Source organism: Argopecten irradians, chromosome 11 (assembly GCF_041381155.1).
Source record: "Argopecten irradians isolate NY chromosome 11, Ai_NY, whole genome shotgun sequence".
NCBI lineage: Eukaryota > Metazoa > Mollusca > Bivalvia > Pectinida > Pectinidae > Argopecten > Argopecten irradians.
In genome coordinates, this window is record NC_091144.1 from 38,008,576 (window position 1) to 38,070,156 (window position 61,581).

Genomic DNA, 61,581 nt, shown 5'->3' on the forward strand with positions numbered 1-61,581 from the left:
ACTTGTCAGTGATGAAAGGGACACCACACTATGTAGCTGTCTTTATAGGACTTGTAAGTGATGTTAGGGATACCACACAGCTGTCCTTATAGGACTTGTCAGTGATGTTAGGGACACCACACAGCTGTCCTTATAGGACTTGTCAGTGGTGTTAGGGACACCACACAGCTGTCCTTATAGGACCTGTCAGTGATGTTAGGGACACCACACAGCTGTCCTTATAGGACCTGTCAGTGATGTTAGGGACACCACACAGCTGTCTTTACAGGAAAAAGTCAGTGATGTTAGGGATACCACACAGCTGTCCTTATATGACTTGTCACTGATGTAAGGGACACCACACAGCTGTCCTTATAGGACTTGTCACTGATATTAGGGACACCACACAGCTGCCTTTATAGGACAATGTCAGTGATGTTAGGGACACCACACAGCTGTCCTTATAGGACCTGTCTGTGATGTAAGGGAAAACACACAGCTCTCCCTAAAGGACCTGTCACTGATGTTAGGGACACCACACAGCTGTATTTATAGAAAATGTCAGTGATATTAGGGACACCACACAACTGTCCTTATAGGACTTGTCAGTGATGTCAGTGATGTTAGCAATACCACACAGCTGTCCTTATAGGACTTGTCAGTGATGTTAGGGACACCACACAGCTGTCCTTATAGGACTTGTCAGTGATGTTAGGGACACCACACAGCTGTCTTTATAGGACTTGTCAGTGATGTTAGGGATACCACACAGCTGTTTCTAGGACTTGTCAGTGATGTTAGGGACACCACACAGCTGTTTATAGGACTTGTCAGTGATGTTAGGGATACCACACAGCTGTTTCTAAGACTCGTCAGTGATGTTAGGGATACCACACAGCTGTTTCTAGGACTCGTCAGTGATGTTAGGGATACCACACAATTGTTTCTAGGACTTGTCAGTGATGTTAGGGACACCACACAATTGTTTCTAGGACTCGTCAGTGATGTTAGGGACACCACACAATTGTTTCTAGGACTCGTCAGTGATGTTAGGGACACCACACAATTGTTTCTAGGACTCGTCAGTGATGTTAGGGACACCACACAGCTGTTTCTAGGACTTGTCAGTGATGTTAGGGACACCACACAGCTGTTTCTAAGACTCGTCAGTGATGTTAGGGGTACCACACAGCTGTTTCTAAGACTCGTCAGTGATGTTAGGGGTACCACACAGCTGTTTCTAAGACTCGTTAGTGATGTAAGGGACACCGATTAGCTGTTTCTAGGACTCGTTAGTGATGTTAGGGACACCTTACAGCTGTTTTATAGGACTTGTCAGTGATGTTAGGGACACCACATAGCTGTCCTTGTAGGACTTGGCAGTGAGTTCAGGGACACCACACAGCTGTCCTTATAGGACTTGTCAGTGATGTTAGGGACACCACACAGCTGTCCTTATAGGACTTGTCAGTGATGTTAGGGACACCACACAGCTGTCCTTATAGGACCTGTCAGTGATGTTAGGGACACCACACAGCTGTCCTTATAGGACCTGTCAGTGATGTTAGGGACACCACACAGCTGTCTTTATAGGACCTGTCAGTGATGTTAGGGACACCACACAGCTGTCCTTATAGGACTTGTCAGTGATGTTAGGGATACCACACAGCTGTCCTTATAGGACTTGTCAGTGATGTTAGGGACACCACACAGGTGTTTCTAGAACTTGTCAGTGATGTTAGGGACACCACACCGGTGTTTCTAAGACTCGTCAGCGAGGTTAGGAGTACCACACAACTGTTTCTAGGACTTGTCAGTGATGTTAGGGACACCAAACATCTGTTTCTAAGACTCGTCAGCGATGTTAGGGGTACCACACAACTGTTTCTCTAGGACTTGACAGTGATGTTAGGGACACCACACAGCTGTTTCTAAGACTCGTCAGTGATGTTAGGGACACGACACAGCTGTTTCTAAGACTCGTCAGTGATGTTAGGGGTACCACACAACTGTTTCTAGGACTTGTCAGTGATGTTAGGGACACCACACAGCTGTTTCTAAGACTCGTCAGTGATGTTAGGGGTACCACACAACTGTTTTTAGGACTTGACAGTGATGTTAGGGACACCACACAGCTGTTTCTAAGACTCGTCAGTGATGTTAGGGACACCACACAGCTGTTTCTAAGACTCGTCAGTGATGTTAGGGATACCACACAGCTGTTTCTAAGACTCGTCAGTGATGTTAGGGGTACCACACAGCTGTTTTTAGGACTTGACAGTGATGTTAGGGACACCACACAGCTGTTTCTTAGACTCGTCAGTGATGTTAGGGACACCACACAGCTGTTTCTAAGACTCGTCAGTGATGTTAGGGACACCAAACAGCTGTTTCTAGGACTCGTCAGTGATGTTAGGGACACCACACAGCTGTTTCTAGGACTTGTCAGTGATGTTAGGGACACCACACAGCTGTTTCTAGGACTTGTCAGTGATGTTAGGGACACCACACAGCTGTCCTTGTAGGACTTGTCAGTGATGTCAGGGACACCACACAGCTGTCCTTATAGGACTTGTCAGTGATGTTAGGGACACCACACAGCTGTCCTTATAGGACCTGTCAGTGATGTTAGGGACACCACACAGCTGTCTTTATAGGACCTGTCAGTGATGTTAGGGACACCACACAGCTGTCCTTATAGGACTTGTCAGTGATGTTAGGGATACCACACAGCTGTCCTTATAGGACCTGTCAGTGATGTTAGGGGATACCCACACAGCTGTCCTTATAGGACAACTTGTCAGTGATGTTAGGGACACCACACAGCTGTCCCTATAGGACCTGTCAGTGATGTTAGGGACACCACACAGTTGTCCTTGTAGGACCTGTCACTGATGTTAGGGACACCACACAGCTGTATTCATAGGAAAATGTCAGTGATATTAGGGACACCACACAGCTGCCTTTATAGGACAATGTCAGTGATGTTAGGGACACCACACAGCTGTCCTTATAGGACCTGTCTGTGATGTCAGTGATGTTAGCAATACCACACAGCTGTCCTTATAGGACTTGTCAGTGGTGTTAGGGACACCACACAGCTGTTTCTTGGACTTGTCAGTGATGTTAGGGACACCACACAGCTGTTTCTAGGACTTGTCAGTGATGTTAGGGACACCACACAGCTGTTTCTAGGACCTGTCAGTGATGTTAGGGATACCACACAGCTGTTTCTAGGACTTGTCAGTGATGTTAGGGATACCACACAGCTGTTTCTAGGACTTGTCAGTGATGTTAGGGATACCACACAATTGTTTCTAGGACTCGTCAGTGATGTTAGGGACACCACACAATTGTTTCTAGGACTCGTCAGTGATGTTAGGGACACCACACAATTGTTTCTAAGACTCGTCAGTGATGTTAGGGGTACCACACAACTGTTTCTAGGACTTGTCAGTGATGTTAGGGATTCCACACAGCTGTTTCTAAGACTCGTCAGCGATGTTAGGGGTACCACACAACTGTTTCTAGGACTTGTCAGTGATGTTAGGGACACCACCACACAGCTATTTCTAAGACTCGTCAGTGATGTTAGGGACACCACACAGCTGTTTCTAAGACTCGTCAGCGATGTTAGGAGTACCACACAACTGTTTCTAGGACTTGTCAGTGATGTGAGGGACACCACACAGCTGTTTCTAAAACTCGTCAGCGATGTTAGGGGTACAAGACAGCTGTTTCAAGGATTCGTCAGTGATGTTAGGGGTACCACACAGCTGTTTCCAGGACTCGTTAGTGATGTAAGGGACTCCAAACAGCTGTTTTAGGACTCGTCAGTGATGTTAGGGACAACAAGCGCTGTTTCTAGGACTCGTTAGTGATGTTAGGGACACCGCACGGCTGTCTGTCTTATAGCGTCAGTGTCAGTGATGTTAGGGACACCACACAGCTGTCCTTGTAGGACTTGTCAGTGATGTCAGGGGACACCACACAGCTGTCCTTATAGGACTTGTCAGTGATGTTAGGGACACCACACAGCTGTTTTTATAGGACTTGTCAGTGATGTTAGGGACACCACACAGCTGTCCTTATAGGACTTGTCAGTGATGTTAGGGACACCACACAGCTGTCCTTATAGGACTTGTCAGTGATGTTAGGGACACCACACAGCTGTCCTTATAGGACTTGTCAGTGATGTTAGGGACACCACACAGGTGTCCCTATAGGACCTGTCAGTGATGTTAGGGATACCACACAGCTGTCCTTATAGGACATGTCAGTGATGTTAGGGATACCACACAGCTGTCCTTATAGGACCTGTCAGTGATGTTAGGGACACCATACAGCTGCCTTTATAGGACAAAGTCAGTGATGTTAGGGACATCACACAGCTGTCTTTATAGGACAATGTCAGTGATGTTAGGGACACCATACAGCTGCCTTTATAGGACAATGTCAGTGATGTTAGGGACATCACACAGCTGTCTTTATAGGACTTGTCAGTGATGTTAGGGATACCACACAGCTGTTTCTAAGACTCGTCAGCGATGTTAGGGGTACCACACAGCTGTCCTTATAGGACTTGTCAGTGATGTTAGGGACACCACACAGCTGTCCTTATAGGACTTGTCAGTGATGTTAGGGATACCACACAGCTGTCCTTATAGGACCTGTCAGTGATGTTAGGGACACCACACAGCTGCCTTTATAGGACAATGTCAGTGATGTTAGGGACATCACACAGCTGTCTTTATAGGACTTGTCAGTGATGTTAGGGACACCACACAGCTGTCCCTATAGGACTTGTCAGTGATGTTAGGGATACCACACAGCTGTTTCTAGGACTCGTCAGTGATGTTAGGGACACAATGCAGATGTTTCGTCCTTTCAGATATCTAGATCTAGATGTTCCTTTCAGACATCTAGATCTAGATGTTTTTCACTAGTTGAACACATTAAATTGAATAGTGGGGTAAGAAAAACTAGTCTAATTGTGTTCGTTTGCCTTCCAAAATTCGTTACATATCAAAACGACGGCCAAGTTCTGCTTACTTTGTCCTGTTTTGACCATTGAAAATTATGGAAAAGTCCCGTGTAAATTTAGCACAGTTCTAAAAATAACTCTTTGAAAATGATACAGCGGTAGAAATGTCAACATAGACACAGCCAGCCGGAAGGACATTTTAAGTTTCCTATAATATAAATCAACTTCTTCGCATACAGAGCCATTTCGACAGTTTTTGTTTTTTCTGTTTCAAAAGAAATTATATTGAATATATTAACTCCATTTTTAACAATATCAGCCTTCGTTTGTCTGACTATTCACTTTAAACAAGTAATATCCTTACATTATATGGGGCAATAAATACTAAAGCAAATACATGTATTTAAATTTCGACAATAATTTTTTTCCATAATAAAATAAATTTCAAACGGACCAACCTAGTGTAACGTTTCTATTGTATGAAAACTTGCAATGTCTGTGTGTACGGTGCCTTGAAAGGACATAAAAAAGAAAAGAAGTTATTGCGCGTGAACGCAATACTTTTGCATCCGAACGCATTTACTAATCGTGTAAATGCAATAATTATTGCGTGTGAACGTCATACAATTGCGTGCGAGCGAAATACTTTCGCACGCAATCAGTTCCTTGTCTAATAAATATTGTATGTGAACACAATAACCATTTTGTTCACACGCAACAGTAATACGTTTGTCCATGAACTCAACAGTATTGTGTTCGCACTCAAATGTATTGCGATCGTACGCAATAACTTGCGTTACTTATTTCCATGTCCTTTGCAAGCCACCCTAGGGTGTGACTTCCTTTTTCGTGACATTACTCGACTGTAACAAACATTATAATAACAATCTGCTGCTGTAAATCAGTAATGGTTATTTTATATTCGTATACACGCTGTGTTTATTCCAAAGAAAAGTTAAGTCTGGCTTCTAGGACTTGTCATTTAAATTAGATAAACATATTTTTTATTCACTAGTTAAACACATTAAACAAGCGACATCCTTAAGTGTTTGCACTTTTTAGATTAATTTGTAGGTCGCATATTTTAAAATTCCATGAATGATTCTCTTCCATATGAAATGAACAAAAATAAAATTTGTTTTTGATTTACTAGTTGAACATATCAAACAAACGACATTCTTTAGTGCTTTGCACTTTTTAAATCATATAGGTTACTAAATATTACAGCACATTTTAAAATTCCGAGAAGGTTTTTATTCCATGTGAAATGAGCAAAAATAACATATATTTCAAAAGGACCATCCTAGTGTAACGTTTCTATAGTATTGTTGGATGGTCTGGTGTTCATACTACGGTGGCATGGAAGGATGTGAAAAATAAAGAGTCAAAGTTATTATGTGTGAACGCAATACTATTATGTGTGAATGTAATAGTTATTGCATATGAACGCAATACTTTTGCGTGCGAGTGCAATAATTTCACTTGCGAACGCATAATATTACTGTATGCTAATGTAATACAATTCCGTGCGGACGGAATAGGTATTGTGTTCACACGCAACATTTATATCTCACAAAAAAGTATTCCGTGTGAACACGAAAAATATTGTGTTTGTACTCAATATTATGGCATTCATATGCAATAAGTATTTCGTTCGCACGCAATAATTATTGCGCTCGCACTCAAAGTATTGCCTTCTTACACAATAATTTTTTTTTAATTTTTCATGTTATTTCTCAGCTATCGTAAGATGTGTCTTCCTGTTTCCATGACCCAACCAGACTGCAACAAACAATATAACAACAATTTGCTCTTGTAATGCATATTTAATACACGTACACCTTGTGTGGATTCCAAATAGAGACATTTTAAATTAACAATAAAAATGAAAAAAACCCACCTTTCCCATCTTTTGTCGTATAACAACTTTACATACTCATGTCTCTTGAACCATGACATTTTATTATGCTGCATTAAAGATGCTCCACCGCTGACGAATGGTATCTTTCCTATCAAAACAGGTGCAGACGAATTAGTATTTTTCTTTAGTTACAATTACACCATCATTGAAAAGTTTGAGTTTCTGATTTCAGTTCGATATAAAAATATTTAAAAAAAATGATTAATTGCGTCCCGAAAGAAATTTTGTCACTGTGCATTATATGGAATGAACTACTGATCGCGCGTGTACCAAACGCAAATTACATTATTTCTTATGTATTTTGTGCTAATTACACATATATGCACACGATTAAATATCAGTTATTGTTAAAATGATGGGTGTTAATGCTCTGTCGTGCGGTGAAGCATTTTAAATGAAGTTTCCCCTGATTGTGGGATTCCATAATACTTTTGTAAGTGTATTTACATTACTGTAAACCCTTTTCTTTTCGCTTGCGATCAAATTTCGCGAACAACAAGAAACCGCGAAATTGAATCTACATGAATCTGTGTAAAATACACGTAAATAATAACTATACAGAAGTGTAGATCTCGAAATTAGGTCTCCGCAAAAACAAGTTGATTTACAGTATATAGCCGTTATGTAGAGTGTGCGTATTTATCATTGTGCGCTAATCTGTTCTAGTCCACTAAAACTGTCTATATCATTAGGCATTTTTTGCTTAATATATAATCTAAAGCCTAATGATATTGGCAGGTTTAGCGGACTGAATCTGTTAAAGATGATTTTTACGCTAAAATCTGAACGCACGAAAATAAGTCCATTTACAGTATGTCTTTATGTAAACTACATATTGTTATCTTGCTGTATATTTCAACACGTTGTGATGTTCATCTGTAGACATCAATTTATTGTTCCCAGCTATATAGATATAGACCTAATTCAACCACAGGTTTACGACGCGCAAAAAAACCCCTAAAAATACTGTATTTTTAGTTGTTGTTTTTTTTGCGCGTCATAAACCTGTGATTCAACTAAATCAACTTTAGTGATAGTAATGGCATTTTACCAATAATATGCCGTGAAAAATATGCAAATATGAGTGTTTTTGATCTTTGCCAAATGAATTCTTTTGACCAAAATATCATTACACGGTTTATTGGAGGGAGGAGGAACTTTTAACGGAACATTAGGTACATATCTGTGTGTAATCCGTTCTCTTCGTCAAAGGGATGAAATCATTCTCGATACCCCAGGGGTTACTTTCACTGTCGTCATATCAAATTCTGGACTATCTCATAGAAAAACTGAAGGCAGTTCAGGAAAAAGAACTGACCAATCACAGGACATTAGAAACTTTCTTTGAAGATTACAGAGAGTGACGCACAATTTCAAAGCCATAGTCAACCACAGTATACCGTTATTCGATTCTTGTGATGGATATCAAGGACTAAATTAACTGTTCATCCGTTGTCGCTGACAACACTGACGATCATTGAATTGGTTTTCATTGGTAGTCATTGTATTGGTGATCCTTGCTGACCATTGAATTGGTGATCCTTGCTGACCATTATATTGGTGATCCTTGCTGACCATTGAATTGGTGATCCTTGCTGACCATTGAATTGGTGATCCTTGCTGACCATTGAATTGGTGATCCTTGCTGACCATTGAATTGGTGATCCTTGCTGACCATTGAATTGGTGATCATTGTTGACCGTTGAATTGGTGATCATAAATTGACGATAATTGAATTGGTGATAATAGGTGACCATTGAATTGTTGATCATTGGTAATCATTGGTGACCATTGAATTGGTGATATTTGGTGACCATTGAATTGGTGATCATTGGTGACCATTGAATTGGTAATCATTGGTGATCATTAGTGACCATTGGTGATCATTGGTGATTATTGGTGATCATTGGTGATCATTGGTGATTATTGGTGACCATTGGTGATCATTGAATTGGTGATCATTGGTGACCATTGGTGACCATTGGTGACCATTGAATTGGTGATCATGGTTCGAACTTAGTCTGGCAACTACATTTTCACCTCTCCTGTTAAAACCCCTATTTTTGATGATGTTACCCTTCAAATATATGCAGCACTTGACTCAAAAACGCGTATCAATTTCCTCGCCTGAATTCCGATCTTGAGACCATCTGTGCTATGAAGTAATAAGCACTAAATGGCAGCATTTGGTGTTACATGTAATATGTGCAGAGTCGTGCAGAAGTGCACACCAAGGGTCACGTTTGATTTCAAGATGTCCATGAAATGTTATCTTTTAAAGAAATTTATATTAAAAGCAGACTACATTTCTGAATCAAAAAGTTCACATGTATATTCGATGGCCCAAAGTGAAGTTTGAATCAAAGGCGTTTGGGTTTATATAAGATATGCTCTATACGTATATGTGTAATACTGTCACACAGTATTACAACAGTATTACACATATATAGCACAATATTACACATAATATATATTGTGAGATAAATATCAATGGCGATATATGAAAAGGTGCTAATAAGACGAAGTTATTGCAAACCTTTACAATTTTTGTAGTTTTTGTCTTTATTTATATCTGGGCAATTGAAATCGAGGCTTCAAAATGGGAGAAGGCGTTTTTAGGGACACGGGCGCTTATTGGGTCGAATACGGTATACATTATATGGAGAAAAATATCTATAGAGTCAAACGCATGGTATTTTGTGTAGGTTTATTCCGCTGTTGTGCTGTGAAACGAAATGATAGTAGTCATTAACGTACATTAATTATGACGTTGATGGAAAAGATGTTATGAATTAACATTTACATGTTTTTTCTCAAAATTGTTTATAGAGCTCATGTTGATAAAGTATAGTATTTAACAGTAAGTTTGTATCTTTTGAGACCGTAAATTCACAACTTATTTAACATTTACATTTTTAAAACTTAAAAGTCGTTTCGATTCAAATTTATGCACTGAAACTGTGTATGTTTAAGTAAAAGTGTTGATGAATTAATTTCAGAAAATCAAAATACGTTGGTTTACACGACTCAACACCCATCTTATGATAAGTGTTATATGACCTCACTTTGTCCAGTATGAGTGTGTTTGTGTGCACATATATATTTACGTATGTGCTATAGCCCAATAACACATACAGCCTAAACGTAAAACCGGACGCTAAGTGTCCCACACAGCACAGGTATGCATGGAAGAGTCGTGAACTGCATGAGCTAGTATATATACGCTACGGCTCAGTACTTACATAAAACCCCTACGGCTCGATAACAATTGCTATGCCTTATCAGAGATAACCAGCGACAGTCGTGTGTGATAATTTGTCGAGTTAAGTGGGATTTGATTGTTTTACATCATCGCATCGTCTCGATATCAACACAGACTTATATATATATATATCGCGTGCTGGACTTTACCGGACCCATGGTTCTTGGTCTCTGATTGGAATATATATTTCGTTATGTCTAGGACAGAAGCCTACAGTTTGTTCTGCCTGTTCTGTTTGGCCTTCGGTGAGTACAGTACACAACACCAGTGTCCAAGTTGTTATTAGCATGTTAGCTTTGTAGCGTATGGTAGCCTATGCTGTCGATTTCAAGGGCTAAACAAACTTGTACTCATTCGTATTTGTCATACCAACTGATGAATGAATAAGCATACATGTTATAATGACGAAAAAGTTAATTTATTTTAATTATACCGTTACTATTGGTAAGCGAAATATGTTATCACTAATAAACATCAACGCTTTCCTTTATCCGTTTATCAGATGTAGGTAGTATGGTCTATCTAAATCAAAGGATGACAGTTACCTGCAATATACACATAAGCGACTGTATAGTGATTTCTACATAGTTTATTGTAATATCTTATATACATTGGGTTGTGCACAAGTTTTCCAACTTTATGAAGTCGTCTATCTAACACACATACAAAAATGAACACTTTATAATTGACATCATTTTTAGGGAGGGGTCAATAAGTTTGAGTTTATTTAATTCTGTATATACATTTGTAAATAAATCTAACACTGTTTACATATGAAGCAGAAGTTAAAATCGAGGTTTCGCACAGTGACATTCTATTTGAGAGCCTATTGTTACTTTGTCGTTGCATAACTCAAATAACTACCGTATGTATATATACAATGTAAATAAACTCACCATTAGCCCAATGTGTATATGATCAAATACACAGAGTTCTCTAACGTATAGGGAACGATTTGATTTTTAACCTTGTGAAAAAGTTCTACGACTTTGTCATTGTAATGACACTTTACTAGTAACGGAAAAAATGTCAAGTATGTTTTTTCGTTTAAACTGTATAATACATTACATTATGACGAATATAATAGGTTTGCTCCTGTCAGTATAAATAGCACAATGGCCGACCTAAGACACAAGTGATGAACTGATACGATTTAAAACTCGATCTCCTCCTCTCAAACGATACTTATATTACTACCTGAGACGGGCAGTTTTACCCAAATCCATTCAGTTCTGTACCGCTTATATTTCACGCGAGAGCATTGATGACTACATACATATTTCTTGGCTATATTTTGTTAAAATTGAACATAGAATTTCGAAGAATGAAAATTATTTTGTCGACAAGTTTCTTTCTAATAACACTGGGACATTAATCGCTAATGAGGAATTGTTATAAGCTAACAAGGCTGACTGAGGCCGGTACACTCTCGGTATTACAAGCGTTATCTGAAGTGATTTGTATTGTTAGTATTGTTAGCTTAATGATAATATAAGCAGTGATTCAAAAATGCCATTGTTTCTGCAGTGTTTTGTAATGAATCTAAATGAATGTACTTGAATAATTTTTGCTATGTTCCATCATTATTTAAGTTATAATGAAAAAAATGTTCGTGAAATATACTCGCATGAAATAACGCCGAATTAAGAAATATTCAAAGACACTGAATCTGTACATAATGTGACTACACAATATTAGCTGATTATATCATACCGATAATGAAACACTGACCTACTTTAGCGTATACTGATATATAAACAGAATTTCCATATAAATGTTATGCAAGCTTTATCATTATGACGTCACAAAGTAATCATATATCATAACGCACGCACGAATAATAATTATAATGAATAATCCATAAATTACAGTAGGTAAATCATGTTTATTACGACGTTTCATAATATGATTGTTTTCCATTGTTCTAAGAAGTTATAAATTGTATTTACATAAACCGAAAATTGAGAAAATTACGAGAACTGTATCCATCTGTAGGCGTAGACCTCTCTATACTGACATAAGTTGTATTACTTCGAAAGGCACTAGCTAGTGCATGTGTACCAGCACGTGTCCCGCACGTGGGTTCTTAAGTCCGATTTTATAACGTCTTGTCTGTTATGTCACGCGTGTTCAGTAGCTTGGTCTTGTCGGTAGTATTTTAGACAACAGAGAAAATAGAGTAATTACAGCGTAGGATATACAGTATAGGTAACACGTGGCATGGACGGGTTAAATACATAGATCAGTGAAAATAATGAATTAACGCCTCAAGGGACAGACGTATAGGCCTGATTGTGCTTTGGTTTTATTGATGTCATTTTAGTGTATTGTTCTCATGTTATTGTTAAAAATTAGAATAATCTGAATTAAGAATAACTCATTTTTAAGAATAAATTAAATATAGAGACGTTTTTTTCATGATTGAATCAAAGCTTCTTCCTTTTTTATATTATAACGAATCTGATGGTGTTTCAAAGCCAATATGTATTAAAATCTACAGATTCATCATAGGTATTTAGCACACTTGTAAGTCAAAGACACACTACAGACTAATATATGAGTCTATAATGGGTTTTTGACTTAACAGCGTGCTTGATACCTATGGATTCATCAATTATTACTTGAAATAATAACTTATAAAACATTTCTCAAAAAAACGAAAATATGTCGTAAATGGCATGTAGAGGTTGCTAGTTTAGAGAGAGTGTGACAGAGAGAAGTGGTCGACATAAAGAGGTTGTTTGATTAGAGAGATAGTGACATAGAGAGGTGGTCGGCATAGAGAGGTGGTCAACATAAAGAGGTTGTTAGATTACAGAAAGAGTGACATAGAGAAGTGGTCGGCATAGAGATGTGGTCGACATAAAGAGGTTGTTAACTTAGAGATGGTGACATAGAGAAGTGGTCGACATAGAGAGGTGATAGAGAAGTGGTCGACATAATGAGGTGTTCGATATAAAGAGGTTGTTAGATTAGAGAGATAGTGACATAGAGAGGTGGTCGACAGTGGTCGACATAAAGAGGTTGTTAGATTAGAGAGATAGTGACATAGAAAAGTAGTCGGCATAGAAATGTGGTCGACATAAAGAGGTTGTTAGCTTAGAGAGATGGTGACATAGAGAAGTGGTTGGCATAGAGAGTTGATAGAGAAGTGGTCGGCATGCAGAGGTGGTCGACATAAAGAGGTTGTTAGATTAGAGAGATAGTGACATAGAGAGGTGGTCGACATAAAGAGGTTGTTAGATTACAGAGAGAGTGACATAGAGAAGTGGTCGGCATTTAGAGGTGGTCGACATAAAGAAGTTGTTAGATTAGAGAGATAGTGACATAGAGAAGTGGTCGGCATAGAGAGGTGGTCGACATAAAGAGGTTGTTAGATTACAGAGACATTGACATAGAGAAGTGGTCGGCATAGAGAGGTGGTCGACATAAAGAGGTTGTTAGATTAGAGTGATAGTGACGTAGAGAAGTGGTCGACATAAAGAGGTGTTCGATATAAAGAGGTTGTTAGTTAGAGAGATGAATAGAGAGTAGTCGCAAGAGGTGGTCGACATAAAGAGGTTGTTAGATTACAGAGAGAGTGACATGAGAAGTGGTCGGCATTGAGAGGTGGTCGACATAAAGAGGTTGTTAGATTAGAGAGATAGTGACATAGAGAAGTGGTCGGCATAGAGAGGTGGTCGACATAAAGAGGTTGTTAGATTAAGAGAGACTGACATAGAGAAGTGGTCGGCATAGAGAGGTGGTCGACATAAAGAGGTTGTTAGATTAGAGAGATAGTGACGTAGAGAAGTGGTCGACATAAAGAGGTGTTCGATATAAAGAGGTTGTTAGATTAGAGAGATAGTGAGATAGAGAGGTAGTCGGCATAAAGAGGTGGTCGACATAAAGAGGTTGTTAGATTACAGAGAGAGTGACATGGAGAAGTGGTCGGCATTGAGAGGTGGTCGACATAAAGAGGTTGTTAGATTAGAGAGATAGTGACATAGAAAAGTGGTCGGCAAAGAGAGGTGGTTGACATAAAGAGGTTGTTAGATTAGAGAGATGGTGACATAGAGAAGTGGTCGGCATAGAGAGGTGGTCGACATAAAGAGGTTGTTAGATTAGAGAGATGGTGACATAGAGAAGTGGTCGGCATAGAGAGATGGTCGTTATAAAGAGGTTAGATTAGATTACAGAGAGAGTGACATAGAGAAATGGTCTGTATAGATAATCGTCGGCATATAAAATACTTACCGACAGAGTGGCTATAGTCGGCGAATGAAGCTTAAGACCTTGCGTATAGATGGAATCATTACAGAAATTTTAATAGAATTAGCATTTGAGCAGTATACTTTCGTTAGAAATGAATTCTAAATAAGGTTTTAAATAAACGATAAAAAGAAGAAAAAAAGATACATTTGTACATGTCAATTTCTGCTTCGGGGACTTTTAAAGACACAATCTACGCACACATGCATTTGAAATAGATTACAATAATTGTGTATGGCAAACATCAGTAACTTTGTATAAGACGAAAACTCCAAATCATATTTTTATTGTGCGAATTGCATAATGTATCGCTGTAACGTTACTATACACAGAGAGATGGGCAACGCGGAGTTGGTTTGTATTTCTGATTCAACATGGTATCAGTCGGCTGTAATTACGCGAAGGTCACATTGCCCTGAAGCGATTATCTCTTTCCATGAATTAGTCATCCTCGATACTCAAGGGAATACTATCACTATCGTTAAATCCAACCCCATTCTCGATACTCCAGGGGTTACTATCATTATTGTTATATCCAATATCGCTCTATCGTGGATATAACGGCAGTGATAGTAACCCCTGGAGTATCGAGGATGTTGCTCAATGTATACAGGTACAAGTGCACAACTGAAAACAATAAAGAGGATTGATAGTTGATTGGTTAAAACTAATTAACTCATTAATTATATCCCCTGTATCTATTCTTGCCGCCAGAGGGACATTTGAATCACAAGGGATTCCAGTCGCTTTGTTTTTGGATCTATCTGAGACGCTATGCGGCATTTTTCTAAACGCATATGCTGTAAATTCGAGAAATTGATACCCTGTAGTTATGCCTAATAATACTCATTAACCGACACGACTGATATTTTGTTCGTAAAGCGTTAACATTCTGCCGTCCGAACCAGAGAATTTGGGGGTTATTTACGGTAGAAGGGTCGGTTGATACTCGAAGATGAGAGTTTTCTGGTTGTGAAATAGGTTCTATAACTTGCAGGGTGTTGTCGGAATGAAACGCAAACATGGCATGTCCAAATATTTGCCATTAACCATACGCTATCATATACATTGTATCGCATGTGTCTTGTAAAATTCGTTTGGAGTGGCTAGCAGATAATGCACTTTGCTCGTGAATGTTCTTTGTCCTGAGTTTTTTTCTTGGTATATTTGTTACACTTGAATTCTTCGATGATAATGAAAGGGTTAAAAATGATTCGTCATCGTGTTGAAAATAACGTAGTCCATTGATGATTGAAAAGCAATCCCTAAATTTTCAATACATATCGTACCGCCATCAGTTTGGTTGTTAAATCTATATATTTCCAAGTTTCGGATAATTTCACCTCATTTCAATGAGGACAAAACAATTAGATGACAAAGTCTTCATTTTTAAAATATGCTGTCCCCATTATATGCAAAAAAAGTCCTTTATCTTTCTTTCTTTAAAAAAAATGTAATTTCGTCAGCATATATACACGTGTCTTTATTCCTGCAACTGGGACGATTTCTACTTTCAGTTGAATGAGCGAAAAAAATAGATCTAGATAAAAGCATACATTGAACGCTCGAATTTCCAGATTATAGATTAACACACACACTAAGCCCTTTATACATATGAACCTTTTCAAGCCCTTTATACATATGAACCTTTTCAAAGATTGTCTCCCTGAAGACACTGTATATGTTACGAGTATTTTATTTTTACAAAAGCGTCTTTCCCTTTAAATCAGTAGGTCCTTTATAGATAAAATTAGCTTAATTTTTGTGACACATTTTTACCTTGTTCGTGACAAGGACCAATTCAACTTCTGTGTGTGGAACCGAGGAAATTTTACAAAACATTGTGATGTTGTTGACTTTAAATCCCCATGGAGTATCGAGGGCTCTACATGTAGCCACTTTACTTCTTGAAATTTTGAAAAAAAAATTGGTAACGATTAAATAGAATTGAAAAATCACAAACGTGTGTTTTACGGCAAAGTGACAATCGGATCTCCTCGGAGAAATTTCCGAGAATCTTCGGAAATATTACGTATTCCGAAGATTGCCGGAAATTACTCCCGAGATGTTGTGCTAGATGTTGCAAATGGGAAAAGTGAATGTTTGATTAATGTTCCGGAAATCATATGACGTCACTTCCGTGCAATTCTTCAGCGAGATAGCCACAAGGTACTACAGGTAGTCTCAGAATAAATCTGTTCACTGACCCACAACTCGAAGGAGAAAATCTCGATGGGAAATTTGATTGATAAGAAACCATTTAATGGCTAAATATCTTGAGAAACATTTTTCTAACAACCATTTGCAGCAAATCATTTTCGTCGACAGTATCTAATGACCAGCCGCGTTTAATTATCCTAATCGATAATGCATTCACTTTGAAGAAGTCCCATGCTTCCGATACCACCGTCTTGTAATTAAGTTTCGTTATAGTATAATTAAACTGGATCCCTAATCGATAAACTGCAATCAAAGTTCACGTGCATTTAGAGCGTGCCGCTTATTGCATCGTTAAGATATCCCGACATACAATGTATTACTATTAATATATATAGCTACAAGCCCTCCACCTCTGATTCGCGAGTTCAAATTCCATGCGAAGCAGTTACCAGGTACTGACCACTTTCGGTGGTTTTTCTCCGGGTACTCCGGCTTTCCTCCACCACATAAATCTGACATGTCCTTAAATGGGCATGGCTATTAATAGGACGTGATCAAATTAAACAAAAATCATCATATGACAATGATTTGTCTAAGGTATAGCCGCTGTGAATGGATTTAGGTTCACGACTTCTTCACCTATGGACAGCGGTGGCTGGGTTGCTGAAATGCGCCGGTATTCTACCACTAACCCCTCCACGTCTGAGTCACCTTCGATACTTCAGGGGTTGCTATCACTGTCGTTATATCCATCCAATGAATAATATTATCATAGCAAAATTGAAGGCTCTGTGGATATAACGACAGTGATAGTAACACATGGGTTATCGAGGGTGTATTTGTTGGTCGTCCGTTCAGGTTGCTTGTTTTCGTAATCTGTCAAAATTGACACATTGTCATTATATAAACACACACAACAAAAAAAATCTAATGATCTTAGAAATATAGCTTTATAAAATTTAATGAGATCCGCACAAGCGACGGACGCAGATTGATGTAAGTAAATTCCGCCGTAGTTTCAATAACATCACTGATAGTGTAATGATACGGTGTACGGGTGTTCAGTACAGAATCTGACCTCATTTACTTTGGCGCCATGTCAGTTTTCATTAGTTTATACAGGTGTCGTAAATCTCGACAGGGTGGGGAAGGCTCGTCTGGTCCTATCTGAAGGTCAAGGTCAGACAAGCTAACTATATAGCTGTTTATACGATGACGTCCACGCGTAAATGCCGAAATTTATGTCGCTATAATAGATGAATCCATGGTTCCTACATGTTGGATGTATTCACCTTTCACTTATAAATGGGGCCGTGGTGGCCAAGTCGGTTGAGATGTCTCAACATCTTACCACAAGTCAACCACCTCTGGGTCGTGAGTTAGAATCCCATGTGGGACAGTTGCCAGGTTCTCCGAATATTAAACTAATAAAACCCAAACCCAATCACTTATAAAATGCATTGTTTGCGTACAGAATGAAAGAATTATGTCGGCTATCGCCGTTCACTCATCTAGTTTGTCCATGTTAGCCGGAATTCTGCTTGTTGTTACAATTGTATTTCTTCAATATTATATTCTTTCCATTTTATCTTTTTCATTTCGATTTTCTGAAAAAACCTCGGTATATAAATTACTATTTCAGATAGATCATTAAGGAACAACGTAAATATAGAATAACACTGGCCTAAGAACACTTCCTTGAGAAACCCCGCTAAGTACAGTCGTGTAAGTTGAGAATAACACTGTCCTCAGAACACTTCCTTGAGTAACCCCACTAAGTATAGTCATGTAAGTTGAGAATAACACTGGCCTCAGAACACTTCCTTGAGTAACCTCACTAAGTACAATGTAAGTTTAGAATAACACTGGCCTCAGAACACTTCCTTGAGTAACCCCACTAAGTACAGTCGTGTAAGTTGAGAATAACACTGGCCTCAGAACACTTCCTTGGGTAACTCCACTAAGTAAAGTCGTGTAAGTTTAGAATAACACTGGCCTCAGAACACTTCCTTGAGTAACCCCACTAAGTATAGTCGTGTAAGTTTAGAATAACACTGGCCTCAGAACACTTCCTTGAGTAACTCCACTAAGTATAGTCGTGTAAGTTTAGGATAGCACTGGCCTCAGAACACTTCCTTGAGTAACTCCACTAAGTAAAGTCGTGTAAGTTTAGAATAACACTGGCCTCAGAACACTTCCTTGAGTAACTCCACTAAGTACAGTCGTGTAAGTTTAGAATAACACTGGCCTCAGAACACTTCCTTGAGTAACCCCACTAAGTATAGTCGTGTAAGTTTAGGATAACACTGGCCTCAGAACACTTCCTTGGGTAACTCCACTAAGTAAAGTCGTGTAAGTTTAGGATAGCACACTGGCCTCAGAACACTTCCTTGGGTAACCCCACTAAGTATAGTCGTGTAAGTTTAGAATAGCACTGGCCTCAGAACACTTCCTTGAGTAACTCCACTAAGTAAAGTCGTGTAAGTTTAGAATAACACTGGCCTCAGAACACTTCCTTGAGTAACCCCTTTGAATAATGCATTTAATATAATATACGCATCATCTTTCTATTCACTATAAACGACATTATGTGTTGGGATTTTATTAAAGATAGTATCAAAATCATTATGAAAGACCTTGTATATACCTTGTATGTTGGCCATGGGGGGGGGGGGGGGGGGTTATGGAAACACCTTGGCGTCGGCGTTGTCGGCGTTGTCAACGACCAGGTTAAGGTTTTAGTTCAAGCGTTGAAATACTGTTATCCGTAATAACTCAGGGGCGTAGGAAGCGGGGGGGGGGGGGGGGGGGGGGGGGGGGCAGGGGGGGGGGCAACTGCCCCCCGTTCCCCAGGACGGGGGGCAAACATGTCTTTTTGCCCCCCCCCCCCCCCCCCCCATTTTTCGCCGACTGAAATTTTCTAAAAATGCTTATTTGAAAGAAAAAAGGGTCCTCCTGCATATTTTTCGTACTTCATTCTAGAAAATTTTCCGCTGCGCGGCGCATTTCCTAAAACGTTCAAGCACATAATGTCAAACCTTAAATAGTAAAAATTCAATACACACAAACTAGACTAAAAATGTCCATCAAGGGATTCTATGTACTATTTAAAAAAATGTCTCTTAAAAGATCAATTTGTTTATATGTCTTAGCGAGACAATTAATTCATTTTTTTTATGTTACACAACAATGTGCCGATGGTGTGAAGCCGGTATATTCAGATTGAGTAGGGTTGCATAATGTTATGACGACACAATTATCATTTCTAAATGCAGGTAGCTTTAAATCGAAAAATTACCATGTTAAGAACGCTTTATGATCATTAAACTTTATCGTAAAACTCATCTCAGCCATTCTAAATCGTAATTTTTTTCCCGGGGGAGACCCCCGGACCTCCCTAACACCAAATTCTCGCGCCTTAGGGCGCTCGCAAATACATCCAAATGCATCGTAAAACTCATCTAAGCCATTCTAAATCATAATTTTTTCCCAGGGGAGACCCTCGGACCCCCCAAACACCAAAATCTCGCGCTTTCGGGTGATCGCAAAATTATCAAAATACATAAAACTCATCCCGGGGGTCACCCTCAGACCCCTAATAAAACACCAAAATCTCGCAGCTTCGACGCTCACACACACTAATTTGGCCAATTTGCGTATTCGTTCATTTCCTTTTAGCGACTCCATTGTCTATAAATGTGTACAAGGATTAAATTTAGTGATATATGAAAAATGTATATAAAGCATACATGGTTGGGAGTTGAATTAATCTCCTCCTGTAGGTGCGGCGGGGGGGGGGGGGGGGTGGGGGGGGGTTACAAAATATTGAGGATCTTTGCCCCCCATGACGTTTCATCTTCCTACGCCACTGTAACTGACATATAGTTCTACAGTATAGGATTATAAGTGCTGTGATGGGTGTATGAACAATCATTTCAAGGAAGACAATACTAGATTTTGAGAATTTCAAGATGCCAAATAGGCCTTAATGACCTGGTTTAAGGTTTTGTTGTAAGGGTAATACTTTTATCTGTAACAAATGACTTTGATTTCTACATTAATATAGAATTATAAATGTTGTTATGGGTGTATGAGCAATCGCTTAAGGAAGAAAATGCTGGATTTTGAGAATTTCAAGAGGCCAAATGGGCCGACATTATCAGGTTGATGATTTTGTACATGTTGTAAAATGCCGTTATTTGTTACAACTTGCTTTATTTATTTTTATATTAATATAAGATTATAAATTAATAAGGTGCCAGAAACGAGCTCTGCTTTTCTCTAACAGCTCTTGTTTTCATATGTCAGTAGTTTAAGTAGATCCTAAAAGAGAAGTATGGGTTTTGAAAATTGTATTTTGTTTTCCTGATGTCATTTCGCTTGTTGTCACATTACCACCTTCTTACTTAGTTGCTGGTTAATCGCCCACATGACTCCACCTAGTACTGTAAAAGATGATATTTTCGCGAGCGCTTAATTTTGCGATATGCAAACATCAAACTTTCGCGGTGTTGTTATTTTTGCGATAAGTAAACCTTTCTACTTCTGGCTACACATTTCAAACATTCACAAAATACTACGCGCGGAGGGAATTTGCGCGACCAAGCGATCGTCGCGTAATTACTGGAAATTGTCCCCTTAGTAGCATCAAGTTTCGTTTTTACAGTACTAGATTTTTCTAATGTTAGTGTTCTCTCAGCGGAAGTCTTCTGTGTGTGTCTTGATATTTCATACACAAGTCCTTACAATGATACGTAGTGTATGTATATGAGTGCAACATCAAGGACATACGAAATGGCCATCGGAAATATACACCAAGATTCCATTTCCATGTGTCGTGTGAGGATATGAGATCATGAAATACACAAATACAATTAGCGTCCTCTTAAGTTTAAAAGTACACTCACCGCCAAGGATCTTATCATCCCACCCTTTCACAGTCTGTGAGCACAGGGATCTGAGAATTAGTAACCGTTTTAGTGATCAGTAGATCAAAAATCGGTAAAAATCATCTTTCATATTGTAGACCCCAAAAGCGTCTAAAATGGTCTAACTGTTATGGGTACTCCGGTGGGAGTACAATGTTGAATATTATATTTACCGATTTTTTATCTATACCACTAACACATCTTAAAATGGTCCTACTAGTGGCGGTCCATAATTATATAAACTGTTACTAATTCTCAGGTTCCTTTGTCTTTGAGTATACGTACCGAATATACTGAGTCACATCTTTCGTGAGTAATAATAGAAGAAGTTATAATTGAGACTTGTCACGTGACATGTTCAACAAATATAGATAATCGAGAACAATCGTCAAATGAAATAATCTATTGTCAATAACACTACGCTTTGTACATGAATACAAATTGAAACGATGCCAAAAAGTCTTTACGATAAGTCTTGACTTTGATCGAACTTGAAAAGAAATTGCCTGTTAGAACGGTTTTTATACTAAGAGGACATTTTGAGGCACTTTCGTCAGCTCGCGTTCTACTTGACCCATCATTTTAAAAGTGACATCACTATATATACCGGGAGTTTGATAATCTGATTCCGGAAATGACGGTCTCCTTTTACCGGAAGTAATGGTCCACATTTAGACTCAACCTACATATTCTGATTCACTGGCACGCTGCGGTGAGACATAGAGCTCACAAATGAGTTATGACACGATATGGGAATGTTATAGAATATGGTGGTCTACGTGGTGTCTTATACGGTATGTTTCGCTGTGGTAACACTATAGATTATGTTAGAGTCTCGCTATCGCAATAAGACAAAACGCAAAAAAAAACCATCGCAACCATAACACTTAGAAACGACGCGCATATCTGAGGCAGTCTATATGTATGAATATAGCTGTAAACAGCATGAGGGTTTCTTCTCTTTTAGTTGCGAGTTTAGAACTACCTTTCTCAACTCGCAACTCGCAATTTTCGCGACCGACTCACAACTTGCACTTTTCAACTAGCAACTTGCATTTCTCTAATCGCAACTGACATAAATTGAACCTCGAATAGGGCGTATAATAGTATATTGAAGGTTGTCTTTGAGTTACTTAAGCTGTTAGCTCTGACATTATATATAAGTTCAAAGAATCCGACTGAAATACGAATCTAAGCAAGGACGTCACACAAGAGACGAGAAATGCCCTTGAATGACTTTAAACTCTTGGTAGGGCATACTATGGGTGAGTTGGTCTTCAGTGACCTTAGACGTCGACGGGAAACTTGTCTTCCTCTGTGTCGAGCATGATGCAGCGTTTCCGTCCAATGTCATATGACAAGATTTAGATCAGTCTCAGTTTTTTAATAATAACCATTAAAGGCTTACTACCTTTCAGAACCAAACACAAACGTTTCTTAAAAACAATTATAAAAAAAAATGTATATATAACGATGACCTTATCTGAGGTTACAACACCAAACAAATGTAAGATTCCCTGTATAATGTAAGTAAAGATTAAGTTCGCTGTTATGTTGCATGTTTGGCGCAGGGATAGTCAACTAAAACGTGGTAATTAGTACGACGGCGGGGAACATAAGATGACACACGTAATGGGAATTTACATTTTATTTATTTAGTTAAATTATTCAGGAGATGACGATAAGTGTAATATAACGTTAAGCTTAAACTATTACGACTTTACAAATTTATTAATCTTGTTTTACATTATCATTTTGAAAATTAATTAAAAGCCGTTTCGGAAATGTAGTGGGCCTTTAATAATTTCCTATCTGTCGGAAATATTCATAGTGTTATTGTGTTACTACGATATTAAGTCCTTTAGACCGATTTTCGTGTAATTAACCACATATCACACTGGCTCCTGATACATTTTACCACCAATGTTATCTATATAGATAATATATAATACACGTAAATGTATAATATATCGTTTGTTGGAAATTCGTGTCAGGTCCCTGTAACATATCACATATTGTTGTTTCTACTTTCGTTTGTTAATCCATAAGCTATAATCAATCCTTTTAGTCGCCTTTGAAAATAGTTTGCTTTGGAATAAATTCACTATCGGACTATATTACGGAGATTTGATACTTTGGTGGTCTTTAAGTCTCCGGCTAGTCGTCTGCTCCCTTTACCAACTGGGAACTCTTATTCCCAACAATTTAAATTTACAAAACAGTTAACGCTCCATGTAAACATTTGAACAAATTATCGGAACTCCGACAACAATATAATTTACGACGATGCCCGAGGTTTAAATCCTGGTGGATCTTTGAATTGCTTACCGTACCAGTATGAATAGGTCAATAAATAATTGTGTGTAAATACGCATTGAATATCAAGAGGGTCAGTTATTTAGTACACATGTCAACAAAATGCCCGAGTGTACATGTACTTACTTCAATCTCAACATACCGGAGAAATTTCCGGCAATCTTCGGAATAGTGATATATTTCCGAAGATTGTCGGAAATTTCTCCGAAATGTTGCGATTGCTACGTTATTATGTCGGCGACCTGACCTCAGCATCACGAATATTACCTAACTTTAAGGAATCCATTGACTTATTGACATCATCCACTTAGCATTACAGAAGTTAAGGAAAAAATCTTAATTTCCAGTGAATTTTCTTTGACTTCGGTAATGCTTTCGCCATGGGAAATACTAAGTGAAGGAATTTCAATAAGTTAAAAAATGTTCGTGAAACTGGAGACATGTACAAATGATAGCCCAATCAGTAGAGCTTTCGATTAGTGTGCGCAGGTCTCGGGTTCGAGCCTCTAGTGTCTGGTCGTGCATTTTCCCGCTCGGTGCCTCTTCTTAAAATTGATGCACTAGACTTTATATTGACAAGGGGGATGCCCGACCTTGGGTTGTGTGATGTGTATTCCGAATATCTGGTCCATCGCCGGCGACCAGGGAACTCAGTTGGTAGAACATCCGGCTATATATTCGTGCGATACAATACAATGCACTTTACTTAAGACGCTTATTATATATTTTCAACATGCTAGTTATGACCTGTTCTATTCTCTCTCACACTTCCAAAATGAGCTTTCATTGTTTTCTTTCTTTCTTTACTTTTTGACTTTTTTTTTTGATTGCGTGTTCTCCTGAAAATTCCAGCCCGGTCAATGCTCTTTTTGCAGTTGTAAACAAAAAGATATGATTACTGCAATGGTTCCGTCTCCTTGGTTTTTTTTTATGTCGATTTCATTCCACCACCTTTTAACATCGCGTTGCCTCAACATTCCGTCTAGTCACGTCAAACGATACCTATTTCAACCTTGATTTTTTTTCTCCATCTATTGAATTTGATACAGAGTATAACATGAATACCTATATGAAAGGTTGATCCCGTAGGTAATATGATACAGACTATAACCTTAATACCTATATGAAGGGGGCCCCGTGTCACACTGTCAAGGTGTATACCTATTTATAAGTTTTTACCTGTATCACTTCCTTGTTGAGATGGTAATATACTTCAAATTGTCCATATGATCGGATGAAGATGCCTCACTGGCGACAAAGCATAAACAATATCTTGTCATTTGGACTATAATTAATGTTTAATCGCGTATATACATTTCTACTTAACACAAAGACACTCTGCACAATCGGTACCTCATTCCATATAGTGTCATAGAGTTTTTTTCGGAGTGCAGATAATTAATTAAATACTTTCATATTCTTGTATGTTGAAGTTAAATAAACTCAAACTTTTCAATGATTGCAATAGTGTGAAGCAAGTAACTATTGTTTCTAAAAAAAATAATTCTGATACGATAAAAATCACTTTTTTAAGAAATAGTCGTAAAACATTGGCGGGAAAAATATGAAAGTGATTGGGACGATCTCTTTACCGACGATTCAGAGGATCCCTTATTTTGATAAAAGAAGCAAATTCGTGGAATTTATATCCCTCGCTTCCGTTAATCAAAGGCCCATACCTCTTTCAAATAGGGTTCAATGAAAGTGTCAATCGAAATTAGCTAAGGGCGCGAGACATTTAAATATGAAACTAAGTTTTGAGAAAATCCGATAATGTTTGAACGGAAACACACGAAATGGCGTTTTTCGTTAATCAAAAGGGCCGTAACTCCGCCAAATTAAGTTCAATCAAAGTCCCGATCGAATTTGGCTATGGACCTGAGACGTTTAATCGTGTTACCGATTTTCGAGAAAATCTGGTAATATTTGCGAGAGTTATTAAACGGAAACAGCCGAAAATGCCGTTTTTCGATTATCAAAGGGCCATAACTTCGCCAAATAGGGTCCGATTTTAAAAAGGGCGAGCAAACTCATCCGAGCCCTTGGCTAAAAAAGTTACAAAAAAAATAAGATTTGTGGCAGTAATTGCATGGAAACCAAGCGTTACAGACAGACAGGCAGACGGACAGACGGACAGACCCAAATTAATATCCCCCGTTTAGGTGACAGCGGGGGATAACAATACGAAAGTAGGATACATTAATATTAGAAGCACTTTAGGTACGATTTTTATCTACACTCCTTAAACGTCTAAAAATGGTCTTACGGAACTCTTGTGGGTCCATGATTATATAAACTGTAACTCATTCTCAGATCCCTGTGGTGGAGAAAGCTAGATAACACTTTTAGTTAGAACTGCGTGTTACGACTGAGTTCCTAAAATTAAGATAAACTTTTTAAAACTCATTTTAATGTTTTCAACAACAATTCAATTTCCCAGTATTTTTGAAAATAAAATATAAGAATAGTCGTGATACTGGGAGCAGGATTTCTCTTGGTAAATTATGCACCGGAAGTTTGATTTCTGAGCATGATACATTCACTAGACTAGGTGTCGTAATTGAAGAAAACATTGGGGATATATTCAAAACATTTATCATTTTATTCAAAACATTTATCATTTTATTCGGATGTGTGGTTTCTATAGCTGCAATATTGTAGCTCAAAAGACTTTTTGACAGAAAATGGTGTCGTCTTTAGAGCTAAAATTGGTGCCTATTACTGCTAATGGAGCAAAGTAATGATTATACAAACCATTATAAAACGTTTGTTTGCATTTTTATCGTACTTGTTTGATATCGCTTACCTACTAGGCAATAAAACTGAACCACATAAAATATCAAATTCTCATCGAGGCATTATTTTTTGCATAATACATATGAAGGTCCTTCTGAAGGGAATTTATACGGGAAGTCCACAAATTGTGAATTTGACGTTTTGCGAGCGGTACGGTAGATATTAAGAATGGTAGTTATGTTTGTTTTGGACAAAATAATATGTAAATGCATGTATACGCATAAAATAAATTGAAACCTACAAAAAAGTATAGAAAACTATGCCCGAGTGATTTTCGGTGGCAGTGTTCCACTACGACACATAGGGACCAATTCGTACCCGGCCGAAAGGTATAGTAGGTCGGGTACGTATATTCGTTCCATGGTTTCTAATGCCATATCAAATATCCCTAGAACTGGAAACGCCCCAAGATATACATGTATTTTTCTTTTTCCACTACTAGTCATGTCATATTAGTCGGGATTAATCGTTTAAACATAATGCATGTAACGCAATAACGCATAGAACCGAATATAAAAGGAATGTTGGTATTGTCCATTAATTTGGAAAGATAATTTCGCATGGTGTGTCGTCAGGGATCCGATAGTGGATTCCTTATAAGAAACTTCATAGATGTTCATTGTATATATTGTATATTTTATAATTACCTTGACCATTTGTAAGAGGAGCTGCTAAGCACAACCTGTTTTCAGGTTTAAATAAAGTCTATTATTAATAATCTGAATGGTCAGGTAATAAATAAAATAATAAGTAATTAAATATGTAGATAAATAAATAAAAGGTGCAGTTCCGCAAAAAAAATGTTTGTTTTTATAAACTTTGACACATTTGTTTCTATTACAGATTTGTAAACAATTTATGAGTCTGATCTTAAGGATTCAGTGTGTTAATAACTTTACTTGTTTTCAGAAATGGTCGTTGTCAATGTACGACATATTACATGATATATATTGCCCAGTAAGTCGGTTCTCGTGGCTTCACTGGCGATCACCCAAGTTTGAGAAATAACACTTTCAACTTAATTCCAAATTTTTTACTTTCGTGTGTCCTATATTACGGCGTAATATATATTTCTTCTTTTCTTTTTATCTTACTTCAATGGAAAATGTATGCTTGTTCATTTCTTTCTTTTGTTTGCCTAGATACGTTTTACGTTAGATGATGAAATGTAATGTTGTGTACTACGAATATAATGCAATATATATGTACAAAGAGTTAATTAGAAAAATGGTATATTAATTTGGTTTCTGTCGATTTGACAATTAATCAAACTACACATATCGCTATTCCATGAATTAATTAATATCACAAATCTATATTAATTATCGGTTCAAAAGTATACAGATAATTAATTATATGTAAAATTCCTCTCACGCGATGACATTAATCATGATAGCATGACGTATATAATTTACGTAACACTTTCTCAACTATAGCTAACAGGATTTGTTGCTGTGTCCGGTAGTGTCATCCCATCCCGTACCCGACCCTACCTTACCCTACCTATAAAGCTGACCTCCAACCACAAATTACTGCGTGGTCATTCTATATAAAATAATAAACTAAATCCTGCCCAGTACAGGTTGAAAACGGATACAAGGGAGCGATCCCGGATGTACAACCGTCATGATAGATGATGGGGTCAAAGGTCAATTTGATATATACATCTCAACTGTCAAATCAAAGATAAGACTCACCTGTATTATCGAGAAGTATCCATCAAGCCGGATGCCTGACTATTTTGTTTACACACATGTGTGTCGTTTGTGTTTTAAGTTAAAGGATTTTAAAATATTGCAATCTGATTAAAGTACAGATCCTTATAACCACTCAGTTCAATAGAGGATCTGACAACATCCCATATAAGGGGTCATGTTCGGATGTCCTTTATATCACTTGAAAACGCCATTTCGTCCCAGTTTACATATACATTTAGATTTGTTGTGCTCTTTTGGCGAGATGACTACATGGGCGTACTCCAAAATTATTCAAACTATTTCGCCATCTGAAAGATTATAGAGGCAGGAATTTGGCCCATAATAGGATGTTGTCAGATCCTTTATCAAATAGAGTGACAATAAGGATCTGTGTTTCAATCAGATTGGAAATACTGCAACGTTGTATCCTCCACGTGCAAATCAATCACTGGAAATATCAGTCTCTGTTAGGTTATATCCTGATACACTTAAAAAATTTAAAGTCTTAATATCATCGTCAATAAAACTTAAATATCATTTACTGTACACCAAATTCTTTCGCGGCTTTCAAATTTCGCGGTTCCCATTTCAAAACAACTTAGCAAATATTAGCATTCGTGGATTAAAAAATTGGAATGAAAGTTTCTGTCTATATAAATACTTGTTAATGTTAATTCGCGTGTAGATACACTTATGCGGTCATTGTTTTGGTAATACTATAGTATGCAAGTCCTGATTAGACGAATAACCAAATCGACGGAATCGATTTATAAATTACTCACTTTTAAGATCTTTCCAAAAGTAATCGACTAAGCAGTTAAACCTTACATGCCAGCTTTCCTAAAATAAAGAAAGGTTTAAACGCGATGACAGCACATTCTGACATAAAACACTTGTAATTTGATACAATTTTTTTAAAGAATGTCCTTAGAATTGTAAATTGCTTTGAGTATTCTGCGGAATCATAAGACGTTTATATGTCAATAGGTTATAGTAGATGTTTTATTTTATTTAACGCTGCTCAACCCTAACGAACGGTATTTTTCTCTATCAAAAATTTGAGTAGACGAATTGGTAATTTTTCTTCAGTTACAAACGTCACTTACTTTATACCATTACCGCCATTGAAAAATTTAAGGTTCTTGTTTTTTTTTCAAGATAAAAATATTAAAACGTAATATTAATTGCTTCCCGAAAAAAGACCATGGCACTGTGTCCTATATGGAATAAAGTACTGATTGTGCATGTGCCAAAAGCAAAATAAATTATTTTATATTATTTTTTTTTGTATAAATGAGACATATTTAAACGTGCGAAGCACTTCTAAGGTAACATATACACGAAAATATAAGAAAAAACTCAATCTTCAAATTTCAATTCTACACACTGAGAGCTTCAGTTTGCGGCCGCCATGTTTTACCCACTTTAAAAAAAAATCCCATCAGCGCGAATTCGATGCTTTGAAGTGAGCTCATTATATAATCAAGCGATTCAAACGCTTTTATGATCCGACGCACGTAATCTTCATCCGGCAAAAGCACAGTGCTCTTGCTCTTTATTTGCAAGCGTTCAAGTGGTAGACCACCTTCCAATACAATCAGCTGATCAAAAACGGAACATCTGTTACGGAAATGAAATTTCTCTTTTCTCTTGTGTGGGTTTCCTTCTCAAATAGGGAATTTGGGGACAAGGATAGAGTGTGAATATATGTATAAAAATAAACAGAAAATTAGGCTTCATTATTTTCATAAATTGAACTTTTTAACAGTGCATAATTAATGGTTACTGAAATATCTGGCTGCGCCCTTTAAGGCCTTGCCTAGTCATATTACGTCAGTTATTGTTCAAATGATGAGTATCGTTTATGCTCTGTCGATAGTGGAGAATCTTTAAATCTAATGAAATCTAATTGAAATCTTAGTGAAATCTGACAAGGTGTATTACCAGCTGAAACAACCTACACCGTGCTAAGCGAACCAGAAAACCACTGAACCATGACCAGAAATTATCATTATACGATCGCGCTTACGTATATCATAATTAGATCAAACAACCCAAGGACATATATGATTATAAATCAGAAAGTGCTATTACATGGGGATGCTAAACATAAATTCATTCATAGACATTTTGCTGTATCATGTTCTATCAAAAACTAAATAATTTAAAATTAAATATAAAAATATGATACGTTTTCACAGTAATAAGGCAAAGTGTGCTTCGAAGTCAAGCTTCGCTGTAACCCAATGAGGCGTGTGATGGCCAAGCCAGAGGGTGTTCCGAGTATTACAGTGATACCTTTATCATGAACGATGGCAATGATTTCAACATTTAATGTGCCATGGTGAGATTATGTAAAAATTAAAAAAGAAAAAAATCAACACAGACGAAGTTCAGTAGACTGTGAATCAATTATTCAATTGAATTTGTCTGGCATTACGTGACTGACATTTTACTACTAACCGACCGACTAGAAGTACTAACGAGTCAGAGCTAAGGTGTACGACATTCCATGTTCATTGTCGGAGCAATTACCAATCACTGATATCGGTGTAGGTAGTTTTGTGCCCAGGAAATGCGACTTTTCTCTCTCTTAAATCTTAAATTATTAATACGCTTGATTTGCATATTACAGAAAGTTTTGATTGTGACGTCACTGACCCAGAAAGACTTATCTTTTTTTAGACTAATGAATATATAAGAGAAAACGTTTGTTTAATCTTTGTCGTATGATTCACCGCTTACAAATTAACGTGCGGAATACGTATTTGAGCGCTCGTCAACGTGTCAAGAGTTGAAACAGAGTTCTTCAATTGTGATCATGAGTTACTTATCATCACGTTGAATTTTTGAAAACGGATGTTTACATAGTTCCATGTCACGGATTTTGAGATTCAAATAAATATTATCTGATAAGTATATGACGTTACGCTAGTTAACACGTAACGTCAAAATGTACTTATAAGGGAGGTAAATCTGTGAAATGCTAAATATATCAATAGAATTTCCCCGAGACATAACCTTTATTATTTAAGACTTCGTTTTCAGCGTCCTGTGGTATGCGTCGAATCCTTCTGCTTAAGTTTATTGAATGCTTTAACCAAATCTTGTTGTTATCTGTCTAATCAAATCGTGTTTAGTGTAAACAATGATCGATCATTTGACAAATTGTACCATGGTTCGAGGCGATTTGATCAGCAGACCGTGTAATAGGTTTCACTGTAGTGTATTATCTGGTAAATAGAACATAATCACGTTTAAGATACAACACAAATAGATAGCTGGAATATAAACACATGCTAACATACACTGGTTCCCTCCTCACGATAAGTTATTTCCCTTGCGGAAGCTACACAGAGTGAGCGGAGCGCATTCTGGCGGGGCGTAGGGAACTAAGGGGAGAGAAAATTTAATGTAAATGATTCATGATTCGACATCAATCACATGTTCTGGCTCTATATTTGATGACCTCGGTGTATCACTGGGACACCGGGATAACTTACTATATCAATACACTAGTCCCCATCACAGGGGTCTGACAGTAAGTCGGTAGTGACAATGAATGTGTATCTTAGCAAGCTTTATGTTTGACAACTTAGGAATCTGACGCTCGGTTGGTGATTTCCCTGTCTCATCTTTAAAGAACTTTAAGTCATGTTATCTCTTGTAGTCTTCAATGTCCCAGAATGCACTGGACCAAACGCGTAATCAATTGTGTTCAAAATGTCGAGAGAAAATATTTGTAATCCATTTAGTGGCATATTGCCCTCGGCATGATAATTGATGCACATTTTTCATACGTTAGATATGTATGTTTATAATGATATTTTCTCCGGAATATTTTGATGACGAAATTTATATATAACAAATTAAACCCTTATCAGTTTGTTGTGTTTCTCCTTAAAAAACGACATTCAAATACTTCTAAATTATTATGTATTTTCCTGAAACTATTATGTCATATATATATATGTTCTCCGTTTTTGAGAAAAAAGAAATTTTACGACAAAGGATTAAAAGGGAGTGAATTTCTACTTTCGTTAAGACGGGAATCGACTGTTTAATAATTGATGATGCAGTTTCTCACCTTGGTGTACACATTTGAATGCATTAAAACAAAAACTACTTACCTCTAAGTCAGTTCTACGATGGCGATATAAATATTGCTGTGTATTGTACATAAACATCTTAAAAAGTCAACGTTAAAATGACGAAAGAATGATATATATCATATACATGTTTACGATATACTTTCTGTAACCAACAGTACATAGATGTATATATACTGGAAATGTATTCAAATGCTAAAATTCTATATTTGTTTTTCTAAAATGACTAAGAATAATAAATGGAATTGGTTTTTTTGGTGTACAGTGCAAGTCACGTCGGCTACAATTTTGAGAGCGAGATTTGACTCCAATGGCGTTACTGGATGGGTAAACTTCTCCCAGTCGGCAGCCGGGGCGGACACTGTAGTCAACCAAGATGCTACATTTGGCTCCACGTGGGAATTCCGGGAACTTCCTGTGCGTCTGGATGTAGCCGATCGATGTAATCAACTGGGGGCAAGGTAAGATATTCCGAATCAGCTGGGGCCAAGGTAAGGTATCCCGAATTATTTTGTCTTGAAATTTGAAAATGAATCTTGGCTTCGCACCACAAACATTGGTGAGCGCAGCCCAGCGGACGGAATTGGTACTAAGGAACGACGGCGTTACTTAACTTAAGAGGAACATATTTATTGTTGTGTCATCATTTTGAAGGTGAAAACTGTCAGTTTTCGACATCTGTTACATTGTTTTTGTTGGTGATATTGTAAATATTTAATTCCTTACAATCAATTTGAATACATTTTAGGATGGAATGAGGGTGGAGGTTATTAATACATTGTTTCTTTGTCACCTTTGTCACCACCATAGATGTTGGGCACATTTATGCTGTATCTCGATTAATGGGCAAGGACCATTCGCCCAGTGGAGTTTCTATGTGTGTCAAATTCATTTTTGTTTTGGCCTCGTGATCCATCTGATTTTCCAATTAAGGATCCTATCAATTAAGTTCAGGGGCACTATAATACTGCTATTGCTTTACTTAAAGTTTGCCTTTGGCCTTATCAATGCTTTTCTAGGGTTCACCGAATTGCCCCAACAGGTATCTGCAGTCTCGGAGTGGATGTCCATCGACGACTCACTGCTTGTTCATGTGGACAAAATAGCCGTTTCTCAGAGGACCATGTTAGTCCTCCAAGTCCTACTTCTCTGGGGTCTCTTTTTTGTCCAAGATACAGTGGAGATAGTGCGTTCCTGTCAGGACTTTTCGGAGCTTTTTCTGGGCAACCGTTTCCGTACAGACCTCAGATTAATCATTACTCATCCGGACAAATTCGAGAAGGTATCCCAGCTTCTTGGTATTCTGGTCCGATTGAAACTTATTCAGGTACGCCGACTCCACTGTTTCATTGAATACCTAGCGGATTTAGTGCCTGTTGGTCGTTTCCACTTTCGGCCTCTCCAACTGGTATCTGTTATCATTTTGGATCCCCTCTACACGACAGTGCGTATGTCACCTGTATATCCAAAGACAGTGAAGGAATCGGTTTAGTGGTGAGTGTCAGGACTCAATTCATGGCCGGAGTTCCTCTGTCTTCATCCTACAGCCACCCTCTATACCGACGCCTCATCAACAGGGCGCGGGGGTATACCTGTGAGGGCAGACTCTATCGGTGGAATGGTCCAGTACACAGAGGTTTCAACATATCAATGTGCTAGATATGAGGCCAACATGGGGATTCAGATCCTTTCTACATAGTCAGGTGATTTGCCTACTACAGATAATCCTAAAGTGGTGCTAAAGTGGTGGAGACCGAGTTGGGGTTGGACACGGTCCGATCTTCTCTGTGCTTTAGCAATACAATTCCTGTTAGTATGTCAGGAGTTTTGCTGTTCATGTCCGCCAAGCATCTTCCAAGAACCTTCTTGAAGATACCATGTCACGGTCCCAGCGTCCTATCCTGAAGGAATGGTCTCCAAAGATCTCGTTTTTGTGGACATGTACCTTGCATAAGACAGACCACATGTAGACATATTTGTGACACCTTTCGTCTTCCAGTGTATATGTCTTCTGCTCCAGACGAATCCGCACAAGTTGCGGAAGCCATGTCTCAGGACTGGTCGGGTATTCTAGCTTATGGCTACCCTCCCATATCTCAGCACTGGTCGAGTCTTCTAGCTTATGGCTTCCCTCCCACATCTCAGGACTGGTCGGGTCTTCTAGCTTATGGCTTCCCTCCCATATCTCAGGATTGGTCGGGTCTTCTAGCTTATGACTTCCCTCCAATATCTCAGCACTGGTCGGGTCTTCTAGCTTATGGCTTCCCTCCCACATCTCAGGACTGGTCGGGTCTTCTAGCCTATGGCTTCCCTACCATATCTCAGCACTGGTTGGGTCTTGTAGCTTATGCCTTCCCTCGCTTCAGTTTGATCGGTCCAGTGCTTTCCGAACTCAATGCAATGAACCTCTTCTCGTATTGGCGTGGAATTGTATTCTGCCTCGGCCCCTATTTCGTTGATTTCGGAATTTTTCCTGCATATCTTTAAGGATCGGACCCTATCTCCGGGTAATATTTGATGTTACATGTCTGCCATTGCCAGTTGTGCGGCTTATTTGTAAAACTATGCAGCTGTTTCTTTTCGCATGGAACCGACTTCCTTTAAATTTACAACCAAGTGCCACATTTTTATCCTGCAGACCCAAAATATATTCCTTCAATCTCTCCAAAAATTAGCCTTTAATAATTGTCAGATTACCTTGTGTGTCTGGTACGTGCCCTTCGGTTCTACCTGGACAGAACAGATGGGGGACCTCAATCCCGACTGTTTCAGTTCTCCCAAGAAATGTATCTCTGATATTTCGTATATCGGCAGCTACTACCTCACGATGGATTTGTCTGACCATCAAGGCTGCTTACGATTGGTGTCTTCGTCGACATGCTTCAGTGATATAGTACAATGAAAAAGAGGACACAACATGAATATACCACAGTCTCTCAAAACACACACCTCGCACTTCACGCACGCAAGACACCACATACACGGGAGGCCGTCCTTACATGACCTTAGCTGTTATCATAAACCAAACAAAACCAGTTTAACGTTTTCAGATCGAATTTTATCCTTGTTCTCTATCCTTACCTGCTGAGGGAACCTATTCAGTGGTTTGCCTTCCTCTAGGTCCTTCATCAGAAAACTCTCATACACTTATGACGTAACAAGCAATACCTATCCGCAAGGGTAGATAACTCTGTAATAAGAACTTGACGCCGTAGAGAAAATTGAATGGGTGATTTTGTCTTTTATAACGTTTATTTTATTTATTCAGGTATACTAGTCTTGGAGGAGCGGTGTCAAGTGGAGTTGGACCGACGATACCAGCGGCAAACCTTCAAAATCTGAACACCTTATATGGTCAGTATCAACCTAGTTCTATCGTAGTTACAGGGACCCGAAACATCGTTCTAGTTCATATAGGGATTGGATTGCGTTTTTATGTTAACCATGTTTGTATGGAACAATTCCTCTAAGAATATATTCTATGGGGCGCGTTAGCGCCACATATTGAATACATTCTGAGAGGAATTGCCCCATACAAGCATGGTTAACATAAAAACGAAATCCAATCCCTATATTTACACTCACACGACTTTTTATTTATATTTTATGCAATAAAATCGTCATTTGAAAGTGACGTAATTATTCAATAAAAGTCGGTCAAAAGTGGGAGGAGCTTACTCAATTGAACAGCGAATGATGACGCTTCACGTAAGGTAGAATTATTCATCCGCGACGACAAAAAAGTTCAATATTTTAGTGTAAAATAAACATGACAAACAAAGTAAATTTCGGAGATAATTTTATTTAATCAGATCAGAACTTTAAATATATATGTATATTCAACTTTGCTAAAAGTTAATATATAGCGTAATAACATTTAAAGAATTTGTACACGGCCACATGTGTGAACTAGGTGACCGTTATTGTGCAGCGAGGCGAAGCTGACGCACGCTTACACACTTGATTTTACCGAAGTTGTCAAAACATCGATTTTCAAGTAGCTCAATGTGTTTGAGATGTCGTCTGACTTCACGATATAATCAATCCTTAGGAGCCATGTGATTATATAATCTACTCTTAGATCCATCGCCATCGATAGATGAAACAAATTCACTTGTGTTCGATGGATACAATGTATTTGTGGTGACGCGTAACTGTCAACACTTGGATTATTAGCGGTGCATATAATACACATGATTAAATTCTCAAAGAACAAAGACAAAAGGATATGTTTATAACTGACCTCTATCAGAGGGTCTCACGCCCGTCCACCCCAAAGACTCGATCGTAGGACGAACATAGGCCCAGAGGTAATGTTTACATTTGACACCCATCATTTTTAACAAAAATGAAAGCACGTCGCCCCGGTCGGGATATTTTTCCGTGTCTTTATACAATTGTTAAAATAAATTTTTTTTGAATCATATGTGAATATTAAACATGTATATATTGTTCACATTTTTCCAAAATTGTATGAAAAACAACAATATACACGTAATGTTACGTCAAAATGTAAACAAAGCCATGTGATTCTTTAAAAAAAAAGTAGTCCTTTTACGTTGCATAGAACATTTTCATACGCAAGTTCAACGTTCAATGTTACCATGCAGTTATGGTAAACAAAATCGGCTAGTATTTGCGTATAGTGACCAAGCCTAGCAAGTGTAAATATATATATTTGGACCTAGCCTAGTGTCCATAAATCATTTTCAGACGTTTTACAGAGTCAAGATAAAATAATCGCTTAAATCATACCATAATATGCTAATTATTTATACATGGTCCATATCAATGCCTCTGTGATCGAGAGAGCAATAAGTTTTCCGATTGGACTAGACTAACTTGTATACACTAAAATGCAAAATTAGGCAAAAATCCGGAACATAAGTAAATTCTGATAAACCATTCTTAATAGTGATATTTAGTTTCCCTTTTAATCACATATTTGGAGTCACACTTTGACCTTGAGATGCACTTCCAACGAAGTAGTATTTAACTTTAAACTTTGACGAATCCCATTTTAAAACAATTATTATTTTACACTTGCTAAGCTTATTTTCAGATTAAAGAGTCTCTACTAGTATTCTTAAGTCATGGTGACGGTAATCGGATCGATGCCAAGGTCACTGTTACTATCTAAAAATATATAATGGAACCTATCGGGACTTCAGGACTTGTAATACCTAGTATGTTTGTTCATGTTGTAGGCCGGTCCCTAGTTTTTATGGATACACAGACTCCTCCAAACCTCGCATGTGCTACAATAGAAGCAGACGACACGGTTACCATGACGGCACAATTCAAAGATACCATTGGTGGAGAGGTTGTTTTCCGTCAGCCGTCCAATGATTATACTGCCCCTGTTTCCATATACACGGACCTGTATCACGTGAAGGACACATCCGGCGCTAGTGATGTAACAAGAAAATGGACCATTTATAATAAAGAAATTCAAGACAGTGACAGTGTAGCGAGTTGGTGTCAAAACCTTGGAAGTGTGTTTAACCCTACGTCATCAGCCGGGAACGGATGTTCAACGGCAGCCAACCAGAACTGCAAAGCGGGAGATTTAACCGGAAAGCACAATGCTGTAATGGTAACTGTGAACAAAGGCAGTGGGACAACGCTATATCTGGACATGGCACTGAGTATTGGAACAATGAATTCGGTAGAAGGCAAAACTCTTGTATTGGAAACTACAGGGTCAAATCCTGTGGCTTGCGCTAAAATCGTCAAATACACTCCACGTGTTGCGAAGGTTACTTTAAGCAGGGATGACATCAGAGGGACTTTATCATTTTCCCAGAAGTCCCCTTACGACTGGACGGAAGTCACTGTTACTCTGACTGGCTTGGCTGCTATGGCGGGCGGCTATCATATACATAATTACCCCGTTCCTCTTAAAATGACCAGTGGTCAACAGGTATGTGGTAATGAATATGTAAGCGGTCATTTTAACCCGTTTGGTGTGAGCGGGTCACTTCCGGCAGCAGGGACGGGCACCAGCGACCAGTATGAGGTCGGCGATCTAAGTAACAAATACGGAATGCTGAATGGACTTACGGACTTAAACATTGCACGGATCGACTCTAATTTACCCTTATTTGGTGTTAACAGTGTGATAGGACGGTCAGTAGTCATTCACAAGCAGATGGGAGGATCACGTTGGGTCTGTGCTACCATTGAACCGGAAGCCAATGTCATACAAGCGGTGGCAACCTTTAAGTATCCGGTTATCGGCTACATTTTTCTGCGTCAGGCTGACACGAATGGACCGCTGTCTGAAACCCAAATTTACATGGAGCTTGACTACGGTAACTCCGCCACGCCTTCTGCAACATCAAATCATAATTGGCATATCCATGTAGATCGCATAAACGAAGCGTTCGGATTGAACGTGTCCCAAAGATGTTCTTCCGTTGGCGGTCATTATAATCCATATGCAGTGGACTTGGGAGGGAATTACGCCACAGAATGTAACCCCAGTAATCCTCTTCGATGCGAAGTTGGTGATTTATCTGGGAAACATGGGAAACTAAATGTTCGGACACCGACAGGTGGGAAAACCAGGATGTTCTCTACGGACGTCGATTTGCCTCTTTCTGGACCAAACAGTGTACTGGGTCGCTCTATAGTAATCCACGCTGCCGATTCTGGAGGTGCTCGGCTGGCATGCGCAAACCTTTATAACACTCCGGCCAGAGTGACAAAAATAGTTAACTGGTCCAAAAGTACATACACCGGCACAACTGTATTTAGTTCTAAAACTCCTGGCTTTTTGAGTGGTCCTACTTCCGTAACTGTTAACCTAATGGGACTTGATGGCATGGCGAGCGGTTACCATGTCCACAGTTATCCGGTTCCGCCCACTGCTTCCTGTTCCGCTTCCGCTGTCGGTGGGCATTATAACCCACTCGGAATAGCCGGATCGCCCACGGACAAGACGGACGATATGTACGAGATCGGAGACCTGAGCGGAAAATATAACAGTATGTTGGACGGCAAGACCAGCGTGATGTGGATTGGTGTCGATACCAATTTACCCGTTAGAGGGAGCCATAGTGTCGTAGGACGTTCAGTTGTTATTCATTACACTAATGGAACCAGATGGAAGTGCGGCAATATCGTAGAGGATACCGCTACTTCCGGTGGCATAATGTACACAGCTAAAGCAAAATTTAAAGGAGAAGTAGTCGGTCATATCTATTTGGTAAGTTTTACACAACAATTTCAATCAATTTTCTTGTTTACATTATTATCGATAAGATATTAGTAACAGTTTGGTTTTTTTCGCGGAAAAGGTTAAGATTATCAAGTCGCAAGTCAGCACAATATATCTCCCAGAGTGCATTGCGATCCCTGATTAAGGGATCGCAATGATCCATGGGAGAGATTTTTAGGCGGTGTTCATTCGTTGTTTTTCCTGATGAAGTATTTCAAAGTCATTAAAAGATGTTGTTTACTTTCATAAATGGAATATTGAAGTAAAAACTTCTATACAATGTAGTAATTTTCCCAATTTTTGATAAAATTTGTGAAAAAAGATTGCTTTGTAACGCTTACTTTTCGTTGCTATGTTACAGACCCAGTACAAGTACCCGGATGGAGGACTTAGCGATACAGGAATACTCATCGATCTAAAATACAAAGCAGACCCCACACTGGTGGTAAGTGTTACGTATTAATTGTAAACGTACCTAATTTAGCGGTAATAATATTTTAGTGTTTTTTTTTCTGTGCCTCAAATTTTGCGCTTAAATTAATTGTGCTGATTGTAATTTTCTGTCTTTACAACGACAGTTTTTTTCTACAAGTGTGCGAATTCATCGCTACGCAAACTTATTCTAAAATAAATTTTACGCTAAATCACGCAAATTTTTTTTAATTATTTTTCTTGATGTTTCCGCCAGTCTCATTGTTGCTACCCCACATGACCTCCTATAAAAACAATGATGAATTACGTCCTCGGTCGATAATTTTTCATTGGTTAATAAAAACATGCATTGACTTCATCAGAATGCCATAATTGTATATTACCGTTCCTTGGCCTATTAACCAATGACTTTGCTCATACTGGTATTTGTGATACTCGGGTGTACTAGTAAGTAGGCCATCCTTTGTTGGAAATAGCAGATAGCCTTTATGGTAGAAATGTGCCTGATTTCATTGACTTTCTTTTTGTTAACTTAAACTGCAGCAGGTAGTATTTTTATTAAGCTAGATGGCAGTTATTTTGAAAAGTAGAGCGAGGTCAAAATATTGATCTTCAGTTTGAAACAGGATAGCACTCTTTCTTACACCGTTTAATGTTCTTATAGAAAGATACCTCCAGTGATTTTATAATTCTCTATACGTCCGCCCCGAGATTTTTACTGATGATTAATTCAGAGGAATATTGTAATGCATATTGTTGCTTCTATTTTAATATTCCTTTTTTAAATTTATTGTAAACATTTATCTATTTATTTTATGTGCTTACCTCATTTCAAGACAAGGCGCTTTTAAAAGTCCAATATTATGTTAGTAGGAGAAAACCTAAATGAAAGTACATGCATTACTAAAGTTGTGAGATGAATACTTATAACTATTTCAATACCATTCTATTTTCGATTGATCAATACCGTTTTTAAATCGTATATCCTTTATTTTTGTACCTTTTAATACATGCTGGGGTTAGGTTGGTGCGTACTATTTGTGAAACGAAGACGCAAATAAAAGACATGTATTACCAAGCAAACTGATGTTAGATCGAAAAGCGACTGTAAAATGTAATATTATTTAAGTTTAGGATCTGTCTCTTTTCTACGTGGATGCTCTATACAAACGCATTATGTGTGCGTCGTAAATCTCCCACAATATATGCTTGTAATCCGGGATATAGTTAAATGCGTTTAAATCTTTCTCTGACTGTCGAATATATTTCAATACCACATGTTACATACAGAGGCTCGTGTCTAGTCAAATCGTTCTTTAATAGCGGGACATTAAATGGTTATTTCTCATTCTCAATAGTGTGTACTCCTGTTTATCTCTTATTGATTACCGTGTGACGTCCTCGGTGGAATATGAATGTGTTTGTGAATTTAAAATTTTGAAGCAAGGCCGTTTAGTGCATGTTTTAGTTACATTTGTGTGCATTTGGTGTTATCCTTTGTACCGTTATGTCTATAAAAAATAGTTAAGTAGTGGTGAACAATTTAAAAATCGTCTAACTTTATTGTTTTGCACATTGATACACTCTTGTACTTTAAGTCATTAGGACTGTCATGAGACGCTGTCGGTTCTCTTTTATCTCGGTGCTCAGGTGCTAGACATTTTTAAACCATAAGCGCAGTATGGCAAGCAGAGTGTAAATGTTGTACTTTTTGTCGATTCCGTCTATGCATATTACAGAGTAATCTTCCTTGTGACGTCTTTACTTTGTGAGCACACATCATTACGTCGTCACTGTTATTTAATTGAACTTGATAAACAATAAATAAAGTATCATTATTTTCACTCTGGTTAGAAACCAGCTGACAAGACATGGATTTCATATCGGTAAGACGCGAGGGCTTAAGAAAACTGTGAGAGACAAGCATGATCTAGGGATTCAAATATTTCTCTATATTATGCTCGAGATGAAGAAATAATATCTTGGGAGAGCAAATAGACGATGCTATGGGGCATCATTGCTGGTGGTTAATTACAAACAAGCGGGCAATGTAATCACAACAAAATCAGTTGTATATTATATTAATTTTGTCTTTCTTTATTTTTAGACCAGAGGTCATAACTGGCACGTGCACGAGAAGCCAATGACAGGGACGTGTAACAGTGCAGGTCCACACTACAACCCTTTCATGGTTGACCTGGTATGTAATCAAGGATGATAACTATCGTTGATTGGATGTTCCAATCGGGAACCTTCGGCACTTTCCGTAAACGTATTTTCTCGTTTACAAAAAGTGCAGAAGTTACCCGATTATATAGTCAATTAGTTCATCTGCTTTTAAAATCGGAACACATCAGATGAAACACTTTGGTTCCTATTTTTTTTACTAGTTCCGAAAGATTTTTTTTAAATTAAGGTTTATCTTAACTATCGCCTATGTTGATTAAAATTATTTACATCTTCAGACGAATTACTCTGAATGTTCCCCAATTAACCCTCTACGCTGCGAGGCGGGTGACCTTTCGGCGAAAACAGCACCGTACGATATCGGAAATGGACCACGATTTTATACGGATGTCAACCTAAACATAATCGACGACTTTGGAGGTAAGTAACATTAACCCAGCAGCATTCTACATTGAAACACCGCATATATATCACATTCAACGTTGGCATAACAAAGTAGGTGTTTTGCCTCCAAAATTTGAGTTCTACAAAGTTATTGTTCTCAATGGATAGATTTCATCCTCGATACTCCAGGGGTTCCGATCACTTACGATCTCTACACCCCTGGACTATCTCATAGTGAAATTGAAGGCAGCTCAGCGGAAAACATTTGACCAATCACAGGCCAGCAAAGATTTCCTTTGAAGACTACAGAGAGGGCGACGCCTCACATCAATACCACACAGTCAACCACAGTGTACCGTTATACGGCTCTTTTGATGCACATCAAATGACTGGATTACCTGTTTTGTTCTGTTGCCTCCAATTTTTAATATGAGATAATCCAGGGGTGTAGAGATCGTAAGTGATCGGAACCCCTGGAGATTTTTACTTTCGAGGATGGATAGATTGTAGCGTTGGTCATTTTACTGTAAACATTTTTTCCGCGGCGATTGAATTTCGCGTTTTCATACCTAGCGACTTTTCCGCGGTGATTTAATTTCGCGTTTTCATACCTAGCGACTTTTCCGCGGTGATTTAATTTCGCGTTTTTATACCTAGCGATTTTTCATTGGCGTTTTAATTTTGCGTTTTCATATCTAGCGACTTTTCTGTGTCGATTTAATTTCGCGTTTTCATATCTAGCGACTTTTCCGCGGCGATTTAGATTTAATTTCGCTTTTTCATACCTTGCGACTTTTCCGCGGTGATTTAGATTTAATTTCGCGTTTTCATACGTAGCTACTTTCCTGCGGTGATTTAATGTCGCGTTTTCGTACCTAGCTACTTTTCCGCGTCGATTTAATTTTGCTAAACCTGTGTATCATATGCATTTTCATGTCAATTAATTTTCGTGAATTTTAATCGTCTGCGACAATAAGTTAATTTGCAGACCATCGAATTGTACCATGCCGTGTACTAGACATATCGCATAGGGGCTTGACGGGCTCAATCTTTTGGGTACTATATAACCTGTTTTTATGCCGTAAATCTTGTGGCTGTTGAGTCAGTATAGGTAGTATCCTTTATATGGAGGTTCAATCTTTATTTAAGTTATATAATAGTATTTATCCTGCAACCAGCAATGGTCTGTCGGAATACACCTACCACGTATAATTTTACTATATTGGGCTTTGACGGAAAATAAATGTATTTTAAAGTTTTGTACGTGCGCAGATTCGACGACCTGCTACTGGTGTATACGTTTTTATACTAAAAGCTGTAAAGAATAAATGATTATAACTTAATTGTTATGTTGTCTACAGTGGTCGGGCGATCCATAGTCGTGCACCAGTCCAATAATGGTGGTCCCAGATTCGTGTGTGCTGATATAATGCCGGAAACCAGTTACAGCGAGAGGATGAGTTTCAACTCTCCCACTGCCATTGTCGATAAGTAAGTATCGCCATATAGGGGAAATAAATATCGTCATGTTGGGTAGATAGGTATCGTCATGTAGGGGAGATAAGTATCGTCATGTAGGGGAGATAAGTATCGTCATGTAGGGGAGATAAGTATCGTCATGTAGGGGAGATAAATATCGCCATGTAAGGGACATAAATATTGTCGTGTAGGGGAGATTAGTATCGTCATGTAGGGGACATAAGTATCGTCATGTAGGGGAGATAAGTATCGTCATGTAGGGGACATAAGTATCGTCATGTAGGGGAGATAAATATCGCCATGTAAGGGAGATAAATATTGTCGTGTAGGGTGATTAATATTATCATGTAAGGGAGATAAATATCGTCATGTAGGGGAGATAAATATCGCTATGTAAGGGGGATAAATGTCGTCATGTAAGGGAGATAAATGTCGCCATGTAAGGGAGATAAATATCGCCATGTAAGGGAGATAAATATCGTCGTGTATGGGAAATAATTACCGTCATATATGGGAGACAACTAAGCAATTACAAGACGTGCCCAACTTTACAAAATGTATGTCGAAAAAATAGATTTTCATGGGATAACACCATCGTCATTAATTTATTTTCCGCAAAACAATCGTAGTTCTTCATATACAATACCTGTATCACATTTGAACATTTACAATCGTATACAAATAGAGAATGATCAGTGAGGACAGAGAATATCATGATAATCATAATCTTTTTGTAAATATTAATAGGACGTCGATGGTTTCAACGATAGCGGTCGCCCTTCATACACGGCCATATAACATAGCTGTTATGCAGATGTCAGACGGGCCCGGATGTGTGGAAGTCGACGTCATGTTTACAGGTAGCGCCACCTATAATCATCCGGGATAGTATGTTACAAGTTTGGTTGTTTTGTAACTTTATAAACGCTATTATGACTATCATCGCGAGAAAAAAATGAAGACAGATGCTAAAATATCCTAAATATAGACAAGCCTCCTTTAAAAACCACTAATGTCACAGAAAAAAACTTGTCCTCATAGCCAGATGATATTGTATACAAATGCCAAATTGTGTTGTGGATGATCTGTTGGAATACAGAGATGTTGTCTTATTAAGCAGTTAGTCGTTATACAAAGGTAGTCGTTAAAGACAAGTTTACAGTAAAACCTGTCAGACATTACGTTTAGCAATATCATGCTTTATGCAAGAGAGTGGTTAAAAGTATGGCTGTTAATATTGAATATGTTTTGTGAAGAAAATTGGAAACTAAATTGTTTTAAATATTAAACATGGCCAAGTGATGTTAATGTTGTGTTGCACTCAGGGTCAAAGGCTGAAGTGATGCGGGCGGACTTACATTCAATGGTGATGCAGGGGGATTCAAAATTGGGCATGTATGCACCAACCGTCTGTGGAGCAGGTAAATTTCTTTTATGACCTCTCGAGTGCGAATATCTTATTACTCGTTACGGTGAATGACCTTTATTGATAGGTCAAGGTCAAGGTTAGAGTGGTATGCCCCAGATACAGATCAAATGAAAATAATACCAGACATTTTATGGAAATTTTATGAACTAATCCTTAGTAACGCAAACTTTAAAATTTATGGAGGCGTTGGAAGTTATTTCACAGGTGTTTTTTTCTTTCAAAGTTTTCTAAAAATAATGGTATAACGTGTCAAATTTCAAAAATGTGCAGACCTAGTCTTTTGTTCCTCCTCTATTTGAAATGATATGGGTCGTTGAAACCAAGTGCATTTGTATTTTTTCAAGGTTTTAGGATTAAATTCCCATCTTGTCGTCAGACTAACGTACACATACGTATAAAAAGTATGATGATATGATAAAATATATACATGTATATTGTGTTTTTATTCATTATGTACCTGTTCCTATGAAATGGGTCAGTGACTAGGCATTTCTCGGTGTCCTGTTTGAGACATAAATTTGCCTGGCCTACAAAGTTGACAAGAATGTGGCGGGTACATTAGAATAAAAAAATACGTCAAAGGGTAATAAAACCTGAAAGAGATATCTAAAAACAAATATATAGATCATTTCAAGAGTAATCGTTATCATTTTGAGTCTGACAATGATATCTCTAAAAATAAATTTGTAGATGAAATTCAAAAGAGTAATCCTTATCATTTTGAATCTGATAATTATCTCTAAAAATAAAATTTTATGGATTATTTTAAGAGTAATCGTAATTATGGTGAACCTGATAATGATTATTAAATGAAAATAAGATATGTAGATTATTTCAAATCATTAAATGTCATGCGATATGATAGAATTCATTTGTTTTATATGTCATGCTTTTCCTTTAATGGTATTTGGGATTTTTGCTGCATGTTGCCATCTTGTGGTCAATCTGTGGTCATTTTATGGTCATTTTGTGGTCATCTAAAGCATGTTACTTTTACAGCCAAAACCTACATAAAGCCAACAGGAGTAAGTTGTGTATAGGTCCATGAATTTATACATTTGATTGTGTGTTTCATTGTGTCTAGACAATAGTTACAGGCGCTCAATCGGAAACCTTCGGTACTTTCCGTAAACGAAACATTCGATTATGAAAAGCATCACCGAAGTTTCCAAAATGACAGGTGCTCTGACATAAAACTATGCCCAACCCATTTTAACGTCGAAATGTAGGTTCGTGTAGCTATGCAATAAAAGATATCTTGAATATTTGTTCATTTCATATGAGATTTTATGAAGTGAACACTTATTTTTAAAAGAGCCTACATTTATCGCGAGACGGCCGCCAATACTAAACCTTAAGAGAAAACTTATACAAAGAATGAAAATATTATCTTCGTAGATATTCACTAAAACACTTGTCAGATGAGTTGACTGCTTGTCATTTGAGCGCCTGTAGTCCATTGACAAAGACACCTTAAACATATCGAGTGTACAGGTATAAGGGATGGCTGCTTCTCTGAATGGTGTTGTATGTCATTGTTGGCGCGGAAAGTTCCTGTAAGCCAACTTATATTCGCGAGCGATTCATTTTCGCATATTAAGTAGGCGACTATAAATCGAGAAAATTACTCACCGCAAAAATCATTCAAACATATATAGAAGCATTAGAATCACGTGACTCTTAAAGTTATAAATGCCATAACTGGGCGATTTTTTTTTTTGATTTTTTCTTCAGTAATTTATTGAATACCGTAAGGTTTGATGAATTAATAATTAGCTGTGAAAATCGTTCAAGGGCATATACAAGTGTACTGTATGATGCCTTTTAATTACAACAAAATTCGTTTTGCACTTAGTAATAATACTGTAAAATGTGAAAAAAAATGTAGACCACAACTTTTGGCTATATGTACTTATTTCACTGCATTGTGGACGTGAATATTTATCTATTTGTCTATGCGAAATTATAACCTATGTATTGTAAGTATTATAATTCTCAAAATGTTAGTAACGTTTGGTGGCGAATAAGATATTAAAAGCTAGCTTTCCAATATTCGTCAATACAAAATTTACGGAACATGTAATATCAATCTAGGAAGTTAATTCCGAATTTGCATATTACAGAGTTATCTGCACTTGCGGGTAGGTATTGATTGCGACGTCATATGTTTGGGAGCGTAACGTCATACGTTTCGGAGAAAACGACGTGAATTGCGCTCACAAAATAATGACGTAACAATCGATACCTACCGGCAAGGGAGCTAACTCTATAATATGCAAAGACGGAATAGCAGTGAAAAAGTCGTTAGGGGTAAGAAAAATTAAATGAAGTTACCGCGAAAAATTTACGTTGGTTTACACTAGGCCTATTTACATTTTACCGATCGCGTTTTGCTTAGGAACAGGTGGCTGGCATGTGGGTATGCTTTCAATATTATCTTCAATCGGGAACCTTCGGTATTTTCCGTAAACGAGAAAATACGGAAAGTGCCGAAGGTTCCCGATTGATTTCTTGTTACTAAATCACCCCTGTAAGTGATCTATTTTACGCTATCTTTTCGTAATGCAGCCATGCATCATAAAAAATGATGTCTATAAAGACTACATTTTTACACAAAAGTTAATGGAGCGGTAATTTTGCTCACACAATAACAGGCGGAGCTGCAGAACGAAGAGTAGGTCAAGGTGACGAAAGCTTTCTGAGCTATGCACTGGTTAATGGAGCTTGCGTGATCACCATGAACTTTTATGCTTGCACTGAATTAACACCTGTTGTTTCGTTTTCAGCTGGATTTTCTGTTTCGTTGGTGGCAGTTCTTCTTTCCTTAATTGTCCAGCGCCTGATGTCCTGGGTTTAGGAGTTCATCTGCCTACAAACAATTTAAAACAAAAATTACGACATTGAAGAGTTCCTTATTGCGGCGTCCTTCAGTGTTACATCAATATGTGGGTCATTCATACGAACGTTTGAGACATTATAGCAACGACCAAATATAGGGAACTCATTTTTATCAACGACTCGGTCCCGTCTTTATTTAGACATATCGTTTACCATATTATCTTCCACGTGACCATGACGTTTATAGAACATTATTTCTGTTGGATCATTTTCATAGCAGAATTGTATATAAACTTTAAATTATTTTGAATTGAAAGTAGTTATAGAGAAAAATATCAGCATTTACAATACATTTGTATTATTGAAGACCTTAGTAGAGGCGATCTGGTAATGTTTCAGTTATGTATTTGTAAGGACATAATTATAAGAGGAATGTGTGATGACGACTTGAAGATTTAGTGAATTGGATGTTACGTACAAAAAGTGATTCGATCATCGGTCAAACACAAGTCCCTTTGTAAATCGTACATAATGTAAGGGAACTGAAGGTGCATATCAATTATAACTCTTACCGAAATTCATAAACATACGTACGGTAGAAATATCATTATAAAAGGGCTATATTACGTTTTTTCGCATGAGGACGGGGATAGATTTGGACTAGGTTCGCGCTCAGAATTTATGACAAACAACAAAGCATTATGTTATGAAGCATTTTAGTTCAAAATAGAAACTTTAAATCTTACGAACATTCCGACTCTTAAAACATTAATTATGAATTGTGTGTATCTATGTAAAAGAATGCGTTTCCCGTATAGACTTTCAACAGATGTATTTTATGGCCATTTTAATACGTCATGAATACCATTTAAATTCACGTTAAGAGTTGTTGCTATGACGATAGGACTGTTGGGCGTCGGTATTTGTATAAAAGGCAGATGTGCATGACTCTAACTTCCCTTCAGTTCCGTACTCTCCGTCAGATGGCGCTTTGCAAGGGAGGTAACTGAGGTGGCAACCAGTCTATCTATAAGACACCTCTACTTGCCGTATCACATACACATCATTCACAGTCTTTTGACTCCATAGACATACAGACACCTATATATACATATATGTATGACTGTATTGCACATGTATTATACAGACGTGTATGTATACCTATATAGAGTCAAGAGCCTGTGCATCACTTCCCAATATATCAAACCCAGGTATTACAATACTTCGTATAACTTTGATTTCGCGATCATTTATTTCCGCGTGTCAGCCTTTATAAGAGATACACGCACCTTATTTGATAATCCATATATTATATAAATCATGCAAATGTCTGACGCTATATAGAGCACAGGGACTCGGCACGAATTTCCAACCAACGGTCAATACACACACTTATATATATATATATATATTGATCGTTTGTTGGAAATTCTTGCAAAGTCCCTGTGATCTAGAGTGCGACGCAAATTGACTATAGTTGTGACATTTTGTATAGATGTGATAGTAAAATATTTGTTTCGCCTCGAGAATGAATTAAATTAACAGAACCGAGAAAACTAGGTTATTTTCAATAAGCTGTATCGTGGCCAAAATGGTAAAAACAGACATCAGGAGGATTGTAAAATCACACATAATTCAACAGTTTCTAGGAATAGTCCCAACGCCTCGTTTAAATAGTCTATTGACTAGTTAGTATGGCGGCATGAACATATCATGAATTGTAAACTTTGTCTAGCTGTCATATTCGGTCTTTGCATATTACAGAGTTAGCTCCCTTGCGGGTAGGTAGTAAGTATCGATTGTTACGTCATTGTTTTATGAGCGCAATATACGTCGATTTCTACGAAAAGTATGACGTTACACTCGCAAACACATGACGTCACAATCAATACATACGCCGCAAGTGCATATAACTCTGTAATATGCAAATTCGGAATAGCATAAGTTTTATCGCTGAATTTTCAGCCCATTCATTACATTTATATTCAGTCAACATAAGGCCACGGTTCCTTTAGGAAAGCGTCATACCGATGCATATCTAATTCGTGTGATATGACGCATATCAGCCATGCGCATCATCATCTTATTCTCTGATCTATTACAGTTATTTCCCTTTGTTTCACTGCGTCGTGCTGAGTGAAATGAAGGGAAGTAACTCTTGATATAAGGGAATTAACTCCATTTCCCCATCTTTTGAACAGCTGGTGTATTCAAATCAACATAACACACATTGTATTCTCATAATTATTATACGAAACCCAAAACGCAAGAGAAAGACTTTAATAATATTGTAAATTGTAGATGATAAGTACCAAGATCTTAATATAAGTACCAAGATCTTAATATTTTGTTTATAATGTTTTCCTTAATTTTGAGAAATGAATGCTATTTCACATTTCTTGAACATTGCCTAATTTCGGAGGGAAAGCGCCTCCGAGAGCATATATTATGTACTACAGACAAAATCAAATATTTTGAAATCAAATAATGAACAAGCCATATGATATTATTCAAAGATTAAATAGAAAGCTAAGACGAGCTCTAATAACTGTATGTTACATATAAATCTTACCCAGTGGATACTCAGTATAAATAGTCGGATTTTCGCCCCAATTACTGTAAACCAACTTATTTTCGCGGAGATTTAATTTTGCGATTTCCTAACGCCCGCGAAATTTAATAGCTCGTGAAAATAAATTACAGTGAAACACGGATAAGTCGAAGTCGGCGGGACCAGGCAAAATATTCGACTTATTCGATGGTTCGACTCCTCCGTATAGTTTGCAGTATCCGACCATCTCTGATCTGATATTTTCTTTGTACTTTAAAGTTTTTCTCCTTAAAATGTAAAGTGTTTAAAAGAATAATCCTTTTGTCGTTTGATGTTTAGTTATTCGTGGTTTTCCGTGTCTTCGAATGTTACTGAGTTATCTGCTCTTGCGGGTAGCTGTTGGTTGCATTAAGTTTATTGCTTGTGTTAAAATAAACGTTTCTCAAATGTGATATTCTCCTCACAAATACGTGACGTCAAAATCAAGCGCAGATAACTCTGTAATATGCAAAGACAGAATGCACAAATCGATACGCAAATCGATATATGTACTTATATATATAAATAGCGAACAAGACATTCATAATAGTTTGTAATAATTTGGTAACCTTGATATCCGCATGTACATATAATTAATATAATTCAAAAATCTGTATCTAATAGAAATCAAAATTTATTGTGATATTTCTGAAAATTGTTATTGTATTTCAATGATATTCATTGTAATTTAACCAAACGAGTGAATTGAAAATTCTTTAAGCTAATATTTGGAAATTTATAGAATGACTATACGTATATTGTATATCAATTCAGTTGTACTTTTGTGTTGTACTAGAATCTTACTTCCTATGGATAGAATATATATGTATACATTTCGTTGAAATTGATAGTTTACAATTTTTGTTGCCAATAAATGATTTTGTACCAAGACAAAATTATCGTTGTGTATTGAAAGTATGCTTGAAACTGATAATCATGTAATGTAATTGCTAATTAGTGTAACTTTTCGGTAACAAAGGCGCTCATCATAAACAGATTGTGAATGCAATATGTAAAACCACAAAACATCAGAAATATTTCAGGTTAGTAACAAATAGTTGAACAATACCAATCAATCGCGTAAAATTTATAACAAGAGGCCCATGGGCCTTAACGGTCACCTGAATTCAAATACTGAATGAAACAAAGACATATAAACACTATATATTGGCCCATCAGGCCATTGAAGTCAGTCAGTGATTTTATAAATTTGACTTTTAATCGATGAAGAGTATTTGGTTCCATCAAGTCTGAATTCAGAAGAAAGATTTTTTGAAATGTTATCCATTTTGACCCCTTTTGAACCCGCCCCACAATATATGAAGAGTATCTGGTTCCATGAAATCTGTAAATTCAGACGAAAATTTAAAAAAATTTCACCATTTTGACCCCTTTTGGCACCTGGGGGTCGGCCAAGACCAATATGGATATGGTATTAAAAGGCTATTTCAGGCTAATAATTCTAACCCAGTTTGACTAATTTCCTATAAGTAATCAAATAATGTTCATAAATGTGTTTTTCCTTTATAAACTAACGTAAACTTGACCCCCTCCCCAGGGGGAAACACGAGACTCCAGGGTCATATAATTCACAATATTTGAAAAGGCCTTGTGACCTTTCCATCTATGAAGAGTATTTGATTCTATCAGTTCCAGAATTTCAGAAGAAGATTTTTGAAGTTTTAGCCTATTTGACCCATTTTGGCCCCGCCCCTACGGCCCCTGGGGTTAGTCATGGAAAATTTGTTAATAGGATTCAATGGTCATCTCATAGGGATAATTATGACAACTTTTGACTAATTTCCTATCATAAATGACCAAATAATGCTCAAAAATGTGTTTTTCCTATATAAACTATAGTAAACTTAACCCCCTCCACAGAGAGAAACCTGAGACCCCAGGGTCATACAATATACAATTTTTGTAATGGGCCTTGAGACCTTTCTATCTATGAAGAGTATTTGATTCTATACCACATTTGCGAGTGGAGAAGAGGATTTTTGTAATTTTTGCCAATTTTACCCCTTTTGGCCCCTCTTACATCCCCCTGGGGGTGAGGGTATTATATTTCACAATTTTGATTGGCCTTATGCCTTATAAGGTTTGTGCAAAATTTCATTGAAATTGGAGGAGAACACGACGCACGACGACGGACAAAAGCCGATTAGAATAGGTCACTTGACACTTCGTCTCAGGCACAGGTTTACAACGCGCAAAAAATAAATACTAAAAATACATTTTTGCGCATCGTAAACCTGTGTCTCAGGTGACCTAATAACTCACATTTACAAGCGACAAGGGGGATAATTCTTGATTTAAACAGAGAACAACGAGTTTTGATGAAAGAGGAAGTAAAACATCATTTTAGAAAAGCATCGGACAAAGTTGTTTAATACTTTTAAAAACATAAATTCGCGAGTGTTTATTTTACTTTCACGATTTACATATATAAATTCATCCGCTTACTTAGTTTCATATGTACACAACTTATGGCTCATGTTGACGGCATGTTCGCGGTAAAATAACCTTATTTTGCGTGATTTCCGTAAATATCCCCTCACGTAAATTGTCGCGTTTTCAGTATTGAAAGGAATTGTTTTTCTTTTGAAAATAGAATTATTTTTATATCTCACCTTTTCTTACATTGCCTTCAATTCTTGTTTGAACCAATGCAGCCTTCTTTGCTTTTTTTTCCTCATGATATCTTCGAATTAGCATGCAAACGCTTTCAAATCTTCCCTACAAAACTGTTCAATGTTCCATTTGGTTGAGTCCTCATAAAATACACTGTTTATCTGCGTAGCTTTAAAAGCTGGATGAAGTGGACATGCATCATGTGCCATCGCCAGTTTCAAAACCCAGCTGAGGACGATTTGTGTCAGTTTTGTTGAAACGAGTTTGATATCGGTATGATGACAGCACTCCATCTAACAGTAGTAACCTCTTTTTGCGAAGATGACATCGGGTAGCTTTTTCGTCATGGCAAACTTCCTATGCTTCTTTCTGCCTTATACGTCATGTAACGTTATGTAGGATGTCTTGGAAAGGAAAAAAAAGATTCATCAGACTTATTATTTCTTTTTGTCGATAAAGCTAGGCGGGGATTATTTTTTATTAGTTAAGCAGACGACATAAATTACGTCACGATGTTGTATAGTCTGTTTCTATAAAGTACTAGTACACGTGGAAAATTAGTGTTGCTTCTAAAGTAATAAATATCAAGAAAATTGGACACGTGCTATGATACATGTATATGTATAATCAAAGATAAATAATTATGAAATATGGTCAACATTGACGAACTATGAGGTAAGAATGAGTTAGGTATACATTTATGGAAAATCCACGCTTCACATGTGTCGTATGTCAAACAATAAAACACACGCTTCACTTGCATGCACCGTATACCAAACACTAGCATATAGCCGTATACTTATTATATATCATAATTTATTACAAATCTTTCACGTGCGGAAAAACCCATCAATAGGCCTATAACATTTATCCAGTACTACTGTCACATATACATTTATGTAATTAATTATACATTATGTACACTACGGCAACTCTTATCTTATATTTATATATATACATGTATATGTAAATATTGTGTCGAAAAATATTGTATGCCCTATCTCTGATATATAAGATGAGATTTCATTTTGATGATATGCCCATACCTCTCTTCTCTGGTATGTAAGGGTTGTGTGTTCTACCCTCATCTTTGACATGTAAGTTTTGAATGATCTGTCCTTAATCATGATTTATGCCCTCATCATTCATCCCTGATTTGTAATGGCTGTACATTATGAACTGTCCTCATCTTCGGTAAGTACGTATTGTGTATGTTATGCCCTCATATCCCATATGTAAGCATAGAGTAATCAACCCTCATTCCATCCTCAATATTCCAGGGGTTCCGATCACTTACAATCTCTACACCCCTGGACTATATCAAAGTAAAACTGGAGGCAATAGAATAGAACAGGTAATTTAGTCATTTGATGTACATCAATAGAGTCGTATAACGGTACACTGTGGTTGACTGTGTGGCTTTGATGTTAGGCGTCGCTCTCTCTGTAGTTTTCAAAGGAAATCCTTACTAGCCTGTGATTGGTCAAATGTTTTCTGCTGAGCTGCCTTCAATTTCACTATGAGATAGTCCAGGGGTGTAGAGATCGTAAGTGATCGGAACTCCTGGATGCCGTTCGGTTATTGAAGCGTAACGTAGAGTATCGTAGTGGGAGCGGAATAAAACATCTAATTTTAATTAGATTGTGAACATATTAACAGATTATGCCTCATTTCTTCATTTTGCAGACAAATCCTCGTGCTAATACTGCTGGCAGAAACCGGAACCAGAACACACGGGCATTTTTGTACAAAAAACTGTTAGAAAGAGCAAGAAGGAAACGCATATCATCTCAGGTGGCGGCCATTGTTTCAAAGTACGCCCGATTGTTCAGGCTCCGCCAAAGTGTTGCGCAAAGGAAACTGCACTTGTTGACCTATAAAGGTCACGTGTGTTTCGGGAGTCGGGGATATCGTGTATGTTGTAGAAAATCGCGTGTCCAAATTAGTGATTCACCCATTGTTTGTCAGACACTTCAATCAAGGGGATATCAACGTAATTAACAGTTCAATTAATTATCCATTAAATTGATTAAAATATTTAATGAAATTTATTATTCTTACCTTTTGGGTTTTTTTCAGATGTACGTAAGCACGATTATAAGTGAATTCTTAAAACGACGTTTTCGAGATACTAAAATGACTTTTGTAAATTACCGTCAATTATTCCGACGTTTCGCTGTTACGTAACAGTGGTGTTGACGTCATAATCTCCGGAAAGTGGGACAAATAGAGATTGAACAATGTTTTGATTGCGTTAAAGGTGGTATGAACGCAATGGGATACAGACATATTCAATGTAGCGCATTAGCGTTCGAGACGAAAGACGGAGAAAAAAGTGGTTTTGTTGTTTTACTTTTAAAGAGGAACACAGAAATGGTTTTGAAATTAAACATCGAAAACTAATGCTGCTAGTAATTTGGTCTCTTTCACTATTGATATTACGTCTATTCGCTCGGAGAATTAAGGATTACCAAACCTTCTTAGAACACAGACTTTTGTCTTTATAGATATACGGACATTTCTATATATGTGTGATATACTGTGTCAGTATTACAATATTACATACATATATAGAGATATCCGTATCTATAGAGTCAAAAGCCTGTGTCCGTATATCTATAGAGAAAAGGCCTGTTGTTACAACATGACTCCCGAGAATAAAATTGCAACGAGAATAAAACCAAACCTTATATTGTTAACATGCAGATCGCGTGCACATTAATAAAATTATACCTTGGCTGAAGTTTGAACATGCATATTTTTCGAAAATGACGTCTTATCCTGATCTTGAAAATGCAATAGATCCTTGCATATGTATGAATTATTAACGTCATTATCTTCTCGAAACTCGATCACGAAGTTTTCTCTTTAAAACGTATGTACGCTCGCAAACACATAACGTCACAATCAATACCTATCCAACAAGGGAGGTTACTCTTTAGTATGCAAATATAGACTAGGCTTACAGAGTTACTATACACTTGTGTGTAAACTTGTATGGGTTTTTACGTCATTAGTTTGTGAGTGAAACTTGTCTCATTTTCTCTAAATAGTACGACGTAACGCTCGCTAAAACATGCTGTCAAAATCAATACATACCTGCAAGGGAGGTGATTTTTAGTATGCAAGTACTGAATAGGCAATATTATAGAGTTATCTCCCGTGTGGGCAAATACAGAATAGAGTAAATACACTTTCTGGTTAACTTATTTGGATTGTTACGTCATTTGTGAGCGAACCGTTACGTCATTTTCTCTGGATATTATGAAGTTACGCTCGAAAACACGTGCCGTCACAATGAATACCTACCTTGCTAAATACCTACCCGCAAGGTAGGTAACTCTGTGGTTTACAAATATGGAATAGGCTGTCTTGGTAAGGAACTGAAAATGAAAATGCGTATATAATCGAGTGTCATGGACCCTTTTCATGTAAATTGGTTGGCACTTAAAAGTGCCGTTTGTTGGTGAGAAATCAATCTCGCTGCTTCAAACCATGCCTTATATGGCAATGTGTCCCTCATCTGTCTCATCTAGTTCGCTGTCCTCTTCTCCTTCTTCCTCCTCTTCCTCCTCCTCCTCGCCATCATACGGGTACCTGGTAAAGCCGTAACCAAGGTAATTGTCGTCTATTTCGTCGCCGCTCTCCTCTAAGAATGTGTGCTCCACTAAGATGTTCTGTCTAACTTTGCTGATCTGAAACGCCTTTTGTGTGGCGTATTCGTAAAACATGTTCCGTACGCCTTCTGTGATGGCCATGCGCATGCGCAGTATGTAACGGAACGTGCGGTCCCCGCCCCGATCTGCCCTTTCGTACTTATTGGACAACTCGTTCATAGCCACGTTCAGAACGGACAGCTGTACGCATGCGCTATGGTAGAAGCGTTCCAGTTCAACAAGGCGATCCTTCAAATGGAGAATTTTTCCTGTTGCCATTTCGACGTTCTTCGATGTCGTTACTTCCGAAAGAAAGTCTGATATACGCAATTTCAGGAATTTTTGTACAGGAACTGTTATGATGCAACAATGAGAGAAAATCATAAAGACTTGGTGTGTCAGATATATTCAGATATTGAATAACAACTGAATGGTACCGTTCTCTGGTATACTGTGTCTATATATACCAAAACAATCACTACTCCACGAGTATAGCTTTCTACCTGCTTCCAGCAATCACAGTAAAATTCCAAGTAATTAAGGCACCGTAATTAGAACGGGTGTGCTATGTGCTAATTACTCGATAAGACAAACCCGGAGTCAACGAGCTGTGTCGATCGTCACGCCTGACAGGTCAGCGGTAGTAATTATCAATTCCAATTATGGTGAATGACCGAGTATAACTTATTAAGTGGCATTTTCACACAAATCAAATTATTGATAAATCAAAAGAAATTAAAAACATTATTAATTGTGTATATTATCGGAGTGTAATTTGAAATCCCATTGTCATTAAAAGCGATAGTTTAGCCTCAACTTAAAAAATTAACTTTCAATAATAATACCTAATTATCCAGTATTATTTAATACATGAATGTTTTAAACGTGTTTTATTGTTCATATATATACGTGCATGTATAAAACAATGGGATCAGACAAAAGCTTCCATATTTATATGAAGTTTTTCCATACAGAATTATTACTACAAATATCAAATTGAACACAAAATTACGGATATACATAAATGCATAAATTGGAGAGAAAAGATAAAAGAAAAATAACAAAAACGACAAAATTTCTTCGGAGCACTGTTGTCCATCCTTCAGCTCTTCGGACTACATATATACATGATACTTACATATTACATAAATACTGTTCAGTTTATCATATAAAAAATAAATTTAACAAAATGAAACTAGATGAGAAATATATATATTCCGAACAATGAAAGTATTGTCTTTATCTAAATCCATCGTTAAAACACCTCCATCGGACAAATTCAACTGGTAGTAACACTTTAGATGCTCTATAATTGACAATTTGATATGTTTGCGATCGGCAGATGTACCTCTGTATATGCCTGTGTTTTATGCAGTAATTTCCAAATGGTTTGGGTAAAATTTCGAAAAGAAAAAAAATCAATAAACTTCCGGTGTGAATGTCTGATTTTCGAAAAACCAGGTAAAATTGCAAATTTTACTGCTTTCAAAAATCATATATTCTACGGAAAAAACCAAACTGTTTATACATGTATAAGACCATGATGTAATGTTTAAACTTAATATCTATGCACAAATATCATGCATATTAAAAATAACATAACAAGCAGCTAGCAAAGAGATAATGCATATAAACCAAAGGTTCCTCTGCATGTCAACAGAGACAATAAAGGAGTTTCCAATCTCTATGAATATTATATGTGTTTCTAAATTTACAGAGAGTTTCGAAAAAAACTGATGACACGCAATGTAACGAGCGCCTTAAATGACATAACTCGTATTTAGACAGTTCACGGCAGTAACACTGAAATAGAAAATGAGATACAAAAGCAAAGGTTAATAAAAGTGGACCTAGAATGGATCCTTGGGAAACTACTTTTAATTTATAATAAATCAATCGAAATTTGTCAGAGTGGAAATAGCAGGTTGGTATGGATTATACATATATTATGAAGTTATAAATCATCAATCTTTGTTGAGGTTGATATGATGTTTTATTACACAAATAACGACCTTAAGTCTGCTGTTAACCAACCTATTTTCGCGGCGAATTAATTTCGAGCTCCATGGCGATTTAGTTTCAATAATTACATGCTTCCACTGCACAAGTTCTTTTAATGTAAGACAGATACAAAAGGTGAAACTTAATCAAATATCTGTATCTATGATTAAAACATTTTTTTCCGTGAAATATTTCCGCGATTTCTCATTACTCACGAAATTAAATTGCACCTAAAAATAAGTTTATTTACAGGTGTAGATGTTGTTTCTATATCAAACATTCAGTATATATGGAAACCGTGACTCGTTGTGGTCCACCAGTTGTCAGAAAAGCTAGGTGGGATCACATTCTTTTTTGTTGTTTGTTTAGATTTAAAAGAATTTTTTTGCTCTCAGAGGGAAGGTAATTAAGTTACCCTCACACTAGCCCGAGATACTCTAGCCCTGACACCAGACTTAGACATTGTGAGGTGTAGGCAAGACACCTATCTGCCATGTCTAAGTCTGAGGTCAGGGCCAGAGTATCTCGGGCTACCCTCACACAAGAGAGGATCCATTCGACAAAACAACTTTAATTTTACACAACATTGACATACATTACAGAGAGCAACCAACTAAATGATTTTACATAGACCACAGTTTAAACTTTGTTAAAGTTTTGTACTGTATTATTAAAACAAAGAATATTAGTTAGGTATTGTGTTCTATAATTAAAGTCTAGGTTCTCATATAACACTAGATAGAAAAAAAAGTTTGGGTCCTTCTGCTCAAACTCCAACCAGGGTAGCTTTATTGAAATCAGGCGCATTTTGCACTAAAATATCCGGAAATTCTAATTTTTTTACCTATTCATTATCAAAATTGATATTTTGAACCTAAATCTCAATATGAATTTCCAAATTGATATCATGGTTATCTAGGAATAATTACCTGTCAGAAAACATTTTTACTTTTGAAATTCATATTTAGCCAGCTAATCAGCGGTCGGGTTAAAATTCTATCCTAGGCTCAATCTTGTATACACAGGGCCATTTCGAAGGTCTTTTTTTTATTTAGTTGGTTGATCCCCACAGGATTCAAACAGAAAACGTATGTCATCGATTGACTTTTATACTTCACCCAATGCCATTTTTGTTTTTAAATTGAGGCTTAAATTGTCAAGTTTAAGATAAAGTTTAGCAAAAAAAAAAAAAAAAAAAAAAAAAAAAAAAAACCTCTTTTTTTTCTTTTATTCAAAATAGTTAGAATAGATACAGAGTAAATCAGACGATGCATTAGCTGACGAGTTGGGATAACTATTTGGCGGTGGATTTGACTATAAGCTGCAGTGAGACAGCACAATAGAAGCAACAAAGCTCGCTATCACATCGAGACAAAAAAAAACCCCGATTATATATACCACAGCCTCCTCAAAACTCACATTACACGTGAACGACACATGTAAGGAAGATCCTTACTAAATAACATTGGCTGTTGGTAGGCTTTTAAACAAATTGGTGCCTGAATGAACGGAAGTAACTCTTTCAAAATTGAAGGATAATCGCAAGATGATTGATTTTCTTTAAAGATGCTCCACGGCTGATAAATGACATTTTTTCACTAACACGAGCAGACGATTTAGTATTTTTCTTCAGTTACAAAAGTTACTTACTTTACGCCATTACCACCATTGAAAAGTTTGAGCTTCTAATTTCACTTCAAGTTAAAGTTACAAAAAATAATTAATTGCATCCCGAAAAAATTCCGTGGCACTATATCCTATATGGAATTAAGTACTGATTGCGCATGGACCAAAGGCAAAACAAATTATTTTATATTATTTTTTGTGTTTATTAGACATGTATATACACGATTAAACACCAATTATTGTTCAAGTGATTAATACCATTTATGCTCTGATGGCGGTGGATTGATTTTCTTTAAAACATAGGTTTTAAACTTTAAAACATCCATGGCTACATCCTCGGTCATTATTTAATTCTACCAAGACGTTATAACACCATATGGACCTCAACAAAGGTTCATAATTGATACATATGTACTTACGACTTAATTTTGCGTTTCCTTACTCCTTTCTTTGTCCAATTCGAAATTGTTCGCAAAATAAAAAAAAAATCAATTAAATTGAAAAGGGATTGAACAACAGTCAATGTCTATGTAAGGTCTCTCCCTGGTAACAAAATATATATCAAATGAAGTCAAAGAATATACATAAACGGTATAAAAGTATGTTTTAGTTTCATTCATGTTCCAGATTCATCGTTGCTACAAATATTGCAGAACAATAACTATCAGAAGTTGGGCATCGAACAAGCATTTACAGAATC

At 37.3% G+C, this 61,581-nt stretch overlaps 1 protein-coding gene across 3 annotated transcripts; it reads left to right on the forward strand.

Annotated features, from left to right (window-relative positions):
* Positions 1 to 10,025: 10,025 nt before the first annotated feature.
* LOC138335490 (uncharacterized) lies at positions 10,026 to 55,649 on the forward strand. 3 transcript variants are annotated; one of them, XM_069284601.1, is made up of 12 exons: positions 10,026 to 10,391; positions 32,669 to 32,864; positions 35,672 to 35,757; positions 37,611 to 39,613; positions 39,987 to 40,070; positions 42,165 to 42,257; positions 42,523 to 42,664; positions 43,990 to 44,119; positions 44,855 to 44,967; positions 45,433 to 45,528; positions 46,536 to 46,561; positions 55,285 to 55,649. In XM_069284601.1, exons 1-12 carry the CDS (start codon positions 10,340 to 10,342, stop codon positions 55,597 to 55,599), a joined length of 3,336 nt encoding a protein of 1,111 aa, XP_069140702.1. In that variant the 5' UTR covers positions 10,026 to 10,339; the 3' UTR covers positions 55,600 to 55,649. The 3 variants fall into 3 exon arrangements, with proteins under 3 accessions (XP_069140702.1, XP_069140704.1, XP_069140703.1); XM_069284603.1 differs by lacking the exon at positions 46,536 to 46,561 and having other exon boundaries at positions 10,028 to 10,391; positions 55,285 to 55,441; XM_069284602.1 differs by lacking the exons at positions 46,536 to 46,561; positions 55,285 to 55,649 and adding an exon at positions 48,323 to 50,695 and having other exon boundaries at positions 10,029 to 10,391.
* Positions 55,650 to 61,581: the final 5,932 nt, after the last annotated feature.

What these genes read in the sequence shown, in the direction of transcription:
- LOC138335490 (XM_069284601.1), top strand. Translation starts at nt 10,340, where the DNA reads ATGTCTAGGACAGAAGCCTACAGTTTGTTCTGCCTGTTCTGTTTGGCC. An exon ending in AAGCAGACCCCACACTGGTG is followed by an intron (nt 40,071 to 42,164) that starts GTAAGTGTTACG and finishes CTTTATTTTTAG; the next exon opens with ACCAGAGGTCATAACTGGCA. An exon ending in CCTACATAAAGCCAACAGGA is followed by an intron (nt 46,562 to 55,284) that starts GTAAGTTGTGTA and finishes TTCATTTTGCAG; the next exon opens with ACAAATCCTCGTGCTAATAC.